This window comes from Spinacia oleracea, chromosome 4 (assembly GCF_020520425.1).
Source record: "Spinacia oleracea cultivar Varoflay chromosome 4, BTI_SOV_V1, whole genome shotgun sequence".
NCBI classification, from domain to species: domain Eukaryota; kingdom Viridiplantae; phylum Streptophyta; class Magnoliopsida; order Caryophyllales; family Amaranthaceae; genus Spinacia; species Spinacia oleracea.
In genome coordinates, this window is record NC_079490.1 from 148,526,762 (window position 1) to 148,598,850 (window position 72,089).

Genomic DNA, 72,089 nt, shown 5'->3' on the forward strand with positions numbered 1-72,089 from the left:
AAAATTTTGACAAAAACAGTATTTTTTTGCCGAACCCAGAATTCTCAAATTCGAAGCCTAACTATGACTTTTCGAAGGTTTTAGTTTTTCGAATGCAAAATTTCGTAAATTTAAGATGTTAAATTAAATATTTGCGATTCTTGTTGATAAATCTTGAAATTTTTATTGACCTACTTTATATGTTTAACAAGTTTGAATGCCTAGCCTTGTTAATTATGCAATCTAATTTGTAATTATAATTAATTTGTTGAAAATTAGAATAATTTAGAATTAATTTGATTTTCATAATTAATTATAATTTAATTAGATACCTATGATTAAACACCACCATAAAAATTGTAAATTTATGATAAATTTTAAATTTTTATGACCTAGACTTGAATCCATGTTAATCGGAAATCAATTGAATAATAAATTTTCGATTTTTCGCCCTAAAATTATGAAATTAATATTAATTTATTAATTTGTCATTAATTTTAAATATAAATTTTTTAAATTTTATGCGATTCGTTCATATAACTTGCACGCACAAAGCAATGGACGCTACGTTTTACCCTTAAGGGGTGTTGTATAGTGCGGGCATGTGACGACGAGCAAGGGAGCTCGTCGCCCATGCGGCACGAATGCAATGAGCAAGGGCATGGTGCACGAGCACAAGGCAGCAGCCCTGCCTTGTCTCGTGGGCTATGAGCAATGGACGAATGGGCATGGGCGAAGGCAAGGCACGACAGTCGCGTGTGGGCAGCAAGCGAGCTGCGCCACAACGCGCACTGCCTCGCGCAAGCGCGCGCAGCGAGCGCAAGCTCGCGTGCCACGAGTGCTGCGCCTAGCGTCGATGCCGCGCGCAGCGAGCGCTGGCTCGCACCAAGCGAGCGCTAGCGAGCGCGCACAGTATGCGCTGGCGAGTGCACGAAGCGAGCGCTGGCCCGCGTGCAGCGAGCGCTAGCGAGCGCGCGCAGCGAGCACATGCTCGCGTGCATCGAGCGCTGGCGCGCGCGCAGCGAGCACCAGCTCGCGCGATGACTTGCGAAGGGTAGAAGCAGCAGCTATGCGACGCAGCGCATGGGCTGCGCGCACATGGCCAGCGATGGCTGTGTGCGTGTGGCCCATGGGCGTGTGATGCGTGAGGTGTTTGCGTTGCGATTAGATCGTTTTGAAATTTTAATTTGAAATTTTCAGTTTACGTAATTTTAATTAATTTTAAAATTAATAATTTAAATTATTTTCTTGGATTTTAATTTTGAATATTGTAATTATAATAAATTTCATTTATTCTAATTATTTTACTAAAATTAAAATCATGAATTAATTTAAATACGACTGAAATTAAATTAAACTTTTTGGATTCAATTATAAATTTATATGAGCTTTAAATTAATTTGTATGTTTCCGGTTAGACTAGAAATACATTTTTATGTTTAAAATTAGTAAAGCATATGAATTTATTGGTTTAAGTGGGAGCGCTTTTAGTCATAAACTCTTGATTAGGTCTACAAAACCTTAAGGTTAAAACGACTTGATTAGAATTAATAAGGACTGAATAATTGGTAGATTATTGGTGCCCTTGATTAATTGCTGCAAATTTTTACGTGATGCATAATGTGTTTTACTAACCAGCTATGTGGGTCATTCATGATAATGAATGGGTGAATGGTATATATTGTATATGTACTGTTTTGCAGGTTATGAAGTGACTAGTATGGCCCAAATAGGATAGAAAATATGGTCTGCGTACCATTAATTTGAATGTAATTGGTCTAAAGTACCAAAGTTGTTTTTCAATTCAAATATGGTCTGCGTACCATCAAATAGTTGTAATTAGTTTTAATTATAGCTTATCCTATTTGAAGAAAATGGTGCCTCCCACGGAGATTTTCAAGACGAACTTTGAAGTTAAAGCTTCAAGATGAAGTTGGGCCATACTAGATCACATTTATCTTATGCATGTTTTAAGTTATTTATTGCTTTTAAATATGTCTTAATTATGCATGAGATTGCGGCTTGATTATGTTGCATGATTAAGGATTTTAGTTCACTTAAAATCTAACCAACATAGTAAGAGCCTTAAGTTCCAAACTTAAAAATTGAGTTAAAAGGTGCCATGCCAAAATATACACTTGCTTGGATATCCTTTACATCAATCTAGTAATAGTTTTCGCTCAGCGAGGTGTTACTTATTGGTCCTAAAGGGGCAAGGTACACAAATAATTGTGAGTACATGTTAGTTTTGGTGAAACTCAACGATATAAGTAAGGATTCCTTTTATGTCGTGGAAAAATCGATAGGTTTACATAATAAGTTCTTAGACGTACCTATCAACCAAGAATAGTTTCTAGACTATTAGCAAAAGGTTTTTGTTTACCTAAGATGTTTTAGGATTAAGTCGACAAACTGTGCTTAGTTCTTCAATGATTTTAGGATCTTGGAATCATTTTATTCACACCTGCCGGAACACATAACTTGAATAAAATGCTTAATAAACATTGAATTATGCATGTATGCTAGAATTTAAGTTTATTAAGAGAAAATGTGAATGGTTATTTATTTGTTTATTCTTTTCAATTGTAGTTTTTAATATGGCAAACAACAATTCATTCAACATTCGATCAATTCTCGAAAAGGAGAAGTTGAACGGGAAAAACTTCCTTGACTGGCAAAGGAACTTGCAAATAGTTCTTATGCAGGAAGAAAAGGAGTATGTCCTAGAAGAGGCGATGCCCGAAGCCGCAGGCGACGGGGTCACTCAGGCAGCCCTCAATCGTTGGATTGATGCCAACAAGGATGTGAAATATCTAATGCTCGCCACCATGAGTGCGGATCTGCAGAAAACGTTCATCAACTCAGATGCTTTCACAATCATCAGTGAGTTGAAGAACATGTTCCAAGATCTGGCTCGAGTCGAAAGATTCGAGACTCATAGGCAAATTCTTGAGACCAAGCTTAAGAAAGGCGAGCCCGTAAGTCCACATGTTCTCAAAATGATTGGACTCATTGAGAATATGAGTCGGCTGGATCAGCAATTTTCTCAGGAAATGGCTATAGACACCATCCTCCATTCTCTTCATAGCGGGTATGATCAGTTCAAACTGAACTACAGTATGAATAGTCTGGACAAAACGCTCACTGAGCTTCACGGTATGCTAAAGACCGCTGAAAAGACGCTCAAAAGTGATGAGCAGGATGTGCTTATGGTGCGTGGGGGCAAGTTCAAGAAATCTGGAAAGAAGAGGAATGCTAAGAAAGGTGGCAACAAGGCCAGCCCAACTAAGCAAACTGGCGCCAAATCTGTAAAGAGGAAGGTCAGTCAACCCACTTCTGAATCCGAATGCTTCTACTGCAAGAAGAAGGGGCATTGGAAGAGAGATTGCTTGAAGCTAAAGGAAGATCAGAAGAACGGAACAGTCGTTCCATCTTCAGGTATTTTCGTTATAGACTGTATACTTGCTAATTCAACTTCTTGGGTATTAGATACAGGTTGTGGCTCACACTTATGTTCCAATCCACAGGGACTAAGAAGAAGTAGAAAGTTAAGCAAGGGTGAAGTCGACCTACGAGTGGGAAATGGAGCACGGATTGCTGCATTAGCTGTAGGAACTTACTATTTGTCGTTGCCCTCCGGGCTAGTTTTGGAACTGGATGAGTGTTTCCATGTTCCAAGTCTTACTAAAAACATCATTTCAGTTTCTTGCTTAGATGCTAAGGGATTTTCCTTTTTAATAAAAGATAATAGTTGTTCGTTTTATTTTAAAGAGATGTTTTATGGATCTGCTAGATTAGTCAATGGACTTTATTTATTAGATCACGACAAACAAGTATATAACATAAATACCAAAAAGGCCAAAAAGGATGATTCAGATCTCACCTATCTGTGGCATTTTCGATTAGGCCATATAAACTTGAAACGCTTAGAAAGACTTCAAAGGAAGGAATTCTAGAACCATTTGACTTAGAGGATTATGGTAAATGCGAATCATGTTTACTTGGCAAAATGACAAAGCAACCTTTCTCTAAAGTTGGAGAAAGAGCAAATGAATTATTGGGTTTAATCCATACAGATGTATGTGGACCAATGAGTACAAATGCTAGAGGTGGTTTCAGCTACTTTATCACTTTCACTGATGACTTCAGTAGATATGGTTATGTCTACCTAATGAAGCATAAGTCTGAATCCTTTGACAAATTCAAGGAATTTCAGAGTGAAGTAGAGAATCAATTAGGCAAGAAGATTAAGGCACTGCGGTCTGATAGAGGCGGTGAATATCTGAGCTATGAATTTGATGACCATCTGAAAGAATGTGGAATTCTATCAGAATTGACTCCTCCTGGAACACCACAATGGAACGGTGTGTCGGAACGGAGGAACAGAACCTTGCTAGACATGGTCAGGTCGATGATGGGTCAGGCCAAACTTCCATTAGAATTTTGGGGACATGCACTAAATACAGCTGCATTCACTATAAATAGAGCTCCGTCTAAAGCTGTCGAAAAGACTCCATATGAATTATGGTTTGGAAAGCCTCCAAATGTGTCTTTTCTTAAGATTTGGGGATGTGAAGTATACGTCAAACGATTAATTTCAGACAAACTTCATCCAAAATCGGACAAATGTATCCTTGTGGGCTATCCAAAGGAAACTAAGGGGTATTACTTCTACAATACATCTGAGAACAAGGTGTTTGTTGCTCGAGATGGTGTCTTTTTGGAGAAATATCACATTTCCAAAATGACAAGTGGGAGAAAAGTAGACCTCGAAGAAATTCGAGTCGAACAACAAACTCTAGAGAATGCTCAAGATGACATTCAGGATGAAACTCAGAGATCTTTAGAAGAATCTGGTGAGAATCATGGTCAAACTAGAAATGTTACCCCGCGTAGATCGCAAAGATATAGATCTCAACCGGAAAGGTACTTAGGTATTTTGACGAACGAGAGCTATGACGTTCTATTACTTGAAAGTGATGAACCTGCGACTTACAAACAAGCTATGACGAGCCCTAGCTCCAAGCAATGGCAAGAAGCCATGCAATCTGAATTAGACTCCATGTCTGAAAACCAAGTATGGGATTTGGTCAATTTGCCAGATGGCTACCAAGCCATTGGAAGCAAATGGGTTTTCAAACTGAAAAAGGACAAGGATGGGAAACTTGAAGTTTTCAAAGCTAGATTGGTTGCAAAAGGTTACAGGCAAGTCCACGGTGTGGATTACGATGAAACCTTTTCACCAGTTGCAATGCTAAAGTCTATTCGGATAATGTTAGCAATCGTTGCATATTACGATTACGAAATATGGCAGATGGATGTCAAAACTGCTTTCTTAAACGGCGGTTTAACAGAAACTGTGTTTATGACACAGCCTGAAGGTTTTGAGGATCCAAAGAATGCTAAAAAGGTATGCAAGCTAAAGAAGTCAATCTACGGATTGAAGCAGCCATCCAGGAGCTGGAATATACGTTTTGATGAAGCAGTCAGTGACTTTGGTTTCATCAAGAACGCAGACGAATCTTGTGTATACAAGAAGGTCAGTGGGAGCAAGATTGCTTTCCTAGTATTATATGTCGACGACATATTACTTATCGGAAATGACATTCCTATGTTGAACTCTGTCAAGATTTGGCTTGGGAAATGTTTTTCGATGAAAGATCTAGGAGAAGCACAGTACATATTGGGCATCAAGATTTACAGAGATAGATCTAAAAAGATGATTGGACTTAGTCAAAGCACTTATATCAATAAGGTGCTTGATAGGTTCAAGATGGCGGACTCCAAGCGAGGCTACCTACCCATGTCTCATGGAATGACTCTAAGCAAGACTCAGTGCCCAAAAACACTTGATGAGCGTAGACGAATGAATGGGATTCCATATGCATCATTGATTGGTTCAATAATGTATGCTATGATATGTACACGCCCGGATGTTGCGTACGCACTCAGTGCTACGAGCAGATACCAGTCAGACCCAGGAGAGGCGCATTGGACTGCTGCCAAGAATATTCTGAAGTACCTGAAAAGGCACAAAGATGACTTCCTGGTCTACAGTGGAGATGATGAATTAATTGTTAAAGGCTATACGGACGCAAGTTTCCAAACCGACAAAGATGATTTCAGATCACAGTCTGGGTTTGTCTTCTGCCTCAACGGAGGAGCAGTAAGCTGGAAAAGTGCTAAGCAAAGCACCATTGCGGATTCTACAACTGAAGCGGAGTACATTGCTGCACATGAAGCAGCAAAGGAAGCTATATGGCTAAGGAAGTTCATAGGTGAACTTGGTGTAGTCCCCTCCATTAAAGGACCAATAGCCCTGTATTGTGATAATAACGGAGCTATTGCACAGGCAAAGGAGCCTAGACACCACCAGAGAGTCAAGCATGTACTTCGTAGATTTCACCTTCTACGAGAGTTCGTTGAAAGAAAAGAAGTCGAGATAAGAAAAATTAGAACTGATGACAACATATCAGATCCATTGACTAAACCTCTGCCGCAGGCGAAGCACAACTCGCACACTGCAGCAATGGGAATCAAGCATATTGGAGAATGGCTTTGATGTCTCTGTTTAATGTTTTAAAGCTTTAGAGTTTAAATCTTTGTAAAACATTATTGGTTAATCATTCACAATAAATGAAAAGAATTCATTTTTCCATTTAATTTGTGGTTTATTAAATGATGAGTCCCTTCAATTTGACGATATATTCAAGATAGATTGTCAGGACCAGTCCTGTGACTAAGAAATGTCTATCAAGTGAACTTGAATGTCAAAGGTTGAAAATGGTCCCTAGTCGGAGTTTTCTATAAAATTGGACGCATAGAAAACGTTAGACGACTAGAATGCAAGATGACTAGTAGTTCTGTTTCTTGAACTATGTGGACATGGCAATGTCATAATCATTTGCATAGATACTTACTTTGGGAAGACTAGTATCGGACAAGACCTATGAAACTTTACTGTAAGAGATGAAAATCTGTCATAAGTAAATTTCATTAAAATTATTAGACACTAAATCCTCAATACCTGAGTGATTTGAGATTACTTGTTTGAGAACTGGTTGCTTTGACGTTGACCAACCGTCGCACCGTAAAAGGAGGCTATAAAGGCAACGCTCAGGTAATCACCTATCAAACGAAGTCTAATCTCAAGATCGCAAGATTGGGATTGTCCTCCCATAAATCGGGATGAGATGCTTAAAAGTTGTACAAGGCCACTCGGAGAGCTAGAAACTGTGAAATGCATGGTCGTGCTCGGATGAATCATAGGCTATGATTATCTGTTTATTTGATCAGTTGAACTCTGAAACCGAGGAACACCTCTGGACATAATAAGGATGACAACTCTTACCTTATGTTCAAGAGCAAGCATCGAGCGACAAAGGAATTAGGAAATGCACACTTGTCCCTAAGGACAAGTGGGAGACTGAAGGAAATAATGCCCTTGGTCCAAGTATGCATTCAATGTTAAGTCTAATAAATGCGGTTCAGTATTAATTAACAAGTTAATAATTCAGTGAGATCAAGTGAGCTGAATGCCTAGCTAGAGGCCGCTTCAATTCAAGTGGAATTAATGATATTAATCCACAACTTACTCTTGACTGAACCCGTAGGGTCACACAAATAGTACGTAAACGGATCAAGTATTTAATGGCATTAAATACTCCATCTATGGATATTCGGAATCGACGGATCTTGGTTTCAGTGGGAGCTGAGATCGTCACAGGCAAGAAATGAATACTCCGGAAACGATGATATTGCCGGAAACGGAAATATGGATCGTATCGGAAATATAAATATTATCCAAGTCGTATATGTTGCCGGAAACGGAAATATGGTACGTATCGGAAAATATTATCTGAAATAGAAATATTGCCGGAAACGGAAATATTGTCTGAATCGGAAATATTATCGGAATCGGAAAATAATTCCGGAAACGGAAATATTAAATATTTGTTCGAAAAGGAAATTAATTCCGGAATCGGAAATATTAAATATTGTTCGTATCGGAAATGAATTCTGGAATCGAGAATTTAATCGGAAGCGCATCGTACGAATTAGCATCGGACGAGGCCTGCCAGACGAAGGCCCAGCACGAAGTCGGGCCATCGCCCAGCAAGCCAAGCGCAACAACCACACGCCAAGCATACGACCAGGCCCAGCGCAAAAGCCAGGCCCAGCCGAAGCTTGGGCGCGCGCGCGGGGCTGCGACGAGTGGGCTGGCGCTGTGCGTGGGCCGCAAGGCCTGCGTGCGGTGCTAGCGTATTACTCGAAGTGTGTTACTCGAATCCTAAAGCGTATAGAGTTCGTTTAATGATTAAATTCCTAATCCTAAAAGATAAATTAATTAAATAAGAGTTCCACTAGGATTCTAATTTAATTAATTCGTATCCTAGTAGGATTCCAATTCTCTTTCCATACCCCTATAAATATGTGGCCTGGGTTTACAATTTAGAACGAGTTTTCAAGTATTCAAAGTGAGTTTTTGAGAGAAAAATTCAGTCACATACCTTGCCTAAAAGTGCCGAAATTATTAGTACCTTAAGGGCGATTCTAGTTGGTCAATCTTAAGGCGGATCCGGACGTGCTGTGGACTATCTACGGAGGGACGACACGTGGATTCCTAAAGACTTGTTCTTGTTCGGTTCGGGCGCAACTAGGGAAGGCACGCAACACAGAGTATGCTTCTAGACTATGCTATATGATTATGTGTAAATAATATGTATTCCTGGCTTAATGGTTGTTTCCGCATGATTTATGAATTGTCATATGTATCATAACCTAACAATAAGATCACGCAACTATGTACTGCTCAATATGGGAATAGGAACAGACTCTAATGCAAAGCTTAAAGATGATACATGTATGCTCGAGTATTTGCTATTAAGTCTGATAAAAAGCCATACGAAGAACTTGAGATGTATTTACAGTTAATCGGTGATTTAACCTAAGATTCCTAGCTAGACCCGAACTCTAATCGGATTAGGACTCTTTTTAGTAGATAGATTTTCATCAGATTTAATCTTAGTCCGATCACGAATTGGTAACCTCAAGATTAATATATTATCTTTTACAATCATAAGAATTTCAATGTGACTTAAACTCTTTAGGAGTTTAACCTCAAGTATGATTTTAACCTGCACCGTGATTTAGACTTAGGGATTTTAATTACTCATTTTACTAAAATACCTAGGTAGCTTAATATCAATTTATCCTATATGCAGATATTGTTCCCATACTTTGCAATTTATAGTATACCACAACCTTATACCTTTCAGCGTTTACCAAAAATGATTCCTAAAACTGCTCAACAACTTGATCATCGGTTCATCTTCATATCGTACTTGAATGCTTCCATCGATGATGCTTCTCTTAGTCTCTTGCTCTTCTCTTTATCTTGTGAGATTATTCTTTGCTCACTCCACTTGCTTAGCTACAAGTTTCTGATATCACTAGGTAGAGTTCGTGAGTTCAGTTGAGCTTGTCATCATCAAAATACTTGAGGGAACAATTTGTCTGTTAAAATTAATAATTATGTTTGAAGGTGAATTTAAAGTAGAGTATATGTAAAAGTAAAAAATATGTAAGAGAAATTAATGACTTTAAGAGTATATTGTAGAAAAAAAAAGGAGAGATTTAAGTAACTGATATGTCAAGTTAGATGAACATGAGGGGTGAAAAAACGAGAATGATGAGAGAGAAATTGTTTTTCACTTGACTGGAGGTCAATAATGCACATGATGTTATTAGTACCATAAAATTGAATCCCATCCAGTCGATCTAAACGTACCGTATGGTTATATTGCATTATTACATTATACTCAGTACTTCGCATTAAATTACAGCCGAACCAATATACTTAGTATTTTCTTATATTATGGAATGAGGATAAGATAAGCTAGATAGTCTTCGAAGTCATATTAAAGAATCACCAACTTTTGTAGGTGATACCAGTACGTACATAATTACTGTATGTAATTATTATATTAATGAGGAAAACTCAAAGTCAATAAGATTTACCGTATTATTATCATAGCTGGTCGATTATTTTGAGTGCATGCATGAACTTCTCCGTCTACAACTGTCATTTCTCATCGGTTTTAATGCCACCACCCCATAATTCTGAAATCGTGCATTATTAGCATCTATTTTCATCGCACATTATAAATTATTTACTTTATACTGAAGAATTCCGTCTCTAATTAATCCAATTCCTTCTCATATGTTGATTAAAAATGGAATTAGATTACTCTTATAGAAATAGTCTCAAATATTATTTTGAGATGGACTTTTGACAAATTAATTACGTACAAATTTCATCAAATCCCTCTAAAATAGCACTGCTTTTAAAATTATTTGTTACTACTTTCTAATAATGTACTCCACATTATGTACAATTTTGTAGTGCTAAAACAATGTCACGGTTGTAGGAACAATGACTAGTAAGGAACGAATAAACTTATCTTTAACCAAGTCGTGGCGTGTATGAACACTGCCCTAAAGTTGAATTTGCCCCATTACGTACACACGGCCTCTTGACAATCAACATCCAGGGTTACACGACATCTATCTCGTTGGTGTACTACAAAAAGATAGATTGAAAACGAAATTGAACGTTGCCCAAAATGAATCAGAGAGTATGTGTTTGAGAGGAAAATTTTCGGAGAGCAAATTTTCTGTGTTTTCTTTGTGAAGGAGGAAGCCAAAATAAATAACGGAAGGCTGAAGAATTATTTCGGGAAGGAAATAAATTCGGTAATCAATTAGAATCAATCAATGACTTAATTTCCGGAATAAAATCTGTAACCGTTATGGAAATTATTCGGTTACCAAAATACAACTAGCCGTTACACGGGATTGATTGGCGGCAAAAAGGGCCCCACCCACACCCGCGAACGCGCCGCGCCACTCGCTCGAGCCCGGCCCGGCCCGGCCCGCGCGCGCGCGCGCGTGTGCGGTGGCCTAGAGCCTCCTCTCAAGTCTTCTAATAAACCTATTAGTGGAGTGAGGATATATAAAGTGGGTAAAACTCTTATTTTTTTGTCAATGTGGGACAAGCACAATTTTCATTCTTTTGAAGCATCACTACCTATACTTCCAACAATCCCCCACATGATTCAAAAGAACAGAAAAAACTAGGAAGGAACGTTTTGGGCAACGGAGACTTTAGTTTTGAAAGTGTCAATGTCTTTTGGACTTGAATTAACACCCAACGCATACAAAAATATCTTACAGTCGTTTTAGGTAGATTTCTCTTTGAACCTATCACGAAGTTAGTAAACTACTTTTGCGCGTTTTAACTTTTCTCAAATCAAGACTCGTTTTCGCAATTTGTAATTTTTTAGTGCCCCACAAAATACCCGGATTTTCATGAATGCTCTAGTGGTCCTAAGCCTTAAGGACTCTCATAGGGGATTGGGCGTAACCCCCACATTCACATAGGTAAGTTCATCAAGTTTGTACTGTCACAAACCACCTTCTCAAGGCTATGAACTTATTAAGAGCCTTAGCTCAACCTTACGCATATGACAGTTAGAAAAATACTACATCACTTTTATTATTAGGAATGGTAGTAGTAACAAACATGAGTTCTTTTGTGATTTCGTTTGACCCATTGAACTTAGATTTCCTTAGATGGGTGTCCACCACAATTTACTCCACAATAAGCTTTAAACCCATTCCTTGTGCTGACTCAAGCACCATTTTTCTACAAAGGCCTTTGGTGAGAGGATCTGCAATATTCCTCTCGGACTTTACATACTCGAGTGATATTACATTTTTTCTGATCAGATCTCTAACTATAGCATGCCTTAAGCGAATATGCCTTCTCTTTCCATTATAGGCTTGATTTTTCGCTACCCCAATTGCAGCTTGTGAGTCACAATGCATTGAAACTGATGGAGCTGGTTTCCCCCACAATGGAATATCAGCAAGCAAACTCCTTATCCATTCAGCTTCCTGTCCTGCCAATTAATTCTAAAGCAATAAACTCAGATTCCATAGTAGATTTGGCAATGCAAGTTTGTTTAGATGATTTCCATGATATAGCTCATCCAGCAAGAGTAAAAACATAGCCACTAGTAGATTGAATTTCATCACTATCCGACACCCAATTGGCATCACAATATCCCTCAAGAACACAAGGTGCTCTATGATAATGTAAACCCCAATTGATAGTGCCTTTCAAATACTTCAATAATCTAATCAATGCATTCCAGTGATCTTGATTAGGATTATGAGTATATCTACTCAATCTACTAACCGCATATGCTATATCAGGTCTAGTGTAGTTCATCAAAAACATCAAACTTCCAATAATCTTGGCATATTGTTCCTGTGATACAGAATTACCTTTGTTCTTTTTCAAATGAATACTAGAATCATATGGGGTTTGTACTGGAGTGCAGTCAAATTGACCAAATTTCTTTAAAATCTTTTCAATATAATGAGATTGGTTTAAAGACATCCCATATGAAGTTCTAGTAATCTTTATGCCAAGAATCACATCTGCCTCTCCTAAATCCTTCATCTCAAAGCAAGAATTTAGGAAAGCCTTGGTTTCGTTCACTATGTCTATATTGGTACCAAAAATTAACATGTCATCCACGTATAGACATATGAAAATGCAACCAAGTTTTGAAAGTTTGGAATACACACAAGCATCAGAATCATTTACCTGAAAGCCATTAGAAATAATACTTTGATGAAATTTGTCATACCATTGTTTAGGTGCTTGTTTTAATCCATACAATGATCTAATGAGCCTGCATACCTTATCTTCCTGTCCAGGAACAATACATCCCTCTGGTTGCTTCATATAAATTTCTTCATTCAAATCACCATTCAAAAAAGCAGTTTTTACATCCATTTGATGCACAACAAGATCATGAATGGATGCAAGTGCAATTAAGACTCTAATGGTGGCAACTTTAGTGACAGGAGAATATGTATCAAAATAGTCTACACCATACTTTTGACGATGACCTCCTACCACAAGCCTAGCTTTATACTTAATCAAAGATCCTTTTGGAGTATGTTTCTTAGTAAAAATCCACTTACTACATAAGGGCTTGTAACCTCTAGGAAGATCAGACAAAATCCAAGTGTTATTACTCATGATAGACTCAATTTCACTATTTATGGCCTCTAACCAAAAACTTGAATCAATTGACCTCATAGCTTCTCCATAGGATCTAGGGTTTTCTTCTAAGAGAAATGCATCAACTTCTTGCTCGTCTAATAACTCTTTCTCAATTAGGAAGGCAGTAATAAAATCGGGTCCAAAGCTAGACTCAGTTCTAGTTCTTTTACTCCTTCTAGGTTCTAGAGTCTCACTAGATGATGCAATGTCATGATGCACAATGGAAGGTGGAGATGCAACAGGTAAGCATGCTTGAACATTAACTTTCATAGGAAAAATATGCTCAAAAAACTCTACATCCCTTGACTCACGAATTGGTCCAAAACCAGATGCATCCTTAAGAATGAATCTATATGCAGCACTGTTGGACGCATAACCTATAAAAATACCATCTACGGTTTTAGGTCCAATCTTACTCCTTTGGAAATCAGGAAGTCCTATTTTTCCCAAACACCCCCCACACTTTAAGGTAACCCAAATTAGGCTTAAACCCTTTCCACAATTCATATGGGGTTTTATCTAATTTCTTATGGGGAACACGGTTAAGCACATAGCAAGCAGAAAGAATTGCCTCACCCCACATGTTAGTAGGCATACCAGAACTTATAAGCATAGCATTCATCATATCCTTAAGTGTCCTATTTTTGCGTTCAGCTATTCCATTCTGTTCTGGGGTATAAGGAGCTGTAACCTCATGAATAATCCCATTAGCTTCACAAAATTTCTTTAAAGGAGTTCCATCATATTCACCACCTCTATCTGATCTAACTCTCTTTATTTTCAGGTCTAATTGGTTTTCAACCTCAGCCTTATAAATATGGAATTTCTCTTCTGCCTCATCTTTAGTACTCAATAAATAGACCTTACAATAACGAGAAAAATCATCTACAAAGGTAATATAATAACGTTTTCCTCCTCTACTCATGGAATTCTTAAAGTCGCCTAACTCACTATGAATTAGTTCTAGTAGGGTAGAAGATCGACATACATTCTTATTAAAGGATTTTTTCGGGTGCTTAGCTTCTACACAAACTTCACATTTGTCAAAAGAGGTGTTACTAAAATCTGGAATAAGACTAAGTTGTTTGAGTCTCTTGACAGATGCAACATTCACATGACCTAGTCTAGAATGCCATAAAGAAACTGACTCAGCAATATAAACAGAAGCAGAAGAATCATTATTATCAGTCACAACATCAAGAACAAATAAACCCCCATTACAAAATCCCTTACCCACAAATTCACCATTTCTGGTAAGTACAAGTTTATCAGATTCAAAAGTTAACTTGATACTTGCTTTGTTAAGTAAAGCACCAGAAATGAGGTTCCTGCGGATATCGGGTACATGCAACACATTTTGCAAAGCAATAGTTTTTCCAGAAGTAAGCTTTAGAAAAACTTTTCCTTTGCCAAGTACACTCACAGTGCTTGAGTTGCCCATGAAGATACATTCTCCTTCAGAAACTTTTTCATAGTCTTGAAACATTTCCTTGCTCGAACAAGTGTGGCGAGTTGCTCCAGTATCAACAACCCATTCAGTCACGTTGCTCACCAGATTCACCTCGGACACAACAGCAGCAATGATGTCTTCAGTGAGATTAGCTTGAGGCTTGTTCTCCTTTGGCTTGTTCCCAGGTCCATGTCCTTGCCTGCATTCCCTAGCTGAATGACCATACTTACCGCAAGTATAGCAATTTCCTTTAAACTGCCTTTTCTCCTTGTTGTTGTTGTTCTGCCTTGTGCCATGGAACTGATTTGGACCCTTGCCTTTCGGTCCCTTATTATAACCTGCATTTCTTTTAGTTTCAACAAGATTAGAAGTAGAGGAAGAATGGTCAGTAGTTTTTCCCTTGGTTTGGATGCGGTTCTGCTCTTCAATCTTAATGTGGGAAACGAGTTCTTGAAGGGTAAAGTCTTTTTGTTTGTGTTTCATGGAATGGACATAGGTTTGCCAAGAAGGGGGTAATTTCTCAAGGAGACAGTTGGCTTGGAAAAGCTCACAGATTTTCATACCCTCAGCAACAATATCAGCACATAAATGTTCATACTCATGAACTTGATCAAGGACAGGCTTATCATCAGTCATACGGAAATTTAACCAACGACTACAAGCATATTTCTTAGTCCCAAAATCATCAGTTCCATACTTAGTTTTAAGAGCATCCCAAATTTCCATAGCATTCTTAGACTTACTATAAATCATATAAAGAGAAGCAGTCATGTAGTGCAACAACATCCCACGACAGGTTTTGTTATCTTTCTCAAAATACCTAGTGGAATTTGCAGGGGCAGCAATAACAGTAAGACAATAATCTACCCCAATTTGACCCAAGAAAAACTCCATCTTATCAGACCACATCTTATAATTCTACCCATCGAAAGGATCTAACTTAGACATATCAGGGATGAAAGGGTTGGGAAGCATGGCAGAAGTGAAAGGGATAGCAGTAGGGATATGACCAGCCATTGTAAAAATAAAACACAGAAGAAAAATTCAACTTTAGATTGTAGGAACAATGACTAGTAAGGAACGAATAAACTTATCTTTAACCAAGTCGTGGCGTGTATGAACACTGCCCTAAAGTTGAATTTGCCCCGTTACGTACACACGGCCTCTTGACAATCAACCTCCAGGGTTACACGACATCTATCTCGTTGGTGTAGTACAAAAAGATAGATTGAAAACGAAATTGAACGTTGCCCAAAATGAATTAGAGAGTATGTGTTTGAGAGGAAAATTTTCGGAGAGCAAATTTTCTGTGTTTTCTTTGTGAAGGAGGAAGCCAAAATAAATAACGGAAGGCTGAAGAATTATTTCGGGAAGGAAATAAATTCGGTAATCAATTAGAATCAATCAATGACTTAATTTCCGGAATAAAATCTGTAACCGTTATGGAAATTATTCGGTTACCAAAATACAACTAGCCGTTACACGGGATTGATTGGCGGCAAAAAGGGCCCCACCCACACCCGCGAACGCGCCGCGCCACTCGCCCGAGCCCGGCCCGGCCCGCGCGCGCGCGCGCGTGTGCGGTGGCCTAGAGCCTCCTCTCAAGTCTTCTAACAAACCTATTAGTGGAGTGAGGATATATAAAGTGGGTAAAACTCTTATTTTTTGTTAATGTGGGACAAGCACAATTTTCATTCTTTTGAAGCATCACTACCTATACTTCCAACAACGGTCTCACAGACTCTCACTAGGTAGCGCTTATAGCTATTGTAAGTCATAAAAGATAATCAAAGTACATTATGTAGGATTAACCTGTCAAAAGTCAAAGCGTGTACTTTTAAAAAAAATTATAGAGGAAGTATTAATGTGGGATTATTGTGAGAGTGATGGATAGCTCAGTTGGTTAGAGCTTTCATCCCGGTTCCAGGTGATCCTGGGATAGATTCTCATCCCCGTCCTTGTGGCTCATTCAATTCGCACCAAAAAAAAAAGTGGGATTATTGTCTTATTCAGCTCCATAATTAATGGTCAAAAGTTGTAGATTGCAGACCATATGAATTACTCCCTCCGTAATTTCTAGGGGTTACAAATTGACCGCCATAACATTTAAATAAAACTTTGTTGAATGTTGTTATGTATCTATTTAAAGTAGGTGGAATAGTTTTTTTTTTTTTTTTGACATTGGATAAAGAAACCGAAAATGAACTAAAAAAGCGAAGAAAACAAATTATCCGTTAGGCCTAACAGCAAAAGGTGTTGAGAACTGCAGTCCTTCCTTTGACGCCCTGCTTGCCAGATCATGAGCAGATTGAATATTACCACGATCCACCTTATAAATCGCGCAGCTCCTAAAACTTTTACCTATATTAAAAATGGCGTTAACTGTCCAACGAACACGAATATCAGACTTATCCTTTCCCAGCAAGAAGGAGACCAATGTCGCTGAGTCAGTATGTATTGCTATATCAGTCACTGAAGAATTTGTCGCCCATCGTAAAGCCTGCAGACAAGCCATAGATTCCGCATGTAAAGCTGAATGCCCAAGACCGTAGTCACAACCCCCAACAATTCCTACATCAACTGTTTGTGGTAGTTCAAGAACCCATCCCATTCCAGCTCTTGAGGTGACCTTGTTCCATGCTCCATCAATGTATATAACCGACCCTGACATATTAGCGATCTCCCTACCTATATTTGCGAAATAAAACCCTGGTGGGTAGGTTGGCATGTGCTCAGGTGGATGTAAGTAACCCATATTTTCATCATTTTTCTTCCTGTAAATTGCATTCTGCTGCAAAGCTAAAATAAACTGAGTCTGAACTGTTTGGATGTTTCCAGTCTCAGAACGGAAAACTCTTGAATTTCGCGTAACCCATAATGCCCACAAGGTCCCTATGAAAGTAACCACTCGATCACTAAGCTTGCCATCCTCGCTAATAAAAAGCTGGATATAGTTGAGAATCCATTATTGAAGGGAATGGTTCTCGTTGAAATTTGAGTATATGCCTAGCATACTACTCCTCCACACATCTTGTGCCAATTTACAAAGACGAAACGTGTGTTGCGCATCCTCACAATGGTCACTACACAAGTCACAATTAACATCTAACATAATTCCTCTCCGCTCCAGATTAGCTTTCAGTGGGATCCCGTCAACCATAATCTTCCAAATAAAAAGTTTCCACTTTGGAAGAATTTTAAGAGCCCAGAGTAATTTAAAGAAAGGTACCAATCTATTGTTGTGTCTGAAACCCAAATTAGGATCTTGGCCAATGTTTTGCTCTTGTAAAAAAGCATAACCAGTTTTGACTGTGAAATTTCCAGCAGTATTTTTGGGCCAATATAACCGATCTGGAATTGACTCAGACGGAAGTTCAACAGACAAGATAGCATTTGCATCACAATTGTCAAAAGAACGTCTGATTAAAGTTGCATCCCATCTTATTTCCGAACTCTGAATAAAATGACTGACCGTCCACAACCTTGCATCAGTTAAACGAATATGGGATGCAAAAACTGGTACCTTACCATGAACCCAATTATCCTTTCCTACTCTGGTATGACGGCCATCCCCAACCTTCCAAGCACAACCCTGTAGTAACAGATTTTCTGCTCGTCGTAGACCTCGCATACCCCATGAAATATGACCTTCGCATCCATTAGCCTTGCCAGTGGATAAAGCAAACTTTCCCTTTGCAGCATAGACTTTTGAAATTAACAACTGGGGATTTTGATGCATTCTCCAAACTTGTTTCATTAAAAAATCTTTATTAAGTGTTGATAAATTACGAATACCCAGGCCTCCCATTCCTCGTGGAAGATGTAAAATACTCTTACGAATCCAATGCATTCCCTTATGGCCTTGTTTTGCCCAGAAGAAAGTAGCAATCATTGAATCTATTTTGTTCAGTATTGTTATAGGAATGTCTAAACTCATCATCACATGAGAAACCGTAGCAACGATGACGGTGTTAATTAAAACCATCTTTTGCACTTGGGAAATCAAAACCCCATTCCATGAGGTTATCAAATCAGCCACCTTGTCGATCAAGTAATTAAAATGTGAACGTTTGGATCCCATACAATCAATAGGAACACCTAGATGTTGTCCAAACTGAGTAACTTGTGGCATTCGTAAAATTGATTTGAAAAGTTGTTGTTGAGGGATAGGTGTATTTGGGCTAAACTTTATAAATGACTTTGCAAGATTTAGTTGTTGACCTGAAATTCGACAGTAGCGATCAATAATACCACCTATATTTGTGCAAGAGTTTTCCGTTGCTCTGAAAAAAAACCATTGCATCATCAGCGAAGAACAAATGCGAAATCTTTGGTGCTTCTCTCGCAAGCTTAATCCCTTGAAATAACTTAATATCTTGACCTAATGATAGCATTCGTCCCAGAATATCCATGCAAAATAGGAATAAATACGGTGACAAAGGATCCCCTTGCCTTAGCCCACACTTAGGTCTAAATGGCTGCGAAGTTCTACCATTAATAAGAACCTTGAAAGAAACAGTTGAAATGCATTGGTATATCAGATGAATCCAAGAAGGAGGAAAACCATAGGCTTTAAGAACTCGCAACAGAAAACCCCAGTGTATCCTATCATAGGCTTTGCTCATGTCAATCTTGATTGCTGCCAAATTGGGACCCTTACCCTTCCTTACATTTATAAAATGTAGAATGTCGTGGCTCATTAAAATGTTATCACTCATGTATCGTCCCGGTATAAAGGCATGTTGGGATTCATCAATGAGTAAATTTAGACTAACCTTTAGTCGGTTTACCAAACACTTTGACGCACACTTATAAATAGTGTTACACAAACTAATAGGGCGAAGATGATTTACCTCTTCCGGAGATACTAAAAGAATGGAATCATAACTAGCAGTGAATGATTCCATTCTTTTAGTAAAAAACCAGTCCTGAAAAAACTTTGAATTCCTTTAATAACCGAGTTTCCCACTATCTGCCAATGTTTCTTGAAAAATTCCACCGACATTCCATCTGGCCCAGGAGATTTAGAGCCATTCATATCAAACATAGCTTTGGTAATCTCTGCTATTGAAAAAGGAGTTGTAAACCTTGAAATATCATTAGGAGAAAGCTGAGGCAAATCCATTTCACGAAGAACATAATCAACTTCTTCATAATCAATTTCTGAAGCATCTGATTTGAAAACCATTTTAAGATTATCAACTACTAATTAATTGTTGAACATTATCCTGGCCTTCCCTAAAAGTTCCTTGTCTATCCTTCAAACGCAAAACTTCATTTCTTTTTTGCCTCTTTCTAACCTTAGAAAAAGCAACTTTGAAGGGCAATCACCACTTTTAACCCATAATTCCTTCATTCTTTGAGACCAATATTGATAGCATAACTTCGCTTGTTCATCTGACTGTTGAATAAGAGTATTGTAGTTATTTCCTTTCTGCAAATTATCCACCTCTAGCCCCTCCAACGCCAGCTTACCAGTAAATTGATGCCAATTAATGCCCCATAATTTTTTATTTCCCAAACACCATTTGCGCAAAACTTTTCGAATCGTATCCATCTTACGAGATAAGGTAAACATAGGTGAACCCCATATATGAAGATTCCAGACCTCTTGAATTGAACTTTTCACCTCGGGAAAAGAGAAACACCAATTTTCCAACTGATAAGGGCGATTCCTCAAAAATATTGGTTCCTCAGTTTGTAAAATAATGGCTGCATGGTCAGAAATTAAAATTGGTTGATTTATAATCCTAGTATCTGGAAATTTTATAAACCACGAGTCTGTCATATAGCCTCGGTCTAATCTTTCCATAATTAGGGAAGTAGACTCTCTTTTGTTTGTCCAGGTGAAATGTGGACCTGAAAAAGGTACCTCGGACAAATTAGAAGCTAGTCTCCATTGTAAAAATAAATCCCAACCTTTAATTACTGAAGAACCTCCTAATTTATCCGAACAAAGCTCGATTTGATTGAAATCTCCAATTAATAAACAAGTAGGTGATGTCATTAGTAGAGTCAATATTTGATTCCAAACTTCCTCCCTATCTTCTACCCTTGGAGCACCATAAACAAACATTACTTCCCATATATTTCCATTAGGTTCTATGACCTTACAAAGTACAATATTTGATGAAACAAAGAGACAACTAACTTCAAAAGATTTCCAACCAAAAACTACTAAACCACCACTAGAGCCTACGCTATCTATACCAAAAATACATGTAGGGTTACAACCCCCTAACAAACTTGACACATTAGCAACAGTGGACTTAGTTTCCGAAACAAACAAAAACATAGGCAAATAGGTTTTAACCAACCAAGTAGCATAAGGTCGAACTAACGAATTAGGGTTATTTACACCTCTAGCTACAATTCCACGAAACAACTTTCATTTAACACTCGGGAGCTGTGAGAGGCCAGCCGGCGAACCTGATTTGGATTTGGGAGAATTATCGTTTCCTGAAAAACCTTGAGAACCAGCTGAACTTGTGTTGCTATTATTTGAAGGGAAATCACCTGCGAATAACCCAAGTGAGCCTGTCTCATTCTTTGGCCTTTTAGCTGCTGAAAATAGTGCCAAATCATAACTATGCTTTTTTCCACATTCTGATTTTTGATTCTGAAAATTATCACCCCCAGCATTCAGCATTGCAGAAAGGTTATTCACAGATCCTTTTTCAAAGCTAGCTTGCCTTCTAATATCATCAAAGCTCTTGTGTCTTTTCTGTGACCAAGTAGACCCCAAATAACCAACAGTAGGAAACACATCATAAGACCTAGAACGCGAAAAAGTGATTGGTTTCTTTCGTTTCTTGGATACATCAGCTACTGCATCTTTTGTCCCAAACATAGTAGGAGACATTGTGGCTTGTGCTGTCTTTTCCTTCTGAACATTCACTCCTAGAGATGGCGTAGAAGGGTCTGAAGAGAGACCACTGATAACACTTGCAGGTGCAGAACAACGAGGAATTTGTAAAAACTGAGGTTGTTGCACATGACAAGAACGCTGCAAGAATGAATCATAGAACCCACGCGAAGGAATATAAGTTTGGGCACGATCTGTAGGACCAAACTTCCCTCCAGAATACACATCTATATCCACCAAAACATCAGGTTGATGAGTATAATATTTTGCTTGATATTCTTCATTCGATTCCTCAATAAAGTCAGTAACAGGTTCATTAATTTGTGTTTCTTTAGAGAATGCTTGCCTTGCATAAGACGGCTCCCCAATCTCAAATATAGACCCCCTCCCTGTATTAACTTTGCTTTTAAAACCATTACAATCTGCTGTAGATATGCTGCTATCACTACTGTCACTTCGCAAAGAAGGTGCCCTCATTCGAAATCCTGGATTAAACTGTTGTTGGGCAGATGGATAATAAGGTGCATAAGGATCACCAGAGAAAGTGGTTGTTTGTTGCAAGTCTGTATGCCTCTGCACATTAACTCTAACTGAATGATGATCATTTTCTGGAGTTTGAGGGTCAGACTCTTCACTCACAGAGTCTGCAGAATGAACTTCAGTGGCTGCATCAGAATCATTATTTGCACTAACATAATACTCTGAATCAGTTATATCAACATCTTCATTCTTCAATTCAGCTTCCAAGTTGTGAACAAAACCATTCTGTTCCTGACCCATATAAGCCTGCTCCCCCATGTTATTTCCTTCTACCCCTTTTTCATCCCCATGTAATTCATTAGCATGTGGGATATCACCATTATGTTGAGCTAAATTATTCATTTGACCCCCACCCCCATCACCATCATTTCCTCCATTATCGTCGGATGAGTGACCAGATTGATCAGAATCATCCCCAACTTCTGGTTCACCTCCCTCATCATCAGCTTCCTCTTCTACTTCCGCATCCAACCCAAGCAAAAGCAAATTAACTCTAGTATTTCTAGAGCTATATCTATCAGGCAGTCCTTCAATCATGTTAGAGTACAAAGGAGTGTCCATAGGACCATGTATAACAGTTAGCCCGGCAGCCTCAAACCCCTCCATTCTACTTGAAATTTCACGAAAGGCATGATAAGCAGTGAACTCACAGTTGCACTTATAATGACCAACTAAACCACAATTCTTACAAAATTTATAAATACCTTCATAACGAAAGTAAACCCAAACTAACTGACCCCCTGGAACAGGCACAAAACAACCCGGAATTAAAGGTTTCTTTAAATTTAACCATACCTTAGCTCTGAATTCTGGGTTTATAGGAAGAACCTCTCCATTTTGTTCCAGCGTTTCCACGTAGCCTAAGAGACGAAGACATTGCAGAGCCCATTCAGGGTCCAGCAAGCTAAGAGGAAGCCCTACAACTCTTATCCATAGCCAAGCGTTCGAAAAATTAAAGTTATCCAGAATTGCACCAACGCTACCTCGTCGAAAAGTAATAACTCGCCCATCAATAATAGTAGAGTGAAGCTCAATTAGGGCTTCTACATCATCTTGATGAGAGCAGACAAAAACATAATAAAATCCTGTGCGGTGAACCGTAATTGTCTCACGCTTTACCCAACGAGAATCCACCATATGTTGAACTATAGATTGACTTGGTGGATTGGTATCAAAGAAATGACCCACAACCGTCTTATCCCAATCAATATCAGCCATAAGAAACTCCTGAGGAGGGTCAACAAGAGGACCCATCCTATAAGTATTCCAAGGATGTTGATGATTCATCTAAGAGAACAGACAAGAAATAACTTTGGAGAGAACAAAGAAAGAAAGAAATGAGGTTGATTAAAGAAGAGTAGAAGAAAAAGACTGTATTTGAGAAGTTTGCACAAAAAAAAACGTAAGAAACAAAGATTTTGGAAATTAAAGAGTATTTAAAAGAGAATATGTAGCGGTGGATTAGGAAAGGAAAATGAAGAAATTGCAAGAATTTGACAAGTGTTGTAGAGATTAAACAAAAAATTACAGGTGTTTGAAAGATGATTAACAAAAAAATAAAATTCTTTCATCAATTGTCACAGTAAAAATCAAACATGAAATTACAGGTGTTTAATAAGAGTTTAACAAAGAAACCTTTACCCCACTAACCGAATGTTGTAGAGATTAAACAAAAAGGAAGAAAGATCAAAGATTGGATCTTTGACGGTGAAGAACAGAACAAACCCTAATTACTTAGGGGTGAAGACACTCTTTTTTTGAGAGGTTTTTGAGCTGCTTGCTTGAATACTTTTTAGATTTTTTTTAGCTTTTGTAGGTGGAATAGTTGATGATAAAAAAAATAGAAAAAAAAAAAAAGTGTGGTGTTAAGTTACCAAAATTAATTATTTATGATTGTAGTGGAAGTATAAAATAATAAAGAATTGGAGAGTGAGGTGCAAAAGTTATAAAAATGAACTTGTAATTAACTCCTAAAAATAAGATTGCAAGTAAGAATTATATAACCCCTAAAACAATTAGGAGGGAGTAGAATTGAAATTATAACATTTTTATGAAATAAAAGGAAGTATTTTAAGCAAAGTGTATACTAGGTCCTTGCGATTTTAGATCCTCTAGAGTTTTAAAATAACTCTACAAGGTAGAGTTTGAACATATCAACCATTGAATGAAAAATCAATGGTTCATATATTCTCTTTCCAAAATTCCCCTATTTTTTCTCATCAATATGAGCCATTGATTTTAAAATGTATGGTTTAGACACAACTCTACCTTATAGTTTTATTAAAACTCTAGAGGATCCGGACTCGGTCGTTGCATGGATAAATATCGTAGTATACGACAAATCGGCAGTAATTAACATGTAGAAAAGTCTTACAAAGCGTGTGATAAAGTGACATTAACTCTACGTTACCCTTCCAATTACTAAGAACAATTACTACCATCTACTGTAAGTCTGTTGTCTGTAAGAGATACATCACAGTAAAAACGATACAAATAAATCCCTTTCTCCTCAACCACCGAAAAGGTTACATAAATTTCAAAGTTAATGAAAATATTTTTTTAAAATGTTACTCCTTACATCTCATAAATATACTCCCGTTTGACCAAAAATACGGGTTTTAAGAAAAAGGGAATATAGTATATGAAAAAGTGGAATGAATTACAACTGATGATTGAGTTGCATGGAAAAATGGAATAAAGTACAAGGAAAAGAGAATATAGTACTCCGTACATATGAAGGAGGAATATAGTACATGAGTGGAGTTTTCAATGCATTTTTAATTAATACTTCGTATAGTACATGAGTAAGTGGGGACCTTAATAGCCAAAATTAGAAACAAGACTATAATTTTAGGACGCCCAATTTAGAAAACAGGACTAGAATTTTGGATCGGAGTGAGTAATATTTAAATAATCAAGTATTGGAACTATTAGGATCCATAGTGTATTGATATATGTACGTAGTCAGATAAGCACAGGTTGAAGCCTAAGCTAATAGACTAAAATATTGAAAGCTAGCAAAATTGCATGAGTTGAACTAGTATTCAACGATTAGCAACCAATTGAATGGTTGATACCGCAAAATACGTATCCGTTTCATAAAGATTATTACAAGAATTTGTATTTTCAGCGACAATCTAATAACTACGGGTCAAAAATTCCGTCGTAAAAATCTTTTGCGCGGGTCTAATTAACAATCAAGCAAATACGAGAACAACCGTCGTAAATGTCTTTTACGGGGTTAACGACGGGATTTTCCATTAATGACAGCCCCTTTTATGACGGGTTCACGACAGAAAATCTCGTCGGTAATCAACGATTATTAGCCTTTAGCGACAGGATTTGCCGTCGTTGATTGTACAATTTCTTGTAGTGGATCTTTACGGTTACTAATATTAAGACAAAAGTAAAAAAGTTGGTAGAATATAATAAAATATGAATAAAGTAAGATAAATGTGTATAAAAGTGGGTGGGTGTAAGAAAAAAAATGAATAAAATCAGAGAAAGTGAGTGGAAAATTGTAACTATTGTGGGATAAGAAAGGTAAGGCCGATATTAGTAAATTTTCATGTCCAAAATAGAATAAAACAAAGTGTAAAGATCATTATGAAATAAACTAAAACGGAATATGCAAAGATCATTTTGACTCTCATAAACTTGAGATAGAAGCAAGGATTAATGGTTTCCAAGTTGAACCCTAGGTAATTTCTTGTCTAGTGACTGCAAAAAAAAAAAAAACAAAAAAAACCAAAAAATCTACCCATTTCTCCAGCTCATGCCCAAGCAATGAACTTGAACATAAAAAAATTAGTTGACACATGTGACCATGGGATGTTCGTGTTGAAGCAACTCTTCCAAGACTTTGCAAAAGTTTCGAGCATGTGTTAATTTGTTAGTTTATATCCAACTAATCACATAAACAAAGATCCACGATCACAATTTGTTCTTAAAATCTGTGAACAATAACAGAGCAACGTGTGAAACAACTTTGAAACTCAACTGAACTGAATGCTTTTGAACTGAACTGAACTGTGAAATAAGTCCTAAAACTGAAATTAAGCCAAAAAAAATAGGATCTTAATCATATTCATAACAATAAACAATGCGAACCATGGTTTTGATTATAATTCTAGCTAGAAATATGTTATTATGTACAATGTCCTACGTACAAATTATGACTTATCACGTATACCATCATTTGAATATTTGATATTGTAAACATAATTAAATTCCCCGGGTTGAGTTTTTTTCATCTATATTAGAGCTGGCAAAAATTGACCCAACCCACCAACCCAACCCGAACCCAACCCAATAATAAAGGGTTGGGTCAAGATTTTCAACCCGTTTAATTAAATGGGTCAACCCAACCCAACCCGTTTAATTAAATGGGTTGGGTCAGTTTGAAATGTTCAACCCGAAAACAACCCGCCTAACCCGTTTAAGTTCAAGCAAGTATGTAATATACATCTGTAGAATTTTATTTAAAATATTTTATTTCTCATTTTTCCTTCAAAAATGAATAATTATTTGACATTTTGATACATGTCAAATACATATTTAAGTATTACTTTTTTCTATGAGATATGCCACAAAAATATCCAATTCCACTTGCATGGACCCGGTCCACCATAAGATTACCATGGACCAGGGTAATTAGGTAATTTTAACAGTGAGTAAATTATAGAAACTGTAGGTTCTGTAAAGTAACTATATCTCCAGAATAATAACTATGAACATAATAATGATAAGAATAACTATTCTATCCAAAGAGTAACTATATCATATAGAAAAGTAATTTTAACTGTAAAACAATTACTACTATATATTCATTCTTGTAGACAAAAGAGTAAATTATAGAAACTATAGGTTCTGTAAAGTAACTATATTTTCAGAATAGTAACTATGAAATAAATAATAATAATACAGTAATTTCGATGAGAACAATTATTCTATCCAAAGATTAACTATATTATATAGAAAAATAACTTTAGCTGTAAAACAATTACTATATTATAAAAATAAACAATATGATATAGATGGTTTAGAGGTCATATAGTAATTTTTTCTATTATATATCACATAATTACTGAAATATAAAAGAGTAACTATATCAAAAGTAACAGTAATTATAACTCTTGAACAATAATAAAGAAAACATTAACTACTTGGTTAGTTGTTTTAGCTACGACATTCTAATTCTTTGCATCTATTAAATAAACCATGTTAAACTCAAGTGTTTTTTGAACTACAAAATACTAATCGACACGTCCACGTGGACCACGTCTCTTTTTTCCACCAACACATCATGTCCTTCCTCTACCACGTTCTTGGTTTCCATTGTTGTCAGGATTTTCTTCTTCTCCTCCTGCTTTTGTTTCCTTGCAAAATTTATTCTTTGCACGATTTCAATTCTGGGTGCATCATCTTTGTATTTCTAAATCAATAATATTTAAACTAAGTTAATAATTTAACATTTAAATATGAAAAAATAACATAGTAACTATGTAAAACGTGTAGTTTCTATTATGCATCATATAGTAACTCTTACAATTAACGATGGTAAAATACTTGCAGAATTGCATATATAGTTATTGTTATTGTTATAGTCATAGAGTTACTGTCAAAATAATATAGGCACTTTTATTAATAATAACATGGAGTACAAAGAAAGATCATAAAAAGAACATAATGATAAGATAATAACTATTAAAAATATATAGTTACTATTATACATGATATAGTAACTCTTAATATTAATGATAGTCATATACGAGCAAGGTTGTAGATATAGTTATTGTTATGATCATATAGTTGTTGTGATCATAACATAGTAACTCTTATTATTAATAACATAGAAGACAACAAAGAACATAAAAAGAACATTATAATATACATAAAAAAACTATACCAAACATATAGTTACTATAATACAAGATATAATACCTATAAATATTATTGATGGTCATTTAGTCACAGAATTGCAGACATAGTTGATGTGATAATAATATAGTAACTCTATCCATAATACAGTAACTATATCATTAAAAATATAGAATAACATAAAAACATGCACATAACATAATAAACTAACATAGTACCTATTTCAAAAATATAGTAACTATATAAAACGTACAATAACTATTAAAGAAAATAAACATATGGTAACAAGTCATGATAAAATAAAAAGAATATCTATTTCAAACATATAGTAACTATATAAATAATATAGTAACTATATAAATAATATAGTAACTATTGAAGAAAATAAACATATGGTAACAAATCATGATAAAATAAACATAGTACCTATTTCAAACATATAGTAACTATATAAGACAAAGTAACTAATATAATAATATAGTAACTATTGTACACATATAGTAACCATTATAATCACACAACAACTAGCTTAACATATAGTGACTATTATTATAATATAGTAACTATTGTACAAATATAGTAACCATTATAATCATATAGTCACTATCTAAGAATCAGACAAAAATATACTCGAAATAACATAGTACATAATGTAATCGTATAGTAACTATTATTTATCAAAAAGTCACTATAAACTGTTCTTAACATAGTAACTATCTTAAACACATAGTTATTGTTTTAAATTTATAATAACTTTCTAAAAAATATAGTAACTATTTTAAACACATAGTTACTGTTTTAAAGTTATAGTAACTTTTTAAAAAATATAGTTACTCTAAAAACTGCTACTAACATAAACACAACGAATATTCCAAAAACTATTAAAAACATTATTTTCGCAACATAAATTAAAGGTAACTATATCATTTATATACTAACTATATGAAACACTAACCCTAATTTCACCCAAACAACAAACATTATTTCTACCTCTTGTGCTTTGCTGCATCAATTCTTAAAGTTCATAGCCTTTGTCTCTTTTTTCTAAATTTAAGGCATTATTTCTTCTTATACAAATGATATTGTAAAGTATTTTTGGAGATTCGTCACTAGATAGTGCAACTTTAGGACCTGGAATAACATGTGATTGATACTTCGTATTATTTTCTTATACAAATATCAAATATATAGTAACTATATAAACCATATAGTAACTATATAAAACATATAGTGACTATTATTAAAATACAGTAACTATTGAACACATATAGTAACCGTTATAATCATATCGTCACTATCTAAGAAGCGGGTAAATACATACTCTAAATAACATAGTACATAATGTAATTGTATAGTAACTATTATTTATCAAAAAGTCACTATAAACTGTTCATAACATAATAACTATCTTAAACACATAGTTACTGTTTTAAACTTATAATAACTTTCTAAAAAAATATACTGACTATTTTAAACACATAGTTACTATTTTAAAGTTATAGTAACTTTTTAAAAAAATATAGTTACTCTAAAAACTACTACTAACATAAACACAACGAACATTCCAGTGACTATTAAAAATAATATTTCGCAACATAAATTAAAGGTGACTATATCATTTATATACGAACTATATGTGAAACACTAACCCTAATTTCAACAAAACAACAAACATTTCGAATCACTCAACAAAATAATAACTATTGTACACATATAGTAACTGTTGTACACACATAGTAACCATTAAAATAATATAGTAACTGCTGTACACATATAGTAACCATTAAAATTACATAGTACCTCTTTAAACCATATAGTTACTGTATTACTCATATAGTTACTATTTAAAATCGTGAAGTCACTGATCGAATTTGCGAAATGAAAACGATACTTCGGTAAAACACAAACATTAATTTCTTCAAAACAACAAATATTTTCAATTTTAAATAAAACTAGACTTAAAATTCTTTATAAAACAACAAACCGAGATGTGATCTCTAAAAATTCTTGCGAAGATTTGTAGGCGAGCGCAAATTCTTCGATTCGATTTCGGCAACGACGAACCTCCTTCTTGATCTACTACTTCCTCCAATTTTTCCTCATCTAATAGATCCAATCATAAGAATTATAAGATAGTTACGAAGAAAATCGAACAAAACCTAGAAATTTGGGCTAAATTTTGAAAAGCATAGAGAGAAAATGAAGAGAGAGAAAATGAAAGAGAATGAACAGAATGTAGATCTGAAATTTTGAAAAATAAAAAAGTTTAAAACGTATATAAAGTGGGCTAGACACAAATCGCATTAAAACTCTTCAAAACACATAGTAACTCTTTAAAACACATAGTTACTGTAATACGCATATAGTTACTATTTAAAATTACAAAATAACTGTCACGTGACAGTTACATATGTTACCCATACAAATTACTCTGTTGCCCTGGTCCACGCTAAGTTAGCATGGACCAGGTTTATATTAGTGTAAATAAAAAATATCACCTCGCGACTCTATAGTTAAGTCAATTTACACTTAAAAGTGAAAAAAAAAAAAATTAAACGGGTCAACTTCAGGTCAACCCGTTTATAATTGGGTTGGGTTGGGTTGAAAATTTCAACCCGTTTAATTAAACAGGTCGGGTTGGGTTGGAAAAATCTCAACCCGTTTATAAATGGGTCGACCTGATTTCGACCCAACCCATTGCCAGCTCTAATATATATAATCATTCAATGTCAAACATACGGAGTATAAGTTTCCAGATAATCTAATTTATTTTATTAATTACGACCTCCGTTTCAAAATTATATTTACAGTTACTATTTGCATAAATATTAATACAAAAAATGAAGAGTGTATAAAAAAGTAATGTAGTTAATATAATAAAATATTGATAAAGTGAGAGAAACGTGTAAAAAGATGGGTGAGTGTAAGAAAAAAAATATGAATAAAGTAAGGGAAATTGAGTGGGAAATTGTAAATGTTATGGGATAAGAAAAGTAAGATATATAGTAAATTTTCTCCACAAATAGAGCAAAACACAATGTAAAAAATATTATGAAACAGACTAAAACAGAAAGTGTAAAAATCATTTTGAAACGGATGTAATAAATGACATGATTAATTTGACTTCAACAACTATTAAAAAAATTCCAATTATAAAAATATTCCCACAAACCAATAGTTCAATTCTATAAATATTGGAGGTTTGAAGGGTTAAATTGCAAAAGATACAACATAAAAGTGAGATAGAGTGCATAATATTAATATTATTAGAGTAATACATTTATCTTGAAAGTTGAGAAAAATGGTGCAGAAGTACAATGATGATGAGGAGATTCAACGACCTCAATCTCTATCAGGTTTTTCTCTTAGCTTATACATTTCCGTTAGTTATAATATAATATGATTTACGTTTGAATATCAAGTTTTAGGTGTTTTTCAAAAATATTAATGGAGTTTAACAATATGAATTACGGTTGTAACTAAAAAGTTAACGAATGAAGTATATATGTAGTTAATTAACGACGTAAGATTTTGTAGGGGCGAACTCTGGTGCTTTCGAAGCTGACGGTACAACGGCAATGTACTACAACAAAAGAGATGCATCGCTGAAGAGTGAGAAGTTCACGGTGTTGTTGGAACTAACGGGAACAGAAGGTGATGAAAGTGATGAGAGACCAGGGTTGGACATTGTGATAGTGCTTGATGTTAGTGGTAGTATGAGAGGAAAGAATTTAGAACAATTGAAAATAGCAAGCAAATTCTTAATTAAAAAACTTAGTGCAGTTGATCGTCTTTCTGTTGTCATATTCTCTAGCCATGCTCAAAGGTTGTGCCCATTGAGCTTAATGAATCAAGATGCTCAATCCCACGTAGAGGGCCTTATTCATGAACTTAAGGCTGGCGGTGGTACTAACATCACCGCTGGTCTCGAGGAGGCTATCAAAGTGCTTAATGATCGGAGATTTACCGACGGACGTGAGGTTGCCATCATGTTTATGTCTGATGGTAACCCTTCTAAAGGCTATGATGGCAGCAAAGTTACATTCGGTGATGTGCCTGTACACACCTTTGGTTTGGGACAAGACTACCACCCTCAGGTAACCCACTAACTTTTTATTTTTATTTTTATTTTTATATTTGCCAAATATATAATTAAAGGTTGCAAGTTGCGAAAACATTTAGTTGGAGTTTTATTAGTATATATATGCGCCACGTAGCTTATGAGTCATCGTAAAAAACGGAGGAGTACTTTTTGTTTGTCATGCAGGTGCTAACGGACATTGCAGCGAGAAGCAACGGAGGAACATTTAATACTTCAGATGTGGACAACCCGAAAACGAGCAACTTGAGCATTGCATTTGCCCAATGTTTAGCTGGTCTACTTAGTGTGGTGGTTAAAGATTTAACTTTGATAATCACAAAACAAAAATCAACAATACAGAAGGTGTCTGTTGGTAATTATCCACAGACAAGAGATGATACTGAAGGCACTGCAACTGTTTCATTTGGCAATCTCTATAGTAGAGAGACCCGTAATGTGCTGGTGAATCTTGTTCTTGATGAGGTCAAATCTCCCAAGGGAACTGATATTCTGGAATTCACATACACTTACAAGTAGGTGTTATGTTCCAATATTATTTAATTACATTACTAATAATAAAACTTACATGTTGGGTTTAATTTGTGCAGAAGAGTTATTGGTGACAGAGAGTATGATGTTGCTCCGGTGACGATTACTGTAAGTCGTACTGAAACACCTTCAGGACAGGAGATTCCAGAAGTGCTAAACGAGATAGCACGTCAAGACACAGCAGAGAAGATGAAAGATGCAAGGAAATTGGCTGACAGAAAGCTGTTTGATGATGCTAAGGGTAAGCTTAATGAAGCCAGGCAAGACCTTGAACGTAAGGAGCTAAACCAATCAGACCCATTGATTAAAGGACTGTTAGCTGAAGTGAAACAGTTGACAGAGTTAATGGCAACACCAGAGATTTACGAGAAGCTAGGACGTGCTTTTGCTTTTGCATCTGAGCTTTCACACGCACTGCAGCGTGCCTCGGCTAGAGGTGATGTCAGTGAGCTAAGATTGTTTGCGACTAAGGCTATGGACCAGTTACTTTCTCAAGTTAAAAACTATGAAAAGAATCCTAATATGCCAGTGCCAACAACTGCTGATGATAAGAAGACCCGAATTGCAGAAGAGAAAGCCAATCCTACAATCAAGAAGCCAGCTCCTAAACCTAAGGAGACTACTGTTGCGGATATTGCTCAAGTTCTAAGCACTCATCTTGCGGATGCTATTAAGTCACTTACTGCAATCAAGGAACTCATCGATAAAAGTCATTAATTAATGACCCAAAATCAGTGGACTAAGTGACATATATTAATTAATTTCCTAAATAAAAGTAGCATCTTAGGACTACTTATAAGATACAACAAGTATTAGTATTAGTATTAGTATTAGTATTAGTATTAGTATGCATTTCCTGTTTTTCGTTTTATGTTGTTTAATTATCTATCTGTAAGCCTGTTTTAATTACTAGTTTGTTATTTGATTTGAATATTATGAAAATGCAGAACACTTTCTCTGCAAAATACCCTTGTGTTTATTTACTTAACTTTACAACAAATTGATTGGGAAAAAGCACATGACAAAACATGCAAATAGCCATATAGGACATCTCTGTCATAGGGACTGAAAGCTTTGAAGTACAACTAGCCAATTGATACTCGTAACATCAAACTACTTTCCAACCACGGTTGATATCTCAGACAGACAGACAGAAAGTGTGAACTCGCATTGTTGAGGGTTTATTGAAAGGAGGATCATACATAAAATATGATAATCATGTTGGTACACCAAACCAATAAAGCCCTCCATTTAATGTACGCATCGATTTTGCATACTTACGTTGTTCATGATTTAGGTGTAATAATTTAAAACCTAAAATCTATACCTAGTATTTAAAAAGGAAAATCATAGGTTATTTGAAGCCATGTGGCATTTCATTCTTAGAAGCCATGTGGTATCTCTCCTTTCATCCATCATTTTGTTTTTTGTTTTTTTCAATTTTTCTTTATTGTTTCTATGTTTTGCAACTTCTAATGCCTCTTCCACTCCATTTTCCTTATTCAACATCAAGTTATTAATAGTCTACTATACTCGTTAGTCTTTTCCACTCCACCACTTTAACATCCAATATATATCTATACCTAGTATTTAAAAAGGATAACCATAGATTATTGGAAGCCATGTGTCATCTCTCATTTCATTCATCAATTTATTATTAGTTTTTTTTTTATTGTTTCTATATTTTACAACTTTAACTCCTCTTCCACTTCATCTTCCTTATTCAACATCAATTACTAATAGTCCAATATACACATTAACCTCTTCCACTTCACCCCTTTAACATTCAATATTAATTCAACATATAATTTTTATATATTTTCAACCTTCAAATTAGGGGTGACAATTTCATCAAAGTCCGACGGATATTCGAACAACCCGAACCGAATTTATGGTTGAAACCCGATAAAACACTGTTGTTAAACGGGTGGCGCGTGGATCTGGTGATGGGCCGGGTCGGATTCGGGTGGAGCTTCATCCAACCCGTCACCCGATCTATCATCTGATCCATCCATCCATCCGTTAAAATTATTAATTTTGTTTACTACAATTACTTAATTATTAATATAATCCTGTATGTATTACCTAATTTTTTTTTATTAGCATTTTCGGTTATTTTATAAGGTAAATGTATCAAAATTATAATTCATTGTCCACTATATTAACACATACTACCTCCGTTTCAGAAAGTTCTTTACGCTTTGGAAAATGTGTCCAAATTATAAAAACTTTCACCGTAAATTCTCACCATTATATACATCAAAACGTTACATATAAGATCTTGTTAGATTGGTCTCGGGATGTATTTTCAGAATATCAATTTTTTTATAATTTTTTCACATACGAAATTGGATATATTAGTAGTTAAATATTGCATTGGAGTCCGTACAAATAGTAACCGTAAAGATCTTTTTGAAACGGAGGTAGTATTACTTTATATTGATTGATATTATAAATAAAGCTGAGGATAATATTAATTACACCGGCTAATCATCCGATCCACCTGATTCATCCGCTGATGCATGATGGATGAGTCGGATGTGGATGGAGGGTAAAGGGAGTGACAGATGGGTTGGATGATGGATGAAAAGTTGACGGATGGAGGCGGATGAATCTCCATTGGCCCGATCTACCTCCGATCCATTGCCACCCTTACTTCAAATTACACCTCTATTTAATTCATATATTACCAAAAATCACAAGTTCTCACTAATTTAAACTTTAAAAGACCGCTGAACAACCATTATACAACCGCCCGTTCATAGAACGGGCTTAAAAGCTAGTTCATCATTATAATTTATACCATAGGTTATTATTAGCCATGTGGCATCTCTCCTTTCAATCCATCATTTTTTTTTCTTCTCAATTTTTCTTTACTGTTTATATGTTTTACAACTTCTAATGCATCTTCCTCTCTATTTTCCTTATTCAACATCAAGTTATTACTCCCTCCGTCCCTTAATACTTGACCTGTTTTGACTTTTTGCACTATTCACATAATTCACTTTGACCCTATTTTATTTCTAGTATATGCAAATAAATGTTAGTATATAATATATTGTCGTCTTCACCTTAATGTATATTTTCAAAATATTAATATTTTTATAAGTTTTTATAATATGTAGTTAAAGAAATTGGTGGTCAAAGTTGTGCATTGGCAAGCGTGTCCGATCAAAACAGGTCGAGTATTAAGAGACAGAGGGAGTAATATAGTCTACTATATGTATTAGTCTCTTCCACTCCACCACTTTAAATCCAATATTTATTCATCATTATAATTTTTATATTTTTTCAACCTTTAAATTACACCTCTATTTATTTCATATGTTACCAAAAATCACAAGTACTCACTAATTAAAACTTCAAAAGATATCTGAACAACCAAAATACAACCGCCCGTTCTTTGAACGGGCTGAAAAGCTAGTTAAATTTAAAAAACCCAACATTTATTCCTTAGTTCCTTACCCCCACTAACCGATTTTGCATACTTATCCCTCCTCCATAAGTCCATATCTCTCTATTTCGGTCTAGTGATTTACAGTCATTTATAGGTCCAAGATAAGGCCCATCAGTTAAGCCCAACAAGCCTCTTTAAAAGTACCATTCAAATTCCAAACAATTTCCCAACAGTATCCAAAAGGTTCTATTACAAAATAACAGTTACCTGAAAGTTAATGTTGATCTCTTGTGGAGTATAAACAAATATCAATCCAGCAATGCTTTTTTACAGAGTCATTTATACTTGTACTAGCCTGAATGACAATGAACTTAATTGACCAAATACTTACATGAGATTAAGTGTCGCCTATCCTACATAACTTGTTTATATCCCAAAACAACTTTTCACTTCACCTAGGACTCGTCAAAATATTAATCATTATATTTTTACAAAGGCAAATACCCTATAAGGTCAGGGAAATATTTTTAACTAAAGTCTTATGAAATTACAGTTAAGCAAATAGCTGACTATAAGGTACAAGTACAACAGTATGCATTTCCACTTTTTAAGTTTTACTCGCTAAGTTTCTCAATCATTTGATAACTAAGGCATAAATTTATTAGTTGTAAATGAGTCAATTCATAAATAGAGATTAACTACAAAAAATGATTACTGACAAAATTGCACAAATAATAATGATTACAGGATGTCATTTCACATGATAGGAATCTGACATTTATATAAGACCGTACACTGAGTGAGGCTGAGGCACATGGATACTTGTGAAAATGAATTTTGTGAATGAATTCATTTAACTCAATAATAATAAGCTTTGTGGCATAACTCTACAATTTTGGATTACACTAAATCCCCATCACTTTTCTAAATTCAGGGTATAAACTGGTGTCCCTTTTCTTTTTCTTATCAAACTCAACCCCCCCCCCCCCCCCCCCCCCCCCCTCTCTCCTCCTCCTCTCTTCCTCCAATAAATTTGTACTTCTTCCTCGATGCTCGGAAGCCGGATAAGCTTTTATTGTAGACTTAATCCGATACTTCGCAAGAAAGAAATGAAAGTCATAAATAATACAAATCTCTCCCTGTACATTGATATGGAAACAAAGGCGAACAAAAAACATACCTAAATTCGAACTGGCAATCCATAATTGAGGAAGGTTCTGATTTCCCCTCGCAGACCAGCAGTTACAATCACCAAACCCCAAGCAGCCCGGTTTTGAAGGGACCCATTGGAGAAGTCCAAACTAATACGAGGACTCCGGTTCTTGGTGGCTCGAATAAGCTTCTCTTCAGGCCATGTCAATGAAATTCTATCAAAGAAATAACTGTTGGGTGCATTGGAAATTGTACCACGGAAAGGACTATTGCTGCAACCAGATCCAGAAGGAGAGCAGCTATCATTATCATTATCATTGAACTCCTCCTCAACTGGTGTTGGAGGGTGGTTGGCTGTTGAGACCTCCTCTGAGTGATGATGGTGGAGCACATTTTGCTCTTCTGAGCATAAATCTTGGGGTCCCCACGGTTCACCCATTCCAGGCCATGGGATAGCCACAGATACATCTTGACAATGGAAATGCTCATAGGACCGTGTCACTGTCACTCCTTTGCTTCTACTAGGCCTTGTCTCACCTTCATGTTTCCACACATACACGTGAGAATCCTCACTGGCACACACCACATACTTTCCATTAGCAGTGAGAGAAGCTGATATTTGACTATTCGTGTTGCGAAACCCTGTTTCAAAATTGGAGTTAGATTTAACACAACACTGCATTGGATTTGGAACAATATAAACAGAGACCATCATTGCACAGCAGGATGTTGAACATCATAGCTCAATTTTGGCCAATTCATGGACTCGTCTAGGCTGAAGCTTCAACCACAAGCAAAACCAAGTCCTCTACCCCCCATCCAGAAAAGTGGTTCTCTTCACAATCTGATTTACATCTTTTACACATGGGAAATAATCAAAGATGAGACAACCTTTATTCATATCCTCTAGATAACTGGCTAAAATTCTTCCAGAGCACTCAAAGCAACCTTTTGTACCCAAACATAACTCAATTTGCAAAACCAAAGTTAGGCACCAAACTAATTTACTTCAATATTTATAGTAAGATAAGCACAAAACAGTGATTACAATCACTGAAGGAATCCTTAAATCTTGCAAGTTCTAGTTTCTTAAAAATATCGTCAACCATAGGATGAATTAAATGACAACCAACTAAGGCATAAAAGTGCTCTTAAAAATTTTAAATCCTTAATACAACAAGGGTAAAACTCAGATTGATCCCAAGAGATTGCAGACTTGCTGTACTGTTCAACACCTTGAAATACTAAATTACTTATAATGTATGAAACACGCCACCAGAATGTACTATATCAAGCATAAGTCTTACTAAGTGAATGGTATCTAGTGCACGTAAACTATTTGTGACAAATAAACAATCATTCCAGAAGCTCAATAACACAATATCATTGAGAAACGAGGCAGGTTTCTACATCTTATCATGACTTGAAGAACAGAAAACCAGGGAACATTGCATACTGAGTTGTGCTTGTTCATAGAATATCTAGAAAGGACAACATATATTTCCCTTAAAAAAAATGGTACAACATACATCCATCAAACTCGCTCATACAAAGTCAATAATTCAAACATCAAGACCATTGATCACACTGAGTGATGATTCACTGATCATACACATTGTAAAAAAAAGGGCAGAAGCCAGCATCTAATGACATCCAGCACAACATAATCTTGGCCTTTTTTTGGTCAGGTTCACGTTACCCCTACCCTCCCCCCCCCCTCCCCCACACACACACACACACACACAATTGCCCGTAAGAGGAACTACAAACTCCATTGTCAGAACGAATGAAAAGCATATATTTAAAAAGAAAATATTAGGAATAAGAGATAAACGAAAACCACAAAATCGTGTACCTTTAAACTTGTGAACCAGATCCAAACCATCAACAACCCGGACCCGTGAATCTGCAGATGTTATCAAAACTTCCGAAGAACTCCCTGGTGCAAACTGATCAATGAAGGAAATATAATTTATGAGATGAAAGACAAGTAGGAATGTTATAAGGCTGCACTTGAAAACATGAGGATATTTCAAGCAGTAGAGTAAATTTTCCAATCACTGAAGGAATCAAATTATTTGTAAATTGTAACTAACTCCTCACCTGGAAACCAGTAATTTTTTTGAGGTGGGATCTTTTCTTCTTGTTTTGCAGATTGATCTGGCACTTCTGTTGCAGCTTGTTTTCTGGAACCACAGTACAAATAAACAAGTGCGTGAAATTAGCAAGTGCAGGTCACACAATCAAGTCAAATAAAGCACATCAGAGACTGCATCATAGTATACCAGATGTGTTGTATAGGCGGCAGCTTCCCTTGTATGAACCAACCAATGCGCCCTTCAAATATAAACCAAAACAAAATCCCTCAAGGTTTAGTATCCCACCAATAACAAAATGATCATTAAGGCGTCGAAACACTCTTAACAATACAAATCCCAATATACCTGACCATCCGGAGTATAGCAGGCAGCAGTGACCATCTCATGCAGATCATTCCAATCAACAACTTGACGATCAGGAATGCTCCATATGCGAACCTTAGCATCTAGAGATCCACTGATGAAATATCTATCATCAACAGGATTGAACTGGATGCAAGTTACTGTGCAAAAGATAGAGTATAATCATAAGAATGCAAGCAGCTGCTACTAGCAAACTACGGCAAAGAAAACCATCAGCAATGAAAACTTGCATAGTTTCCTCTGCAGTAGAATAGCAAGGGATGGACTTTTTTTTAATATTAACAAAAAGAATGAGATCTAGAGAATGAAAAGCATACTTACCATAGTCACTGTGGGAAAATATTTTCAGACAAGTCTTGCTAGACAAGTTCCACAGACGCACTGTCTTGTCCATTGAGGATGAAAGCAAAAGCTGAAAAATAATATAGGAATATCAGATAAATAGGAAGCTATCTCAATCTGCGGGCAGCACCTTTCAATATACATGCAGAAACTCCTCAAAAAAATTGTCCAAATTACCACATCAAGTACTGTTGACCAATCAGTGTCACCAATTTGTTAGAAGGGGCACAGAAAGTAACTTTTTTTGTTACAATCTTGGTGCATCTATGAAGGATCTTCCAAAAAATAATCCCAATTGAGATATTCCTAAAATAATCCAAAGTATATGGGGGGGGGGGGGGGGGGGTCGCCTGGAAGTCAACCCCAATCAATAGCGATATATTTTCTGGTAAAAAATTTTGTTTTTTATTTTTAATATTAAAGCATAAATAATATTGATGAGTGGACAGTTGAAACAAAGTATTGGGGTCTATTATGAGGAAGAAAATATGAGTAGTTACAGGGCTGCACATGTGGGATGATAAGGAAGTAAGAGGGAGGATAAGGGAAGATGATACAGAAGATAGGAAGGGTAACAAGGGTTTCAGGCTAATGAATTAGCAGAGAGGGAGTGGAGAGAAACCATTCAAGGGGAACTTTGGGTTGATTAGTTAGCAAAGGAGAGAAGGAAAAAAAAGGGACAGAAATTATTAGCAAGTAGATTAGGTTGAAATAAAACAGATAAGAGAGAGGGAGAGAGCATACCTTCCAGCCAAGGATCAGGGGAAGAAGAAACTTAGTAAGGCCTTAGGATTACAATCCTACACGATAAAAACAAATTTCTGATAGAAATAGAGGATTGCTGGTGTGGTTGAAGGTAGACCTGGACAGCGCAAGCCAATGGGTATAGGGTTAGGGTCAAGTTAAAAGGGTATTTGTTGGACAGAGCTCTTAATGGATAGGGTCAATATAGGGTCGGAGTGATAGCAGAATAATTTTGGAATTTTAAAATAGTTGTACTAAAAAGGTTTATATGTATAGCTTTATATTCAATGTTGTTCACATTTGACTCTCTCGTTTGTCATTCTTCCTTGCTCGTTTATTGGCCTGGCAAATATCCACCCACTATTGACCCGAGACCAGTCGACCCGACTGACCCCTCCAAGGTGATCCTTTCATGACCCGACCTGCTTTTGACCCGACTGACCCTGACCTAACCCGCCCAATAACCAGATCTAGTTGAAGGGCATCTTCAGAGTTGGATTATTGTTCATAGATGGCTAAAACTTTGGAATTTTCATGTCGAGTTATCCTGAATTCTTGACTAACAAGAAAACAATGCTAAGAAAGGAAGCTCCATTCCCAACAAAAGTAATAAATGCCAAAACTCATTCAAACTGTCACCATTTAGAAGAACCAGCAAAGATGTGGTACTTAGACCGTTATACAAGTAAGGTGTACAGCACCATCAAGTGGCTTTAAAAAATGTTGAAACTTCAACCTGAGTGAATATTACTTAGATAGATGATACTTTTACAGGAAAGTTGTTTACATGGCCAGAATTCAACAATAATCAGAAAATATCAATTTAAACCCCATGCTGAGACAGGCTATTAACTTCTCTACAACAGAAACCACCAAGGCATTACAAGAATGGAACTCATCATCGCCATACTTTAAGATAAACTAGCAACAAGCAAACCTATGTTCAATAGGGAAAGACAGACAGCACAGGAAGCGCCTATATGAAAGTGATACAACATCACTAACCTGAGATTTGGACCAGGAGAGGTCAAGCACGTCGTCTGAATGCCCCTGAAATGAACAGATTGGTTTCTCTGACAGCCCAAAAACAGTCTCTGGAACCTTGATATGGTCCAAGCTCACAGATTTCCGGCTGATAGATGGCCTACCCCTCCTCTTTTTCTCCAACAAACTATCCAAGCTTTGGGAAACTAAATTTGGTTCAGGTGATCCATTTGTCAAGACAAGAAGACTCAAACTTGCATCATCGGGTCTATCCACCAAAAGCTCACCTTTCCTCTCCGATTCCACCACTTGCCAAACATGTATTACGCAATCCTCGCCAGCACTTGCTAGGAACCTTCCATCTAAGCTAAACTTAATTGTCCAAATAGAACCATTATGGGCCTGAATTTCCTGGCTCTTGTACAGTGCCGTAAGATCCTTAACCGATTTCCCATACTGCCGAACCCGAATCCTCTCTGGCCCGTGGAATGAAGTATCCTGACTATCATCAGTAGCAGAGCTGGACCTGCGACCACCTTTCTCTGACGAGGTATCCCTCTCATCGCTGCTACGTCTCTCCTTGTACCCGGTAACACTACTAGCCACATTCTTGATACTTCTAAACCAACTAACCTTCTTCTTCGACTTGGATCCATTGTCACCATTCCCATTAGACTCACCACTATCCTTGTTATTGTTAAGCTGATCCTCCACATTTTGCCGTCTCATTAATTCCTGAACAATGGGTGAATGCCCAACAGACATCTCGAACTCCTCCATAGTCAAGTGCCTACCAGTTCCAACCTCCTTAACCTTGTTCCACACCCCATCTTCTCTGGCCCCCTTCACCACAAATTCTTTTCCAGTATCAAGGTTCTTAATTGTACACACCTTTTCTCTCTCAATCTCCTCAATTCCACTTTTTCCGCCCTTCAAATCACCACATTCCCCCTCTATCTCACTGATCCCTTGCCGGCTACCAATCCTCTCCGCTGGCATCTTATTAAAACCACCCAAACCCGAAACTGAAACCGACCCAACACACCCATCACTCACCAAATTATCAACAACCCCGTTATCATTATTAATATTAGTAGCATTATGATTACCATCATCCACATTGTACTTATTATTGTTGCTTTTACTATCTCTATATACAGTATCAGAAACAGAACGAATTGAAAGAATGGAAGACGAAGAACAAGTAGAAGTAGTAGGAGTAGGAGAAGAATTACACTGATCCGATTTCGACCGGTTTATAACCCTTGAGTTATCATCATCCTCTGGCAATTTTGCAGGCTGCTCAGCAGAACACCCAACCAAATGATGATCAAACGACACAGATCGGACCGTAGCCGTCTTACGGCGAGACAACGATGGGTCAGACGATAACCCGAGAGCACGGAGGAGACGATCACGCCGCTGCTCAAGGGAAGAAAGAGAAAACGACTCAGAAGAGACCCATACGTCGTAGTTTTGAGCCGACACTGGGAATTTCGGAAGCCCAGAAGAGTTACTACTAGACTTTCCCCCATGACAATGGTGGTGGTGGTGGTGGTGGTGGGTCCTGTGTCGGCGAGGCGATAAAATGGTATCATTATCGTCTTCAGAATTCGATGTTGACGAATTTGACGAAGAGAGGATCCGATCAAGCGACTCGTAAAACCTTTCTTCTTCTACTTCTTCAACTAATTTGGGGGATTTTGCTTCTTCTTCTTCCTCCTCCTCTTCGTTTTTGCTCATGGTAAGAGCATTTCCGAGAGAACAGGAGGAATGCCCACGAAGAGAGAGAAAGAGAACGAAAATGTGTAATGGTTCTCTTTCTCTCTCCTACCCTTAATCTATCTCTCCTCTTCACCCTCTTCACACACCGCCGTCTTGCGATGGTTGTTCCTCCGCAATTGCTAAGTTATTCGATGGGATCAAAGGAGGAGAGAGAAAACGAGATCGACGGACAAAATTGTAGAAAATCAACGATTATTTGGGAGAATTACAGATCCGATGTGAGAGAAAGAGAGAGAAAGAAGCCGTGCAATTGTGCGGAATTGCAGGTTGGTTTTAGGGGGGGTGGAAAAGGGTGGTGATGTGGGAGGTTTTACGGGGTGCGGTGCGACCGTGTGAGTTGTGAGGTGGTGGTGCTTTTATTTTTGGTTAATTATTATTTATCCGGCTGTTGTATTAATATGTTTTGTTATTTTTGTTTTTTGTTGGGGGTAATTATGGAATGTGTAATAAATGAGAATTGAATTGATATGATACTGAGTAATAATTTCTACTTTCTAGTACTACTCTATAAGAATAACTACTCTTCAATAATTTTCGTGTACTAGATGGGTAAAGTACTAATTACTAAGAAGTAGTGTTGTTTGTCTATATAAGTTTATATGATATGTGATGTTTTTGAATTTATGGTATGCGAGAGTGAAATTGTGGGTTGTGGTTATAATTTGAGTAAATTATCAGTTTATGGAACAGAAAATGTTGACCTTTAAAATACATTTTCTTTTTGCTTTGAATTTTTTTTGTTTGAGGGGACTCTTTGCTTAGAATCTAGATTGTGTTAATGTTAAGGTCGATTGTACAAAGTAGTTGTTAATTGTATTAATGAAAATCAAAATTCGAGCTTTTATTGTCCAGTTTCAAAACTATTTTCGACTTCATTTTTGTCATGAGATAAAATTGAGTGTGTGATTAGGATAGCTTATCTATAGTATTTAAAAAGCAAAATCATAGATAATCAGAAGCCACGTGTCATTTTTCCTTTCATCCATCATGGTTTTGTTTTCATTTTTCTTTTCTAATATTTAAAAAGCGAAATCATAGATGATTAGAAGTTATGTGATATTTCTCTTTTCATCCATCAATATGATTTGTTTTGTTTTCATTTTCTTTTGTTGTTGCTATATTTTACAACTTCAACTCCTCTTCCGCTCCATCTTCCTCATTCAACATCAATTATCAATATTACAATATTTTTTTTTAACTCAAAACGACGGAGATATATTTACTTAATTAAAACATATAGTGCTAATACAAACCAACTTCTCAACCCCCTTAACACTCAATCGTATCACGGTGCGAAGGTGGACCAAGAATATTATCAGCTACTTGTTCAAGGAGGACGCAAAAGGTGACTCAAGAGTTTCTCAGTTCATTGTAACTCTTTGGGCCATTTGGATTCACAGGAATAAAGTTATCTTCAAATCGAGAGATCACTCCAAACCTGGATACCGTTATGCACCTTATAGATGATCTAAAGAACGTACAGATGTATGGGAGGATGCTACATGAAGTGCAGGGATGAGGAGAGCATTGTTGAGCTCAGAAAGAGAAAGGGAGAAAAGTAATATTGGTTGTGAGCAAGGTTGTTACTGTATGGAACAGTGACATAACCCATATATATTATTGTTCTGGTGCTGGTTGACGCTGCTTGGAAGGGCACTCAGGCTCGATGTGGTAGTACTTGGTCTGTAGCGGTAGGGTGGGCGGTTGAATGTGGTAGCTATAAGCATATCTCGGGCGCGAACCGCATCTTCGCTAGTTCCCCCATTCAGGCAAAATGCAAAGCAATTATGCATGGTCTGCGTGAATGTGGTACGGATATCATCATTAAAACAGACAATAAGAATGCAGTGAAACACATCAAAAATCCAGACTTTAGCCCACCAGAGATCAGACACATCGTTGGGAAATCATCCTCGTAGCCCGACAGGCCTCCTTTGTTATTGTCCTTAAAGTTAGTAGAGAATCAGTGTAACACCCCGACCTCTAATTCAATTATTAAAGCATAATTAGCAGCGGAATTAACCTAATTTGGTCGGGACATTACCTGCCGTAATTCCCTCTTGGAAATTACAAGGAAACTATCATAACATAAGCTATCAAAACCCAAATTAATATAATAATCCTTTATTTTCCCAAAATAAAAGTACATAACTTACTAAGAATCTTTAATTAAACTATTAAAACATTACGCATAAACTAGGTGAATAATAATAAAGTGAAATTCCTCGCCACTACTCGCGTCCATCGTTCCCCGCAGTACCTAAAACGGAAAACAAAACGGTGAGCCGAAGACTCAGTAACGACTACCCTAGCAACGTAAATTCCTTTCAGTTCATTTTATTTAATAACACAGGGAGAATAGAATAAGTAAAACATTTAATAAAACATCATATTTAATTCATTCATAAACTTTTAATGAAAAACGTCATTCATAAACTTTTAATTAACATGCTAGTTGTCGGCAAGTACGAACCGTGAAGGAATTCTCCACTGGGCCTGGGCCCATAAGAGCCTGGGCTCATCATCGTAACATGGGCCTGGGCCCTGAGCCTGGGCTCATAAACCATGGGAGTCTGGGCTCGTAATCCATGGGTGGACAGGTGTCCGTGGTGCATGCATGACCGGTAGATAGGAAGATGGTAGTTTATATACCGCCAGACAAACCAGGTCTTTCACTTTCATTTATCATGTAACTCTTTATATCATAAATCATCATTTAGATCCTGGGATCCATTAAAATAACATTTCTTTCATAGCATTGCATAAACATCATTTTATGAGAAAACTCAATCAAATCATATTATAAGAAACAATTTAATCAAATCATATTTCATCCCACAATCCATAAAACACATCAAAACATTTAATTCATAAATTCAATCATAACGTCATAATTTCATAATACATTTATAAGGGGATTGCGGGTACTAGCAATAGCCGTTACCTCAACCGTAGTTTTATACTTCCCGTCTGATGGATCGTTCTTCCCGAGCTCCAAGTCCGATTTCTTTCAGAATATTAAATCATTCAATTAGTTATTTAAAACGATAAATAATTTAAAATCAATAATTTCAAAATAATAAATATATGAATTAAAATCAACATTTTATAAATAATATGTTTTATAAGAATTCATTTATAAGTAACGAATTTTAATAAAAACATAATTTCATAATTTAATGAAAATATTATTAATCGAAATTTTTAATTGAAATAAATATGTATTTTCATAAATTGGCTTTCATGAATGTTATTTAGATTCCATTTTTGTTAAATAAAGCTGGTAATCTATTTTAGTAAAATCGATAATTAAGCCTGAAAATAATGAACCATTTTATTAGTAAATAATTATATAATAAGAATTATTAAAACACAAAAATAATAGATTAGAAAATCTGAAAATATAATTAGCTTTTAACTCACCTAAAAGCCCAAATGAAATATGGCCCAACTTTTAATATGGGTTTGGGAAATTAAAAATCAAAGTTTCACAATTGAAACTGATTTCTGGATTCTTGAAAAAAAAGGAGACACAAACAGGGGAAGGGGGCCGAAACAGGGAAGGGAGCACAAAGAGGAGCAGGGGGGAAAGGTGGCCGGCTGGGCGGCGCCGCACCGAGAACCGTGCCTAGAGGAGACGGTGATTTTGGTGGTTGTTCGCGGCGGCGCGAGGAGAAAGGGGAAGGGGTGCGCGAACAGGGGAGGCACGAAGGGGAGGAGAGAGATGGGGAAGGAATAAGGTGGCTAGGTTGGCGGTGGAGGTTGGATGAGCGGCGCAGAAGGGTTGCGCCGATGGTGGTGTTGGTGGTCGGTGGTGGGACGTGGCGTGGATGGTGCTGCGAAGCGGGGGAAAGGGGAGAGACAGGAGAGGTTCGGGGGGGCGTTTTCTGCTTGGTTCTGGGCGGAGTCAAGGTGGCTCGACGGTGGTTGGTTGGCGAGGTGATGTAGGTGGCTGGAGGTGGTGGTGGTTGTCGTTGGTGGTGCAACGAGAGAAAGAGAGAAAGAGGCAGGGGAGGCGAGAAGAGAGGAGGGAGCAGGGGAACGATGGGTGGTGTGTGTGCGGTGGTGCTGGGGGCGACGGTGGTTGAGGTGGTTGTTGGACGGTGGTTGTAGCAGTGGTGGTTATGGTGTTCGTGGGTGGTGGTGGTTGGTGGTGACTGAGGTTCGAACAAGAAGGGAACAAGGGGCAATTTCTTAATTTGTTAACTGATTTTTGGTTGAGGAAAATGGAAAAGAATGGCTGATTATATTAACAAGTAGAGTGAGTGACAAGCTGAAATCCTTGGGGAGCAAGCAATGAATCAAGACTGAATTGAGGGAAGGAGAGGAATGAAGAATTCTCTTCATTCTTGCTTTCTACGTGGAGAGCAAAGAGAGAAGAAAAAATGGCATTTTGGCTTTAAAAGGGCATTTTCGTAATTTCACTAAGTTAGGCATAATTTCTGAAAATTGGTTTCTATTTTAGGAATTGATAAAAATAAATAAAAATGCTTGATTAGAACCAAGTTTTAAATAATTCTTTATAAAAATATCGTTAACGAAAAATAAATTTAGTTTCCGAATAAAATAAGAACGTTTCGAAATTATTCAAAATCCGAAATAAATTACGAAATAATTAAGATTTGAAGAATAGCTTAAGCTCGTAAATTAAATTGTTAAAACTTGGAAGATAAATCGTGTAATCGATATTAAAAATTCAAGTGAAATTAAATTTCGTTAATTAAAATAAAGTTCGAAATTAGGATTTAAAACGATTTTAGCTAAATAAAAATGATTAAGCATAATTAATCGAGTTTTAAAAATTCGGGGTATTACAATCAGTCTGTCAGGCCCATTCATTAGCTCTCAAGAACGGGCAATTTTATTTTGTAAATTGGTTATATAGCTGCCAAAAAAAATACTCAATATTAATTCATCATATATACTTTAACAACCTTCAAATTACCCCCACTATTTAAATCATATATTAACACTAAAATCACAAGCACTCAATAAAATTAAAGATTCAAAAGACGGCTAAACAATCACTATACAACCGCCCATTTTTTGATTGGGCTCAAGAGATAATTTAGTTAATAATTATTACGAGATGAGACTTCTTAAAGGTTAAATACCTAGGTTAGTAATTCATCTTGATCCTTCGTATAAGTTTGTTTACTATATCACCACTCTTTTACTTGCTGTCTAGTCTATCATTGTGCTTAAGAACCGAGAGCTACCTAAGAACCTTTCAACCGTATGGGACTCGCTTATAATAAAAAAAAAAATAGGTCAGACTCAACTAAATGCAAATTAAGATGGCAAATTGTTATTAGACCACGAATTTGATTAAGGTTTACCTTATATTTGGAAACTAGATTATATCTCGTGCACGCACGAATATTCTAATTAAAATCATTATTTGATCATATTATTTTATAAAACCTCTAGACACCTACTTTTGTCCCCGTTCCCGCAAGGGAAAGGTTCGATGATGAAAGCATAAAAACTCCACTTGACAACGCATCTCCTATAAAATAAACGAATCTCGATTCCCCATTTCATTTCACCCGAAACCTGCTATTTATGGAACTGCCGTAAAAGGTAGCGTCTAAAAGTGGCAAATCATAAAAGATAGAAACCTGTCAGAATTAGGTGTTGCACTCCAACATAAATCCTAAATGAGATAGAAAACCGCGAGAATCCTATTACTAATAGGATTCGGAAATATGAGTCACGTATTAATTAAAATCCTAACGAACCTAGAGTTCGTAACGGGCCCAGACGCATTCCGTCATAAAATTGATACGCACTAAAAGACTCGAATTAATCTCAAACTCTACGAATTTTAGGAATCCGAATCTGACTAAACAAAACTGCCCAGACCCTATTTTCAACGCCTGGCTCTGGGCGCCGAAATCTTCGGCGCCCAAGCCTGGGCGCTGAAAATACCTGGGTACGTCTCTTTTCCTAGTTCTTTATGGATTAGAACACTGCAATCCTATCTTTCCACGAACTCTTCCCTATAAATAGGCCCCTAGTTTCGACGTGAAAGGACACACAACAACACATAATATATTCTGAGTATTGACTCTAAACCCCTTAGCCTAAGCCTCTCGCTGCGAAACTGTTCACGCATTCTGTCGCAATCGATCCATAAATCGAACAGAACGTATCCTGTCCCATAATTGAGATTCGTTAAATAAAAAGGAGAAATAGCAAAGTCAAAGTGGTTAGTTTTCTGAGAACCGTGACGCACCTCTAAAGGGTGCGTCGTAATGTGTCCCTTTTCGATGATTTAACTGCTTTCCACGCCCTTTTTATGAACTTTTAAACTAACCTAATATGATTGTTCTATCACGCCTAACAAATATAATATTTTTGGGAAATCGGATTATCATGCTAGGTCCCTTAATGCTATTTAAATCAGATAATCACGATCGAATTAGTATTATATGTTGCATATTGCTAAAATCAATTCAGATTAGTTTAATAGTTAACGCATGTCCCTTCAATTATTTATGCTGAGCTAGTAAGGATATCCTGCCTCTGGAGTTATCGACGAGCGAATTACTCTTCTCGGTAGTTACAGTCCCCCGAACCCTCAATCTCTACCTTGCGGATGTATATTGAGAGATCCCCACACCAGGGATCACAAGGGAACCTATGGCCGTCGTGGTCAAACATAATTGCACTCCCCTTATGTCACGATAACTGGGTTTTGTCAGTTTTTCTCATTGTCGTTAAAAACTGAATGGCGACTCCTATATTACTAGTCAATTGGGTGTATACTCACAGGAAATCCAATTACACTTGATTGAATAAAAAGAATCGTCACACCCACGAGGGACAAGGTCACGCATTAGCCTCGTGCTTTTTCGACCCCCTCACAGTGGCGACTCCACTGGGGATATTGAAGGAAATACTCGTGCTTGTAGGTAATCAAAATAGCCGAAGGGTGAAACGATCCTACCCCGCGTTTATTTCCCCATCAAGTTGGGACGACCTGAAAATCAGCATATTAATGTGAACGGGCAGAACATCATAACGAATCTCGGCTCCCTCGGGAGTTGGGACTAAGGATACCTTTTTTCGCCAATAGGGGGGTGCATACGCCGCGCATGTTTCCCACTCGGTACTTGTGCAGGTAGTACACCTATCCCGAACCCAATCGCTCGCCCATTAGGTCCCTCTTGCCTGCATGCCCCCTTGGCTTGCACTTGCGGGTTGGCCTCTTGAGCGAAATTCGTCTGTTGAAGACACTACCTCGACCGGGGCATGTGTTGGATCTACGATAGAAGCGGTACCAAGCCAGGCGCAAATACTACCCATAGAAGCCTATCATAAACTACGTGGCATATTTAATTTTCAAATCCATGTTTGTAATGTAGTTATGTGTAGCAAAATATGTGATTGTGTGTGACAAACTATCCTAGAAAACCAATGACCTTAAAAATTGCCCAAACATTCATAGACTAATTTGCCAAAGAGTTATACCGAAACACGTGTTCCGCAAACCCGAATGATCGCCACAAAATAAGCGACGCTCGGGATGGCCTGTAACGAATCCCACAAACGATGTTACGCGTAAAGGACGTTATTAGGCAAGCACGCAAATCGAAGTCGCATAAACAGAAAACAGAAAACGAGAACCAGCCAGGGACGCATTTTCAACGCCCCTGGCTGGGCGCCAAAATTTCTCACGCTCACTGCTGGGCGCTGAAGTTGCTGCTTGGCTTTCTGGTCAGGCGCAGCAGCCTCGGTGCCCAAGCAAAAAGAAAGTACGTAGCACAAAAAATGTTCATCAAAAGAATTGCTACGAGGGCGTAAGAAAAGCACTCGATTTCAAAAGGCGACTCGCGAAAAATTAGTAACTCTTTGTGTCGTTGTTAGGCCTCCTACGACGGCAATGCTCGACACCAAAACCGAACATGCTAACAACTATGAATGTCACACGGGCAGGTGTTTCGAAAATCCAAAGAATGACCAAAATCAAAAATAAACCAAAAAGTGTACCGACAGAAGAAAGAGCGAAAAAAAAACCAATTTAGAGAGTCGAAGTCTAGACTAAGTAATGCTTGAAACTTTGGGAACCTAAACTTTAGCTTATCTTATGCCTAGGACTGGTCCTGCCACTTGGTGCCGATCAGGGAATCAACGGCTAGTGCGTCTCGAAGATACATCACCAACACCAGGTTTAGTAACTCCAAGCTCCGTCCGTCGTCCCTCATTTCAAGGATCTCCGCTTCCCCAACCTCGATTCGCACCTCCAAACATGTCCATCGAAGATTTGCGAGACCAGATGGTCCAAATGACCCAACTCATGGGCCAACTGAAAATGGAAAACGAAGCCTTAGCGGCTGCGCAAGCCAAAAATGACCTCGAAAACGAGAAGAGGATTGAAAAAATGGTCCTACAGCAAACCATGGGGAGGAAATACTTCTCCCTCGAGCCTGAACCTTTTTCCGGCAAATTACCAGAAAAGTTCAGTTCATCTGACTTACCAAAGTTCAAGGCCACGGACAACCCCCGTGATCATCTACTGAGCTTTGTGAATACCATGAACTTGAAAGGCGTGGACAAGTCCATGTACCTACCTGCCTTTCCTTTGTCCTTGGAACCTGTGCCGCTCAAATGGTACTATCACCAGGACCCTAAACTCTTCCCCACTTGGGAAGACTTTGTCAATGTCTTCATCAAGCAATACTCGTCGAACATGGATTTCCAAGCCACCATGGCGAGCTGGAAGTTCTCTTCCAAAAGAAAAACGAGGGTTTCACAACCTACTTTGCTAGATGGAGGGACCAGGCGGCCCAACTAATCAATAGGCCTCCCGAAACAGAATTGGTCCAAAAATTCATTGACAATCTGGACCCGGCTTACAGACAACACCTTAGGTACCTGAGACTCGACACTTTCAAAAGAGTTTATGATGTAGGAATAAAAATCGAGGACGACCTCGCCAAAACCATATATAGCAAACCTACATATAAGACCAACACCTATAATCGGGGTAACACATCCCAAGCCCAAGAAGTCCATGTTGTAGAAGAGGCTCCCGCCCGAAGATACCCTGTAAGATGGGTCCGAGACCGAAAGTTTGCCCCACTCGGGTCAACTTTGGTACAAGCATTTGAAAGACTAACCAATAAAGGAAAGTTGAGACCTATAGGCCCCACCCGTGACCCTCCTGTCAAAAACAAATATTGGGTCGAAGGTACTTACTGCAAATTCCATCAAGGAAATGGGCATGACACTGAAAACTGCTGGAATCTAAAACATACGATCCAGGACATGATAGAGGATGAAGTAATACCTCTCCCTAACATTGGCAAACCCAACAACAACAAGAGCCCACTCGGCTCTTGTCACATCTCTCTCGACCAACCAGAGAATTTCGACCCCACGGTGTATATTACACCTCAAGGTGCACCACTCGCTGTGGTACCTATGGATCGAATCGAGGGGGAAGTGTGCGGTGTGTGGAACGATGATGCTGAAGATATTTACCTATCTCAAGTCTCGGGCCAGGACCTCTTCACTGAAACTTGGCCCGGGTATGCTCTCATTGACACCACCCCTCAGGAGCCCGAGGTCGACAACCTCACCCGATCCGGAAGGATATACCAACCGGATATTCACCCACCTCCTATGGACGACATCCCGGTCAGACAAACTCCTGAGAACGGGCGGCACGCCACCGTCGCGAAAGTCATTGAAAATCCTCTCCTGAAACAACTAAAAAGAACCAAGGCTGAGATTACCATCTGGGATCTTATGTGTACTTCAAAGGAACATCGCGAAAAGCTTATTCGCTCACTTGACCTCATCTCAGTACCTACAGATATCACACCTGACTCATTGGTTAGCCATGTCACGAGAGATGCCGGAGAAAAGGCCATAGTTTTCACTGATAAAGACTTACCCAAAGAGGGGGGTGCTCACAATAAAGCCCTTTACCTAGTGGTTGGATGCAAAGGACAAAATATCCCCCTAGCGCTCGTAGATAATGGTTCGGCGGTTAATGTCTGCCCATTGCGAACCGCCCATTGCTTGGGGCTAGGAAACGATGATTTCCAAACCTCCACGCAAGGGGTACGAGCTTATTATAACTCCCGAAGGCCTGTATTGGGAAAAATCAACCTTACCATACAAACCGGGCCTGTGGCACGCACCACGGAGTTTCAAATTATCGACATCAAGCCCACTTTCAACCTCCTCTTGGGGCGACCTTGGCTCCATGACTTAGGAGGTGTGGCTTCTACCTTGCACCAAATGGTTAAACTTAACCATAACGGGGTAATACTAGAAATCCGCGCCCCTCCTCTCGACGTCAGTTGTACTATGGTTGGAACGGCCGAAACTGCAGACGACCTTTATGGGTTTCAAATGGAAGAAACAATCCAGTTCATCAAAGATTATGATCCAGCATTCCTAGACCCGCATGCATCCCGAGTCATCCCTAGAATGCTGTTAGCTCAAGGCTATTTTCCAGGAACCCCATTGGGCATAAGGAAGAAGGAATGCACATTCCATCCTTTTCCCGACAAATCTACTCCATTTGGCTTAGGTTATGAACCAACGGAGGAAGATATTGCTGACCGCCTATCCAGGCTACGCCTTAACAAAACCAAACAAACCACCCTCCTTCCCCCATATCAAAGGACCCTTAACGGGATGTTCATTCGGGAAGGAGAAGAACACCCATGCTGTGATTTCCCTGAACCCTTCGTTCAGGATGGCTTGCTAAAACCCGGATTTGAAATTTTCCATGACTGCCACACCTTGGATGAGGCACCCCACCTCACCAAGACTAAAACAGCCGAAATATTGGACAACCAGGCTCTGTGGACATTGTTTAACGAATCGAGGCCTATGGAGGACGAGACTGTGATGACTACCCTAGCTTTACAAGATGAAGGTTTCGATCCAACCCGGTTAATCTCTCCTGCATCAACACTAGAAGAGGTCGAGAATGGATGGGTGAAGACATATCAGTGGGTCAACACAAAAGGAATGGAATTCAAGATGAGTACCGGTGAAGGACCGAAGTTTTATGAGACTAAACCCCAGGCTTGAGCCACATAGAGCACCATTAGTAAAAAGCGCCTAGTAGTTCTTTAGATTGATAGAAAAAAATAATAGAGACTTTAGATGGTCCTAAGGCCCTTTAGAATATGGGTCAGTTTTATTTCAGTGTGTTTTCCTTACTTTCCGAATCAATAAAGGCGTAATATTTCTCCTAAAAATTTTATTCTAACACTAAATAAACACCAAATGTACTTGCAAAATAAAAAAAAAATATAATAAAGAAGCGGCCCACTATAGGCCCAACAAACAAAACCCACTCGGTTTTGAAATAATGCCATTCCCGAAACCCACAAAATAAACCACACTATCCCATTCACGTCCCCAAAACCTAAAAAGCCAACCAGTGTCAGAACCAATCCATGCAACCTAAAATCAAAGGAAATCAAAAATTCAAAACAATGCAAATGTTACCAAAAAAAACAGATTCATAAAACATAGATTCCATCATACCCTTTGTTGTGGGCAAAATTACCGTGCCTTCGTGTACCAATGAGGATGTGACACATGGCACGTATTGCGCCCCCTAAGAAGAAATCATACGAAGTCTACTCCGGGGCATGAGTATCTACAATGTATGTATTTAAGAGTGTATAAATGTATGTATAAAACCTATACCTGGAAAGGGGCTTAATTAGTATGTATCCCAAGTGAATGACTAAGCACAATTGGCCCAAATAGCCCACTATTGCCAAAAGGGACCAGAGAATTGTAAGGAGAAAGGACACGTGTCCTCCTCCCATTCCCCAGCCAATCATGTAAGGGGAATATTAGGTCATTCCCACAAAAACCTAGTACTATAAATATTCCCACTTCCCTAGAAAAAGGGGTCACAATCAATACATTCAAGAGCAATTGCTGCTCTGCCTTCTCTCTACTTTCTCTCTATATAAAAATACAATCTTGTTAAATCCTTAAAAGTTACCGGAAAACCTCCAAGGTATCTCACCGGAAAAACCCCACAACATTTGGCGCCGTCTGTGGGGAGGTACGGTAACATGGAAGATCAACGACAGGACAACGATGCTGGGCGGCCTACGCGAGTAGAGCGGCCACCCCTCGAAAGAGAAATGCCGACTGAACATCATACGCCGGCCACAAGAATCACCGAAGATGCCGCGCGTATATTTGCGGCCGGGCACACCCCTCGTCACACTGCCGAGGTAGAGGTGCTCAGCGAGGAGGACGACCAGGCCAATCGCACCCCTCCTGGAGGACACCTGGATCCTCGGGTGGATACGGTAATAGAGGAGAACCCTGATATGCCTGTCTCTGTGGGTGCTCTTCGGGCTATTATGGCTGAGTTCCAAGCTGATGTGGGAAAGACAGTTAATGCTGAGGTACAGAAGAGTATGCTGATCTACACCACTGCTGTGGCTGCAAATCATGAGAGGCCGGCAAGCAATAGGCCAACACTTTCTTTGCGCCCCCCAAATGTCTGGACCAGGCTGACAGGCGAGGACCTGAGGAGACAGCCGCCAGCAAGTCAGCCCAATCAGGCAATGTCTTACCTACCACGCCGAATGCCACGGCGGCTGATCGGAGAAACGTCCCGAGGACGTGAGCAGCCACGCGCAGAGCAATTGCCTCACTCTGAGTCTGAACTTTCTGACACGGGGTCAACCTCCGTCATGCCGGATAAACCTCTCCCTCATCCAACTTATACGCATCTGAGCCAGGCGCGTCCAGGGGTCACCCGTCCAACCCGTCAAACTCGCGGACGCGAGTCTTCCCAGCGGCTACCCTACTCAAAGCGTCAAGATCCTGTGTATCACATTCAGGAGGGGGTGTCCAACATGGCCCTAGGGCACACCACCCCTTTTGCAGACTCCATCATGAGAGCCCCGAGGGAACCCAAAGTCAAGCCGCCCAACATTGATGCTTACGATGGTACCACAGATCCGGACATGCACCTCTTGGTTTACCGGCATCACATGTATGTCCAAGGAACAACTGACTCAACCTGGTGTAAGTATTTTCCGGGCACACTCAAAGGAGTAGCCTCTAAGTGGTTCGAGAGACTTCCAGCCGGAACTATTCGCTCTTTTTCGGAGCTCGAGCTATTGTTCTCTACTCGGTTCATGGCTCACAAGGAAGAGAAGAAGACGAGCATGCATCTGAGTAGGATTCAGCAAGGGAAGGACGAGTCCCTGAGGAGTTATGTGAAGAGATTCAATCTAGAGGCAGGGCAAATTCCGGATTTGCCAGATGGTGTTGCATTCGATAACTTCATTCGAGGGCTTAAAAAGGGCTCTTTCAAGTTTGATCTGGTAAAGAAAAGCGTCCGAACAATGGCAGAAGTGCTGGATGAGGCCGAGGCCTTCATTCATGCAACAGAGATTTGCAGCGTCCCGAAAGATCCCAGAGGAAGTGATACCGCCGAGCTAGCGGCAAAAAAGGAGAAATTCAAAAAGAAGAACCGGCCTAACGGGACGTGGGCTATTGCAAAAGAGTCAGACAGGGCCCCCGGAGCGGCAGGTCAGAAACGGCCCAGAACTTATGATCGGGAGCGATTCGAGTATAACACAGACATGTACACAATTCTGATGGACGTCGGGTCCAAATATGACATTGATCGTCCATTTCCCATGAAGTCGCCACCAGAAAGTAGGGACCCCAAACTGTACTGTCACTTTCACAGTGACATTGGGCATGACACCAATGAATGTAAGAGCTTGAAAAGGGCATTGGATGGCCTAGCCACCAAGGGATTCTTAAAAAGTTATATCAGCAGGAACACGGGAGGTTCTGGCAAACCCTTCTACAAGAAAAACAAATCCCCTCCCTCGGAGGAAGATGGGAATCGTACCGACCCAGAGTGCGTGGCAGTCATCTCAGGAGGATTGGCCGCCGGCGGGCCGACCATGAGGGGCCAGAAGGATTATGCCAAGCGATTGGGGCAAGTGATGCTGTCCGGCAAGGCCACAGTTGACCCGTTTCCAAAAGTTGAAATCGGTGAGGCCGACCGTGGGAAAATCTCCACCCCGCATGACGATCCTGTGGTAATTGAGTTAAAAGTTGCTAACCTGAGGGTTAGGCGTATTTTGGTTGATACAGCAAGTTCGTCGGACATAATTAGTCTAGAGTGCTTGAATCGGCTGCAACATGATTCCTCAAGGATTGAGAAAATCCACTATCCCATTATAGGCTTCGGAGGTAGTGTCATCCACCCAGTCGGCATAATTACCCTTCCTCTGAGGATGGGAAATAAAAAGGAATCTCGGCAAATGGATGTCCGTTTTCTCATAGTGAAAGATCTGACGGCATATAACATCATCTTGGGGCGTCCCACGTTGAATAGGGCAAAGGCTGTCATTGTGACTCATCTGATGCTTCTTAAGTTCATTTGTGACGATGGGAGTGTCAGCACTATACATGGTGACCAGCAACAAGCTAGAGATTGCTACCTAACCACCTTGAGTCCAGAAGCATGGGGGACGGGTGAAGAGAAAGGGACATCGAGCAACAAACGAAAATGTGGCGACACGCAACCCAAGGTCGTCAAAGAAACATTAACTATCTCAGCAGGGCACATGGAAGAGAGACGCCCAGAGCCTGTTGGGGCCCATTTCAATGTGGTATTAAACACAGATAAACCTGACAGTGTAGTGCCCATCGGGATTTCTCCTGACGACCCGCTGGCGGCAGAGTTGGTCCACCTTTTGAGAGAATTTGAAGATATCTTTGCTTTCACGGTGGACGAAATGCCGGGTATTGACCCTGCTGTGGCCGTCCATAAGCTGAATGTGGACCTAAACTTCAAACCGGTTCGTCAGAAGAAAAGGAACCATGGGGAAGATAGAAATCAGGCGGCAGCCGCGGAAATACAAAAGTTGATGGAGGCTGGGTTCGTCAGGCCTAGTCAGTACCCCGATTGGGTTGCTAACGTGGTCCTCGTCAAAAAACCTAATGGTACCTGGAGAATGTGTGTTGACTACACCAACCTCAATAAGGCATGTCCAAAGGACAGTTTCCCATTGCCCAAGATTGACCGGCTCGTCGACTCTACAGCAGGGCACGCTATGATGAGCTTTATGGATGCCTACTCAGGGTTTCATCAGATTCCGTTGTGGCCTGACGACCAGGAAAAAACGTCATTTGTTACTGAACAAGGCCTTTACTGCTACAAGGTGATGCCGTTTGGGTTAAAGAATGCACCGGCCACCTTTCAGCGTCTTATTAACACTGTGTTCATTAAGCAGCTCGGCAGAAATATTGAAGCTTACATTGATGATATGATCGTAAAAAGTAAGCTGAGGGCGGCGCACATAACTGATCTCAGAGAGACATTTGAGACTATTCGAGCTTACAACATGAGGTTGAATCCTAAGACGTGTGTGTTCGGGGTGACGGCAGGCAAATTCTTAGGTTTCTTGATTTATGAAAGAGGAATTGAAGCCAACCCAGACAAAATCCAGGCAGTAATTGATATGAGCTCACCAAAGACAGTGAAGGAGGTCCAGCGGCTCACAGGTTGCTTGGCCGCCCTGGGCAGATTCCTTTCCAGGGCTGGAGACAAGTGCCACTACTTTTTAGGTCTGTCAGAAAGAAGGCCAAGTTTGAATGGTCGGACGAGGCCAAGGCGGCATTGGTCAGATTAAAGGAGCACTTACATACCTTGCCTCGTCTTGTTAGTCCCTTGCTAGGAGAGACTTTGTACATGTATCTCGCCGTGTCCGAGCACTCGTTGAGTGCCGTTCTACTGACAGAGAGGGAGGGAATACAGATGCCGGTATACTTTGTCAGTCATGTTCTTCAAAATGCTGAAGTTAGATACCCTACAGTGGAAAAGTTTGGCTTAGCTCTGTTCATGGCCAGCAAAAAGCTCCGTCCTTATTTCTTAGCTCACAAAATAGTGGTCTACACAGATCAACCGCTCAAACTGCCCTTCACAAAGCTGGAGGCGTCAGGACGAATGCTGAATTGGGCAATAGAGCTGAACGCCTTTGATATCACCTATGAGCCGAGGAAAGCTGTCAAGGGGCAGGCATGTGCCGACTTTATTGTTGAAATGACGAGGCCAGACTTTGCCAAGAATACAAACACGGTGTGGACAGTGTATGTAGACGGCTCATCCACACAGAATGGATGTGGAGCAGGGATAATATTTCACTCCCCAGAAGGAGATACTTTTGAGTATGCTATGCGATTTAACTTCCAGGCGTCAAATAATGAAGCCGAATATGAAGCCCTGCTTTGTGGCATTAAAATGTGTAAGGCGGCAGGCGCCGAGGAGATTATAGCACTATCTGACTCCCAACTGATTGTGAGCCAAGTTAATGGGACCTACGAAGCTAGGGATCCGACTATGGTCAAATACATGCAGGCCGTCCATCAGGAAGTAGAGCCACTGAAAAGTTTTGAAGTAAGGCAAGTCCCTCGCTCGGAAAATAACCAAGCTGATGCCCTGTCAAAGTTGGCAAGTTCCGCGTCTTGTGATACCCCTCGGCACGTGTTTTGGGAGGTAAAAGAGCACAAAAGTGTTGAGCAAATGGAGGTGGAAACTCTTGACAGAACGTCCACATGGATGGATGACATAGTAAACTTCAAAATGAATGGAGTCTTGCCCGAAGACTCAAGGGAAGCGGCAAAACTTCAAAAGAAATGTTCTTGGTTTGAAATGTGGAACGGCACCCTCTATAAAAAGGCCTACTCCCGTCCTTTGTTAAGATGTGTAACACCTGAGAAGGGGCAGGAAATTCTAGAAGACCTTCATCAGGGGTTGTGCAGCTCGCATATTGGTGGAAGGGCTTTGGCTGAAAAGGCACTTCGAACCGGCTATTACTGGCCGACTCTTAAGGAGGACGCAATTTCACTGGTCAAGAAGTGTGACAAATGCCAGCGTTTTTCTCACCTAATACACCAACCGGCACGAGTTCTGACGCCCATTACAAGCCCAATTCCATTTGCTAAATGAGGGATGGATCTTCTAGGCCCATTTACGACCGCACCAGGAGGAAGGCGTTATGTCATCGTTGCTGTAGATTACTTCACCAAATGGGTGGAGGCAGAAGCACTCAAAAACATAAAAACTACTGATGTGAGAGCATTCATTTGGAAGAACATCATGACTCGCTTTGGGATTCCACAGGCTATCGTCTTCGATAATGGGCCCCAGTTTGAGACGCCTAAGCTGAAAGAGTGGCTGGCAGATCACGGTATACACACTTGTTTTGCATCAGTCGGACGACCCCAAGCCAATGGTCAGGTTGAGGCGTTCAACAAAATTATCTCCGAAGGAATGAAAAAGAAGCTTGACGAAGCCAAAGGTCTATGGGCTGATGAGCTGCCAAATGTCTTATGGTCCATCCGCACCACGGCTAAGAATTCAACCGGTGAAACACCCTTCTTGCTAGCCTATGGCGCCGAGGCTGTCCTACCCATAGAAATGTGTGAACCAACGTTGAGAGTCATGCTGTATGACGAAAATGCTAACTGGGAGACAATGAAAGCAGCCTTGGAATTTCTGCCCGAGGTTAGAGGAAATGCAGCGCTCAGACAACAGCTGTACAAGATAAGGATGGCGAGAGAATACAACAAGAGAGTCTCTAATAGAGTGCTCAAAGTGGGAGATTTTGTCCTCATGAAAATGGAGTCCACAGGACGAGCAAATGAATAGGGTAAGCTGACGCCCACTTGGGAGGGACCTTACGAGATCTATGATGAGGTTAGAGATGGAACCTACCGCATTCAAGACATGCAAGGCCGGCCTATTTTGCGCACTTGGAATGCCGACAATCTCAAGAAGTATTTCTTCTAGATATGTGCTAAGCTTTGTCTTACTTACCACGATCCATTGCCCAAGGGGCGGCCTCTAATGGTCATAGTAGGGTAGTAATTACTTTTGTAACCGGCTAAATTCGCCTTGCAAAGTTATAAATAATACTACTCTATGTATCTCGTAATATTTATTGCTCGCACAATGAATATAAAAATGTACACTCCAATGCATAACCAAAGCCTAATTGTATGACGGCCTGAGAAGTGGCCCAGATTAGCAAAAACTCTCAGCAAGACTAATTTTTTGAAGCCTAAGAAGTGGCCCAGATTAGCACCAAGTTGTAGGCTGATCACCTATCCAACTCCCTTCCCAGTATAGCAAGCCGCTGGCCGACCAGTACGGCATAGTAAGTGCCAGCGGCACAAATAAACTTAAATCATAAGTTATTTGTTCAAAAGCCCAGCGGCATGAACAACTTTGAAACATAGGTTGTTTGCTCAATAGCTCAGCGGCACAAAAAACCATAAATCATAGGTTGTTCGTTCAAAAGCTCAGCGGCATGAACAACTTTGAAACATAGGTTGTTTGCTCAAAAGCTCAGCGGCACCAATAACTTTGAGACAGGTTGTTCGCTCAAAAGTGCGGCGGCACGAATATTTGGCCGTCCAGTCCATTTGACGAGCATGTCTAGCGGCAATCATACCTATTGATTGACTTGCGTCAATCAATAACGTTATAGACATGCTCGCCAAAGAAAGAGACGACCACAGTAGTGCCTAGCGGATGCTCAGTTGCCTGCGGCACCAATATCTTTGAGACAAAGGTTGTTTGCTAAAAAGTGCGGCGGCACGCACGTTTGGCCGACCAGTCCATTTGACGAGCATGTCTAGCGGCAATCATACCTATTGATTGACTTGCGTCAATCAACATCGTTATAGACACGCTCGCCAAAGAAAGAGACGACCATAGTAGTGCCTAGCGCATACTCAGTTGCCTGCGGCACCAACGTGCTTAGTGTACACTCAGTTGCACCTTGGCTACCATACCTATTGATTAAGCCTATTGATTAAGGAATAATCAAATTATGAAGAGCAAATAAATGCGAGATAAGAGAAGCATCAAAAACAACCTATTTACTTATAAAACAACGCCCGTAGAAAGGCGTGTAAAAGTAGCTCAGAATTCAAAAACAAAAAAGAAAATTGTTGTGTGCTCAGCAGGCACAATGGTACAGACGCCAGCAGCGCCAAAACTTAACAAAATAATTGTTTTTTGCCCTTAGGCACGGGAACACTTGAATAAAATTTTAAAGAGCGGGAAAGGAAGCAAATCAGGGAGCGGCCGCATCGTCCTCATCATCAGATCATACAAACTCAGGGGGCGGCTGACCAAGACGTTCAGCAGCCAACACAGCGGCACTGTGTTCCATTCGCCGCTGGAACCACGCAAGATCATACTCTGACATGTGGCTCTCCCAGGCGTGCTTAACAGCGTCCTTGGTCGCTTGTTCCCCCTGATCATAGGATTCCAGAAGACGCTCACGCAAGGTGCGAACTTGCGATCTGGCCGTCTCCAGCTCCCCACGAAGATGCTCGGCTTCCTCAGCCGCCTCTTTGACCTGAGGGTACTCCCGCAACTGGTCCTGAAGCGTCCATATTTCCGCCGCCGCTGTCTTGGCCTCCTCGACCATTGCCACCATGTCTTTGTCCTGCGCCAAGATCTTCTTAAGCAGCTCGGCCTTGTCAGACCTCAACGCAGCTACCTCCTTCGCTTGAAGGTCTATGGTCGTCTGCATCTGCAGGCGGACCTCTTCAATGGATTTGAACGCATAGTCGCCATGGTGGGTGGACTCAGCCACCTGAGCTTTGAGCTCCTCAGCAGTGCGGGTCTTCCAACTCTTGCAGAATTCCATGCGGCAGAACAACTGCAAAAGGAGCTACATGTTAGTAAATGACTCTAAAAGAGAAGACAAGTACAAGCAAGTTGGAAATAGACTTACGTCGAGAAGAGTGGCCTGGATCGCACCAAACTGGGCGTCAGTCTTGCGGCCAGGAAGAGAAGCAACATACTCTGCGGGGACGGCCTTAAAAACCTTGCGGCATATAGCCACCCTATCCTTTGACGAATAGTGGGGAGTAGCGGGTACGTTCTCGTCCTCTGCAGCAGCTGCATCCTTCCCTTTGTCTTTGGATATAGGAAAAACAACGGCCTTAGGATGACGCGGAGAGTAAGAAGAACTGCCAGAGGAGGCTCGATACGTCTGAACGACGTTCGAATAATACTTACCGCCTGATGACCTAGCTCGGCGGGCCACCTCCGCATGTATCTGAGAGCGGACGTCGGCCGGGATTCCAGAAAGAGGGTCCTCCAGCTCGTCCGGATGTCCACCGGACTTCGATTTGGACACCAAGTCCACAACCAGAGACGGCTTGTCCACGCCAATCTCATCGTCATCAGGGCAACCCCCCTCAGCAACCTTCGACTCGTCTTTCTTCACGAGACGGCGGGGTATGGGTTTGGGCTTTTTGAAGGTACTCGGAGTCTCCGAGCCAGCTGGCACAGCTCTCTTCTTCAGCTGGGACGGAGTCGTCCCCTTCTTCTTCCCTGACGCCCTAGCCGCGTCCTTAGCTTGCTAAAAAAGAAAGTAAAGGACAGTCAAATATTGGGCCTCGTCATCAATCACAAGTCACTCACCAGATAGTGGCTCGTCATTACAAAGGACGCCCGTCTCAAAAATTACAAGGCGTACCTTATCAATCACAAGTCACTCACAAGATAGTGGCCCGTCATTAAAAAGGACGCCCATCTTAAAAATGACGAGGCGTACCTTATCAATCACAAGTCACTCACTAAATAGTGGCTCGTCATTAAAAAGGACGCCCATCTTAAAAATGACGAGGCGTACCTTATCAATCACAAGTCACTCACAGAATAGTGGCTCGTCATTAAAAAGGACGCCCGTCTTAAAAATGACGAGGCGTACCTTATCAAGTGCAAGTCACTCACAGAATAGTTGCTCGTCATTAAAAAGGACGCCCGTCTCAAAAATGACGAGGCGTACCCTATCAACCACGAGTCACATGTAAAAAAAAGGGGGGGACGACTCGTCTTAAAAGGTGAAGAGGCGCACCTTGGCAACCGCAGGAAAAACACTAACTAAGGGGCTCGTCATTAAAAAGTGACGAGGCCTACCATAGCAAACACGGGACACATGTCAGGATATTGGCTCGTCACTAAAAAGATGTCCACTGTAGACACTGGACGGGAGAAGCTTAACTTGCAAAAACAACCTAAGAGAATACTCACCTTCTCCTCCAACTCGGCCTTGGCTTTCTGCATCTTGGCCTCATAGATGTCCGCCATCCAATCGGTCATATCGCCCTTCCCGGTATCCGCCGCCGATAACTTGCTCATTCCTTCCGCTGTGAACAAAAGAAATCCAAAGTTAGAAAAATGAATAGACCAAGGCGGAACGGCACATAAATTGGCATACAACCTCGAGTCATAGAATATCCTAAGCCTACGGCCGCTAGAAAGGCCTCGTTCCGAAACTGGCTAATGTGCGGCAACCACTCGGCCGGCACATGGAAACTCTTGTCCACTGTTAAGTGGTAAGTGTTGGCCCTGAACAGGACCATTATCTGATCCCACTCTTCGGCAGTAAGGGGTGGAAGGGGCTCGTCACAGTCCATGTAGTTGGCGTTGCAGTTCCAGCGGCTCATCCTCTCATACATCTCCTGGTCGTCCGTGTAAAACACGACCCGCCTTTTCCTCCACATATGCCACTTGCTGAGCTTGCCGACCACTGTCTGGTAAGTACCACGGCTGCTCAGATTAAACCATGAAGGAAATAATGCCCTTGGTCCAAGTATGCATTCTATGATAAGTCTAATAAATGCGGTTCAGTATTAATTAACAAGTTAATAATTCAGTGAGATCAAGTGAGCTGAATGCCTAGCTAGAGGCCGCTTCAGTTCAAGTGGAATTAATGATATTAATCCACAGCTTACTCTTGACTGAACCCGTAGGGTCACACAAATAGTACGTAAACGGATCAAGTATTTAATGGCATTAAATACTCTATCTATGGATATTCGGAATCGACGTATCTTGGTTTCAGTGGGAGCTGAGATCGTCACAGGCAAGAAATGAATACTCCGGAAACGATGATATTACCGGAAACGGAAATATGGATCGTATCGGAAATATAAATATTATCCAAGTCGTAGATGTTGCCGGAAACGGAAACATGGTACGTATCGGAAAATATTATCGGAAATGGAAATATTGCCAGAATCGGAAATATTGCCGGAAACGGAAATATTGTCAGAATCGGAAATATTATCGGAATCGGAAAATAATTCCGGAAACGGAAATATTAAATATTTGTTCGAAACGGAAATTAATTCCGGAATCGGAAATGTTAAATATTGTTCGTATCGGAAATGAATTCCGGAATCGGAAATTTAATCGGAAGCGTATCGTACGAATAAGCATCGGACGAGGCCTGCCGGACGAGGGCCCAGCACGAAGCCAGGCCATCGCCCAGCAAGCCCAGCGCGCCACACGAACAGCCAAGGCCACGCCAGGCCCAGCGCAAGGCCAGGCCCAGCAGGCCGTGGCAGCGCGCACAGCGCGCGCAGCGCGCGCGGGTGCTTGCGTGGGCTTGTGGCTCGCGCAGGCCTCGCTGCGTGGGCTGCTGCTCGCACGCACGCATGGGCGGCCCATCGTGGCTGCCGTGTGTGTGTGCGTAAGTGTTTGTGTTCGTGCACGTTTCCTAAAACGTGCAGAGTTCGGTTAATGATTAAATTCCTAATTCTATTTGATAAATTAATTAAATTAGAGTTCTTGTAGGATTCTAGGTTTAATTAATTTGTATCTGAATAGGATTCCAATTCCCTTTCCATAACCCTATAAATATGTGGCCTGGGTTCACAATTTATAACGAGTTTTAAAAGTATTAAAAGTGAGTTTTTGAGAGAAAAATTCAGTCACACATCTTGCTCAAAAGTGCCGAAAATTCTAGTACCTTAAGGGCGATTCTAGTTGGTCAATCTTAAGGCGGATCCGGACGTGCTGTGGACTATCTACGGAGGGACGACACTTGGAGTCCTAAAGACTTGTTCTTGTTCGGTTCGGGCGCAGCTAGGGAGGGCACGCAACAAAGAGTATGCATCTAAATTATGCTATATGATTATGTGTAAATAATATGTAATCCTGGGTTAATGGTTGTTTCCGCATGATTTATGTAATATCATATGTATCATAACCTAACAGTGGTATCACGAGCCCCTTATTATTTTCATAATCTAATTTGCATAAACATGGTTAAATATTACAAATTTGCAAGAATTAAAAGGGGTGATTAATTTTCGTAATTGTTAATTAATTGCAAATTGCGTTTATTTAATTATACGTACGCAGTTTTTCGGCAGTTTCTTCGTTACTCATCCAAATCGAGTGATTTTTGTGTCACTTCCGCATGTAAAAGGCATCCTAAAATTTTGACAAAAATAGTATTTTTCTGCCGAACCCAGAATTCTCAAATTCGAAGCCTAACTATGACTTTTCGAAGGTTTTAGTTTTTCGAATGCAAAATTTCGTAAATTTAAGATGTTAAATTAAATATTTGCGATTCTTGTTGATAAATCTTGAATTTTTGATTGACCTAATGTATATGTTTAACAAGTTTGAATGCCTAGCCTTGTTAATTATGCAATCTAATTTGTAATTATGATTAATTTGTTGAAAATTAGAATAATTTAGAATTAATTTGATTTTCATAAATTAATCATAATTTAATTAGAAACCTATGATTAAAAACCACCATAAAAATTGTAAATTTATGATAAATTTTAAATTTTTATGACCTAGACTTGAATCCATGTAAATCGGAAATCAATTGAATAATAAATTTTCGATTTTTCGCCCTAAAATTATGAAATTAATATTATTTATTAATTTGTCATTAATTTTAAAATATAAATTTTAAATTTTTATGCGATTCGTTCATAAAACTTGCACGCACAAAGCAATGGACGCTTCGTGTTACCCTTAAGGGGTGTTGTATAATGCGGGCATGCGACGACGAGCAAGGGAGCTCGTCGCCCGTGCGGCACGAATGCAATGAGCAAGGGCGTAGTGCACGAGCACAAGGCAGCAGCCCTGCCTTGTGTCGTGTGCCACGAGCTATGAACAAATGGGCATGGGCGAAACGCAAGCCAAGGCAGTCGCGTGTGGGCAGCAAGCGAGCTGCGCCACAACGCGCACTGCCTCGCGCAAGAGCGCGCAGCCTCGCGCGCAGCGAGCGCAAGCTCGCGTGCCACGAGCGCTGCGCCCAGCGTTGCTCGCGCGCACAACGAGCGATGTCGCGCGCCCAGCGAGCGATGGCTCGCGCTCACAGCGAGCGATGTCGCGCGCCCAGCGAGCGATGTCGCGCGCCCAGCGAGCGATGGCTCGGGCGCACAGCGAGCGATGTCGCGCGCCCAGCGAGCGATGTCGCGCGCCCAGCGAGCGATGTCGCGCGCCCAGCGAGCGATGGCTCGCGCGCACAGCCAGTGCTGGCGAGCGCGCACTGCGAGCGATGGCTCGCGTGCGACGAGCGATGGCGCGCGCGCAGCGAGCACCACAGCGTGCGATGGCTTGCGATTGGTAGAGCAGCAGCTATGCGACGAGCGCATGGGTTGCGCGCATATGGCCAGCAATGGCTGTATGCGTGCGGCCCATGGGCGTGCAATGCGTAGGGTGTTTGCGTTACGATTAGATCGTTTTGAATGTTTAATTTGAAAATTTCAGTTCACGTAATTTTAATTAATTTTTAAAATTAATAATTTAAATTATTTTCTTGGATTTTAATTTTGAATATTGTAATTATAATAAATGTTATTTATTCTAATTATTTTACTAAAATTAAAATCATGAATTAATTTAAATACGACTGAAATTAAATTAAACTTTTTGGATTCAATTATAAATTTATATGAGCTTTAAATTTTAATTAAATTTGTATGTTTCCGGTTAGACTAGAAATACATTTTTATGTTTAAAATTAGTAAAGCATATGAATTTATTGGTTTAAGTGGGAGCGCTTTTTAGTCATAAACTCTTGATTAGGTCTACAAATCCTTAAGGTTAAAACAACTTGATTAGAATTAATAAGGACTGAATAATTGGTAGATTATTGGTGCCCTTGATTAATTGCTGCAAATATTTACGTGATGCATAATGTGTTTTACTAACCAGCTATGTGGGCCATTCATGATAATGAATGGGTGAATGGTATATATTGTATATGTACTGTTTTGCAGGTTATGAAGTGACTAGTATGGCCCAAATAGGATAGAAAATATGGTCTGCGTACCATTAATTTGAATGTAATTGGTCTAAGGTACCAAAGTTATTTTTCAATTCAAATATGGTCTGCGAACCATCAAATAGTTGTAATTAGTTATAGCTTATCCTATTTGAAGAAAATGGTGCCTCCCACGGAGATTTTCAAGACGGACTTTGAAGTCAAAGCTTCAAGATGAAGTCGGGCCATACTAGATCACAAATATCTTATGCATGTTTTAAGTTATTTATTGCTTTTAAATATGTCTTAAAATGCATGAGATCAAAAGCTTGATTATGTTGCATGATTAAGGATTTTAGTTCACTTAAAATCTAACCAACATAGTAAGAGCCTTAAGTTCCAAACTTAAAAATTGAGTTAAAAGGTGCCATGCCAAAATATACACTTGCTTGGATATCCTTTACATCAATCTAGTAATAGTTTTCGCTCAGCGAGGTGTTACTTATTGGTCCTAAAGGGGCAAGGTACACAAACAATTGTGAGTACATGTTAGTTTTGGTGAAACTCAACGATATAAGTAAGGAGTCCTTTTATGTCGTGGCAAAAACGATAGGTTTACCTAATAAGTTCTTAGACGTACCTATCAACCAAGAATAGTTTCTAGACTATTAGCAAAAGGCTTTTGCTTACCTAAAATGTTTTAGAATTGAGTCGACAAACTGTGCTTAATTCTTCAATGATTTTAGGATCTTGGAATCATTTTATTCACACCTGCCGGAACACATAATTCGAATAAAATGCTAATGACTTGTTTAAATTGCATGATTGCTTTCATTTTCAAGTTATTATTCATGATAAATGTTTAGACTTTGCATGCTTCAATATATGTTTTAATTATTGTTTATAATTAAATATCTTGCACTGTAGTAAATCCTTTTAGAAAGGTAACAGTAAATTTCCTCGATTGGTAGTGAATCCAAGAACGATTCACGGAAAAGAGAGAAAGTGAGCAATTTAAAATGTACGTTTCTTATATCGACTTTTATGGTTGTTTTCGAATATCAAAATCGAATGGCAAACCAATTGGTGCTTGTGAATTCAAAATACAATGTAGTTTTGAGATCATAAAGCATTGAGTTTAAACGCTCAGCTTTACCAATGGTTAACAACCTAATATCTTTGTCCATTTAATTCTCGAATGAGTCTAGTCCCTAGACATTCGAATAGATCGATGCTTAGAGAACTTTAGAAGCTTCTGGTAAGATCATCTAGTTGAAACAGAATGTTCAACATAAATTAAATGGTAAAGAACCTTGTTGGGGTGACATTGGACATGTCTAACAAAGTATAAAAGTCAACACTAAAGAATTCAATTCTTAAGACTATAAGAAAGGGTACAAGAAATAGGAAAACGAGGAACAAATGAAAGGAATTTACGATTCCGTTTCTACCTATAAATTTATGTTTAAAGAGAAGTGACCTAGCAATCAAACTTCCTTGGTATCATATACCGCTTGAGGTTCTTACTTCGGTAATAACTCAAACAATGGAAGCTAGGATACACTAATGACCTACAAGTGGGAAATGAAGCATGGCAATGCTACATTAGTTGTAGGGTCATCTAGTTTGTTTTAAGTCCTTTCAAAGGCTGGAACTTAATGGCTATTTTGTTCCATAATCAACATACCTAAATTTCTGTTTTCAAACACAGAAAGACTCACATTCAAGAAAAACAAAAACAATGTTTGTTTGTTTATTTGAGTGAAATGGTCATTTACGGGATGAGTCAATATGCTTGATTAAAACAAACAACTCTTTAACAATAAAAACTTTACTAGGTTCAAATCAAACACTTGATTTGAGTTCCACTAATCTTTGGCATTGTTGCTTAGACCATATCAACAAGTTAACATTCAAAAGCTCTATTTTAATGGACTTTTGAAAGTTGGTTGATTTCTAGATCAACTTAAGACAAGCTGGTCTTACTTGTTGAAAGTAACAAAAGATATGAACTATTGTTAGAACGCCTAGACGATAGAGTTCAAAGCTAAAGAAAGGTTTTATGACTTTATTATTTCACATGGATTTGAGTGAATATAGTTTTATTTACTCAAATGTGATATAAGTTGAATCTGTTTGGCTAGTTCAAAGATTCGAAGTATAAAATCCACTTGGTAAGAAATCATAAAGATCTAGGTTAGATCATGTTGATGATTACTTGAGACCAAATATGATCATCAATGATTGTGTGGTGTAATTTCACAATCTAGGTCCATAAGATATGGCATATCTTAGTTGGAATAATCGAAGTCAATTAGTACTTGATTCGATTAATGATGAATCATAAAGACTTTTCCTATAATTTCTAAAACAAAATGCTCAACTACCACCAAACTAAACCAAATTCGTCAAAGCTATTGAAAAGTAATTTCAGAATAACTTTTCATAAAATATATCTAGAGAGTTGCAAAACTCAGTGGGAGCTTAGTGTTTGTCATTCGACAAACTAAGGCCCAAGTATAGATATATGTTTCATTGTGATTTATTCAAATGAGACACAAGGGTATTGTTTCTACCACGAATTTTTGAGAACATAATGTTTGTTTGCTCGAAATAATGTCCTTTTGGAGATTCGTTTCCAAAATGACAAGTGGGAGAAAATAGACCTCGAAAGTCTTCGAGGCGAACAACAAACATAAACGGAAATTCCGGAGGCTTTTCGAAGTGCTTCAGAAAATCCGAACTTATTCTTTAAGGACTTTAGAAGTGGCTTTAAAGAATAGACATCTCTTAGAAGACTTTACAAGTGCTTCAAGGAGAACAGAATATTCAAAGGACTTTCAAGTGGCTATTGATATTCTATTGTTTGATGTTCTATACCCAAGTAGGCATAGAATTCAAGTCACTGAAACTATGAAATTCTTCTATTAGATAGTGAAGAAACATAGAGATCAGGTCAATGAAACTATGAGATTCTTCTATTAAATAGTGAAGAAACCTACAACTTGCAGTCAAACTATTATCATGTAGATTAATGAGTTTGTGAATTGTAAGAAAGCTATGACGAAACCCAGATTCCCTAAAATGGTTAGAGGCCATATATAGACTCAAAGTTTTAAATGGTTAAAGGCCATAAAACATACTCAATGTTTTGATGACAAAATTGAAATTTTGTTGATTTGCAAGAATAGGTTCACACCTATTGGTTGCAAGTTTGTTTTAAGGATAAAAACCATCAAACATGAAATTGTGTTCACACACAAAGCGTGATTAGTTGCTAAAGGTTACAAGCAAATTCATGGTGTGAATTGTGTTGAAACCTCATGCATAATCGTAATGCTCAAGTCTATAATTCAAGCAATGATTGCATATTGGTACATATAGCAATTGAATGACAAAACGTATTCCTCAATCAAATGTTGGAATAAACTATGTACATGGTATGTCATAGGATTTGTGGATCCAAATAAATGCTTGAAAGAGAAAGCTAGTTTATAAAATCTAAGTACAGATTTAAAGCAAGCAATTGGGAATTAGAAATGTATTTTAGTGAAGCTAATAAGTATTTTAGTTTCATAAAATGTACATGATTCTTATAGATATATAAGAAGTTTAGTGGGAGTACATAAAACTTAATTGGTCCTATGTGTATCACACAC

General features: G+C 38.9%; 2 protein-coding genes and 1 long non-coding RNA gene across 3 annotated transcripts; 1 reads left to right on the top strand and 2 right to left on the bottom strand.

Annotated features, from left to right (window-relative positions):
* Window positions 1-31,052: 31,052 nt before the first annotated feature.
* On the top strand, window positions 31,053-33,450 carry LOC110804067 (E3 ubiquitin-protein ligase WAVH1). Its single transcript, XM_022009633.2, has 4 exons — window positions 31,053-31,211; window positions 31,393-31,952; window positions 32,123-32,469; window positions 32,545-33,450. The coding sequence occupies exons 1-4, from the start codon at window positions 31,157-31,159 to the stop codon at window positions 33,200-33,202; spliced, it is 1,620 nt and encodes a 539-aa protein (XP_021865325.2). The 5' UTR covers window positions 31,053-31,156; the 3' UTR covers window positions 33,203-33,450.
* Window positions 33,451-36,581: 3,131 nt separating this feature from the next.
* LOC110804077 (uncharacterized) lies at window positions 36,582-43,760 on the bottom strand. Its single transcript, XM_022009639.2, has 7 exons — window positions 41,588-43,760; window positions 39,818-39,908; window positions 39,479-39,636; window positions 39,320-39,371; window positions 39,138-39,220; window positions 38,890-38,983; window positions 36,582-37,676 (listed from the first exon to the last, which is right to left on the bottom strand). The coding sequence occupies exons 1-7, from the start codon at window positions 43,307-43,309 to the stop codon at window positions 37,063-37,065; spliced, it is 2,814 nt and encodes a 937-aa protein (XP_021865331.1). The 5' UTR covers window positions 43,310-43,760; the 3' UTR covers window positions 36,582-37,062.
* A 1,699-nt stretch (window positions 43,761-45,459) lies between these two features.
* On the bottom strand, window positions 45,460-46,574 carry LOC130459825 (uncharacterized). The gene is made up of 2 exons (XR_008919471.1): window positions 46,296-46,574; window positions 45,460-45,611 (listed from the first exon to the last, which is right to left on the bottom strand). It is a non-coding gene; the product is annotated as an uncharacterized lncRNA (long non-coding RNA).
* Between the last annotated feature and the right edge of the window lie 25,515 nt (window positions 46,575-72,089).

What these genes read in the sequence shown, in the direction of transcription:
- LOC110804077 (XM_022009639.2), bottom strand. Translation starts at nt 43,309, where the DNA reads ATGAGCAAAAACGAAGAGGAGGAGGAAGAAGAAGAAGCAAAATCCCCC. An exon ending in GCTATACTCCGGATGGTCAG is followed by an intron (nt 39,372 to 39,478) that starts GTATATTGGGAT and finishes TTATATTTGAAG; the next exon opens with GGCGCATTGGTTGGTTCATA. An exon ending in AAAAAATTACTGGTTTCCAG is followed by an intron (nt 38,984 to 39,137) that starts GTGAGGAGTTAG and finishes TTCATTGATCAG; the next exon opens with TTTGCACCAGGGAGTTCTTC.
- LOC110804067 (XM_022009633.2), top strand. Translation starts at nt 31,157, where the DNA reads ATGGTGCAGAAGTACAATGATGATGAGGAGATTCAACGACCTCAATCT. An exon ending in ACGACCTCAATCTCTATCAG is followed by an intron (nt 31,212 to 31,392) that starts GTTTTTCTCTTA and finishes AAGATTTTGTAG; the next exon opens with GGGCGAACTCTGGTGCTTTC. An exon ending in GACAAGACTACCACCCTCAG is followed by an intron (nt 31,953 to 32,122) that starts GTAACCCACTAA and finishes TTTGTCATGCAG; the next exon opens with GTGCTAACGGACATTGCAGC.